General features: G+C 40.0%; 1 protein-coding gene across 1 annotated transcript; it reads left to right on the top strand.

The window, feature by feature from the left end:
• The first annotated feature begins 31,505 nt into the window (after positions 1-31,505).
• On the top strand, positions 31,506-63,809 carry LOC308608424 (U2 small nuclear ribonucleoprotein auxiliary factor 35 kDa subunit-related protein 2-like). Its single transcript, XM_081221457.1, has 11 exons — positions 31,506-31,544; positions 31,875-31,954; positions 39,309-39,387; positions 43,771-43,879; positions 44,332-44,409; positions 47,443-47,481; positions 48,087-48,205; positions 52,645-52,858; positions 59,410-59,465; positions 60,188-60,297; positions 63,263-63,809. Exons 1-11 carry the CDS (start codon positions 31,525-31,527, stop codon positions 63,721-63,723), a joined length of 1,365 nt encoding a protein of 454 aa, XP_081077583.1. The 5' UTR covers positions 31,506-31,524; the 3' UTR covers positions 63,724-63,809.
• Positions 63,810-72,089: the final 8,280 nt, after the last annotated feature.

Genomic DNA, 72,089 nt, shown 5'->3' with positions numbered 1-72,089 from the left:
TGTGTGTGTGTTTGTGCTGGTATGAACTGTACAGTGAGTCACAGTGAGCCGTGTGTGTGTGTGTGTGTGTGCTGGTAGAGGCTGAGCATTGAATCACAGGTGTGTGTGTCTGTGTCTGCTGGTATGGGCTCTGCATTGAGTCACAGAGGTGTATGTGTGTGTGTGTGTGGTGCTACAGACTGTGCATTGAGTCACAGTGAGCTGTGTGTGTGTGTGTAGGTAAGGATGGTGCATTGAATCACAGCCATGTGTGTGTGTACTGGTATAAGCTGTGTATTGATTCACAGCTGTGCATGTGTGTGTGTGTGTGATGGTATACGCTGTGCATTTAATCACACTGAGCCTTTGTGTGTGTGTGTGTGTGATATAGGTGGTACACTCACAGTGAGCCATGTGTGAGTGCGTGTTTGTGTGTGTGTGTGCTGGTATAGACTGAATTTAGTTACAGTGAGGTGCCTGTGTGAGTGTGTATGTGTTGGTATGGACGGGGCATTGAGTAACAGTGAGCTGTGCGTGTGTGTGTCTTTGTGAATGTGCTGGTATAGACTTGCAGTCACAGGAAGGTGTGTTTGTGTGTGTGTGCTGGTATAGTCTGCATTAAGTCACATTGAGCCGTGCGTGTGTGTGTGCTGGTATACACTGCATTTACAGTGAGCTGTGCGTGTGTGTGTTTGCTGGTATAGGCTTTGCATTGCGTCACAGTGAGCTATGTGTGTGCATGTGTGTGCTGGTATACACTGCATTGAGTCACAGGTGTGTGTGTGTGCTTGTTTGGGCTTCTGTTGAGTCACAGTGAAGTGTTTATGTGTCTGTGTGTGTGTGCTGCTACAGACTAAGCATTGAGTTATAGTGAGCCATGTGTTTGTGCTGGTACAGGCTGTGCCATGAGTCACAGAGAGCCGTGTGTGTGTCTGTGTGTGTGTGTGCTCGTATAGCTGGTTCACTGGGTCACAGTGAGCCATGTGTGAGTGCGTGTTTGCGTGTGTTCTGGGATAAGCTGTTCACTGAGTCACAGTGAACTGTATGTGTGTATGTGCTGGTATAGACTGTGCATTGAGTCACAGTGAGTTGTGTGGTGTGTGTGTGTCTGCACTGGTATAGGCTGACCATTGAGTCACAGTGAGCTGTGTGTGTGTGTGCTGGTAGAGGTTGAGCATTGAATCACAGGTGTGTGTGTGTATCTGTGTCTGCTGGTATGGGCTTTGCATTGAGTCACAGGTGTGTGTGTGTGTGTGTGTGTGGTGCTACAGACTGCACTATGTCACAGTGAGCCTTGTGTGTGTGTGTCTGTGTGCTGATATAGCCTGTGCACTGAGCCACAGTGAGTTATGTGTGTGTGTGTGTGTGCTGGTATAGACTGCATTGAGTCACAGTGAGCATGTGTGTGTGTGTGTGTGCTGCTATAGGTTGTGCATTGAGTCACAATGAGGTATGGGGGGGGCTGGTATATGCTCTGCACTGAGTCACAGCCATGTGTTTGTGTGTCTGTACTGGTATAATCTGAGCATTGAGTCACAGTTCTGTGTGTATGTGTGTGTGCTGGTATGGGCTTTGCATTGAGTCACTGTGGTGTGTGTGTGTGTGTGTTGCCACAGCCTGTGCATTGAGTCACCGTGAGCCTTGTGTGTGTGTGTGTGTCTGCTGATATAGGCTGTGCACTGAGTCACAGTGAGCCATGTATGTGTGGGAGTGGGGCAGGTATACACAGTGCACTGAGTCACAGTGAGACATATGTTTGTGTGTGTGTGTGTGTGTGTTGGTATTGACCTTGAACTGAGTCATGGCAATGTGTGTGTGTGTATTTCCGTGCAGTTATAGGCTGTTCATTGACTCAGAGTGAGCTGTGTGTGTGTGTTCTGGTATAGGCCGTGCATTCAGTCACAGCTGTGTGAGTGTGAGTGTGCTGGTATAATCTGAGCATTGAGTTACAGTGGTGTTTGTATGTGTAAGTGTTTGAGTGTGTGTGTCAGCATAAGATGTACATTGAGTTACAGTGAGCCGTGCAAGTCTGTTTCTGTGTGTATATGTGTGTACTGGTATAGGCTGCACATTGAGTCACAGTGAGCTGTGAGTGTGGTTGTGATGCTGGTATGGACTGTGCACTGAGTCCCAGTGAGCCATCTGTGTGTGTGTGTGTCTGTGCAGGTATGGATGGTGCATTGATTCACAGTGATCTGTGTGTGTGTTTGTGTGTGAGTGTGCTGGTATAATCAGATCATTGAGTCACAGGTGTGTTGTGTGTGTGTATGTGCTGGTATGGACAGTGCATTGAGTCACAGTGAACTGTGCATGTCTCTGTGTGTGTGTTTGTATTTCATGGTGTGGAATGTGCATGAGTTACTGTAAGGTGTGTGTGTTTTTGTGTGCTGGTACAGGCTGAGCATTGAGTCACACTTAGGTGTGTGTGTGTGCCAATATGGGCTTTGAATTGAGTCACTGAGGCCTGTATGTGTGTTTGTGTGGTGCTAGAGACTGTTCATTGAGTCAAATTGAGACGTGTGTGTTTGTGTGTGTGTGCAGGTATAGGCTGGACATTGACTCCCAGTGAGCCATGTGTTTGTGTGTGTGTGTGTGCTGGCATACGCTGTGCATTGAGTCATGGTGAGGTCTGTGTGTTTGTGTGTGTGTACCATTATAGGCCTTTCACTGAGTCACAGTGAGCTTTGTGAGTGTGTGTGTCTGTTCAGGTATAGGCTGGCATTGAGTCACAGTGAGCCATTGTGTGTGTGTCTGTGTGTGCTGGTATAGCTGTGCGTTAGGTCACTGTGAGGTGTGTGTGTGTCTATGCTGGTATAAGTTGTGCATTGAGTCACAGGTGTGTGTGTGGGTGTGGGTTTGGTGTTAGAGACTGGATTGAGTCCCATTGAGCTGTGTGTGTGTGTGTGCAAGTGTCTGCTGGTATAGGCTGCACATTCAGTCATAGCTGTGTGTGTATGTGTGCTCTTGTATAGGCGGCACATTGATTCACAGTGAGCTGTGTGTGTGTGTGTGTGTGTGTGCTGGTATAGGCCCTACATTGAGTAACAAAGAGCTGTGTGCGCGTGTGTGTGCTGGTATAGGCCATACATTGAGTGAGAGTGAGCCATGTGCGTGTTTGTGTGCTGGTATAATAGACCATTGAGTCACAGTGTGTTGTGCATGTGTGTATGTGTGTGTGTGTGCTGGTTTAACATTCACATTGAGATATATTGAACCGTGTGTGTCTGTGTCTGTGTGTGTATGTGTTTGCTGGTATAGGCTGAACATTGAGTCACAGTGAGCCATGTGTGTGTGTGCTTGTATAGGCTGTGCAGTAGGTCACAGCCATGTGTGTGTGTGTGCCTGCTGATTGGGCTGTGCATTGACTTGTAGTGAGCCATGAGTGTGTGTGAGTGTTTGTTGGTACAGGCTGTGCACTGAGTCACAGTGAGCTGTCTGTGTGTGTGTGTCTGTGCAGGTATGGAGGGTGCATTTAGTCACAGTGAGCCATGTGTGTGTGTGTGCAGGTGTGCTTGTTTAGGCTGAGTGTTGTGTCACAGCTGTGTGTGTGTGTGCTGTTATTGAATTTGAACTGAGTCACAGCCATGTGTGTGTGTGTGTGCAAATATAGGCTGTGCTTTGATGCACAGTGAGCTGTGTGTGTGTGTTCTGGTATAGGGCGTGAATTCAGTCCTATACCATACTCACACACTCATACTCACATACACATACTCACACACTCCACACTGGGACGCAATGCTCAGCCTATACCTGCACACACGCATGTGTGCACACACATGGTTCACTGTGACTCAATGCACAGTATCAACACACACACAAACGGCTCAAAGTGAATCAATGCACAGCCTATGCAAGCATGCACGCATGCACACACACACACACATGGCTCACTCTGACTCAAGCACAGTATCTTACAGTGCACATACGCACGGGTCATATGACTCAATGCACATTCAATACCAGCACCACACCCATACTCATAGCTCACTGTGACTCAATGCAAAGCGTATACCAGCACACACACACACACACAAACACCCGCTGTGAATCAATGCGCAGCCTAACAAGCACACACGCATCACACACACACATATGGCACACTGACTCAAAGCACAGTATGTTAGGACACACAGAGCTCACTGTGACTCAATGTGCAGCCTATGCAAGCACACACACACACGGCTCACTGTGACTCAATTCAAAGCATACACAAGCACACAAGCACACAGCTCATTGTGAATCAATTCACTGTCCATCCTGAACAGACACACACAGAGACGGCTCACTGGGACTCAGTGCACAGTCTATACCAGCACCACATCCACACTCACAGCTCACTGTGACTCAATGCGCAGCCTATTCCAGTACACACATACACACACAGCCACAAACATGCACGGCTCATTGTAACTCAATGTACATCTTATACCGACACACACACACACACTCGCACTTAAACACACACACACCAAACTGTAACTCAATGCTCAGACTATACCAGCACACTCACACAGAGCTCACTGTGACTGAATGCATGGCCTATACCAGAACACACACACACAGCTCATTATGAGTCAGTGCACAGTCTATACCTGCATGCAAACACACACACACTCATGGCCGTGATTCAGTTCACAGTCAATACCAGCACACATACACACATGGCTCACAGTGACACAATATGCAGCTTAAACCAGCACACGTGCACACACACACATGGCTCACTGTGACTCAATGATCAGATTATACCAACACACACACACACACATGGCTCACTGGGCCTCAATCCAGAGGCTCTAACACCACACACACACACACACACACACCTCACTGTGACTCAGTGCACAACCTATACCAACACAGACTCACACACACACACCTCACTGTTACTCAATGCACAGCCTATTCCAGAATACATGCATGCACACACACACATGGCTCACTGTGACTCAATGCAGAGTATCTAACACCACACACACACACAAATGGCTCATGGTGAATCAATGTACAGCCTACGCAAGTACACACGCATGCACACACATACGGCTCACTATGACTCAATGCACTGTATATTACCAGCACCATACACACACACAGCTCACTCTGACCCAATGCAAAGGATATACCAGCACACTCACACACACACAGAGCTCACTGTAAATCAATGCATAGCCTATACAAGCACACACAAACACACGGCTCACTATGACTAAATGCACAGACTATAAGAACACTCATTCATGCACACACACACATGGCTCATTTGGACTCAATCCAGAGTCTCTAACACCACACACACATTCAAACACACACACATACCTCACTGTGACTCTGTGCACAACCTATACTAGCACTCACACATGCACACAGACCCACACCTAACTGTGACAATGCACAGCCTATACCAGCACACACAAACACACACAAGACTGACAGTGACTCAATGAAAGCCTACACCTGAACAGACACACACACTCACATACAAAGCTCACTGTGAATCAATGCAAGTCCTATAACGGTACGAACACAAATGCACACACACAGACCTCAGTATGACTCAAGGCACAGCGTATATCTCCACAGACACACACACAGAAACACCTGGCTCACTGTGAATCAATGACCAGTTTATACCTACACACACACAAACACACACACACCCTCACTCTGATGCAATGCTCAGCCTATGCCAGCACAAACGCATGCACACATACACATGGCTCACTGTGACTCAATGCACAGTATCTAACAAAACACACACACACACAAACGGCTCAGGGTGAATCAATGCACAGCCTATACAAGCACACACGCAACACACACACATGGCACACTGTGACTCAATGCGCAGTATCTAAGTGCACACACAGACCTCACTGTGCCTCAATATGCAGCCTATACAAGCACACACACAAACATGGCTCACAGTGACTGAATTCAAAGCATATACAAGCACACACACACACACAGAGCCGGCTCACTGGGACACAATGCACTGTCTATACTGGCAACACACCCACACAGCTCACTGTGACTCAATGTGCAGCCTATTCCAGTACACACATACACAGCCACAAACATGCAGGGCTCACTGAAACTCAATGTAGGTCTTATACAGACACAAACACACACACATAAACACTAACCACACAGTAACTCAATGCTTAGACTATACCAGCACACTCACTCGAACACAGCTCACTTATAGGATTTCATTGAGTCAGAGTGAAATTTGCATGCGAGTGTGTGTGTCTGTTCAGTGGTAGGCTGGCATTAAGTCACAGCCATGTGTGTGTGTGTTTGTATGTTTGTATGTGGTGGTATAGCCTGTGCATTGTGTCACAGTGAGGTGTGTGTGTGTGTGAGTGTGGTGTTAGAGACTCTGGATTCAGTCCCAGTGAATCGTGTGTGTGTGTGTGTGTGCATGAATGTGTGCTGTTTTAGGCTCTGCATTTAGTCACAGTGAGACGTGTGTGTGAGCGTGTGTGTGTCTGCTGGTATAGCCTGCGCACTCAGTCAAGTGAGCCGTGTGTGTATGTGTGTTTTTGTATAGGCTGCGCATTGATTCTCAGTGAGCTGTGTGTGTGTGTGCTGGTATAGGCCTTACATTGAGTCACAGTGAGCTGTGTGCGTGTGTGTGTGCTGGTATGATCTGACCATTGAGTCAGTGTGGTGTGTGTGTGTATGCGTGTGTGTGTGCTGGTATAAGATGCACATTGAGATACACTAAACCGTGTGTGTCTGTGGCTGTGTGTGTATGTGTGTGCTGGTATAGGCTGTGCAGTGAGTCACAGTGAGCTGTGTGTGTGTGTGTGCATGCATGTGTGCTGTTATAAGCTGTGCAGAGAGTCACAGTGACCCATATATGTGTGTGTGTATGCGTGCTGATATGGTCTGTGCATTGAGTTTCCATGAGTCGTGAGTGTGTGTGAGCGTTTCTTGGTAGAGGCTGTGCACTGAGTCCCAGTGAGCCATCTCTGTGTGTGTGCATCCGTGCAGGTATGGGAGGTGCATTGAGTTACATTGAGCCGTGTGTGTGAGTGTGTGTGTGTGCGCATGTTCTGGTTTAGACTGCGTGTTGTGTCACAGTGAGCCGTGTGTGTGTGTGTGCTGCTATTGACTTTGAACAGAGTCACAGCCATGTGTCTGTGTGTTTCCATGCAGGTATAGGCTGGGCATTGATTCACAGTGAGCAGTGTGTGTGTGTGTTCAGGTATAGGCCGTGCATTCAGTCACAGTGAGCTGTGTGCAAGTGAGTGTGCTGGTATAGTCTGAGGATAGAGTTACAGTGTGGATTGTGTGGGTTTAAGTGTGTGTGTGTTGGTATAAGATGTACGTTGAGTTACAGTGAGCCGTGCATGTCTGTGGCTGTGTGAGTATGTGTGTACTGGTATAGGCTTTGCATTGAGTCACAGTGAGCTGTGAGTGTGGCTGTGGTGCTGGTATGACTGTGCACTGAGTCTCAGTCAGCCATCTCTGTGTGTGTGTGTCTGTGACGGTATGGACGGTGCATTGATTCACAGTGAGCTGTCTGTGTGTGTGTGTGTGTGCTTTTATATGCTTTGAATTGAGTCGCAGTGAGCCGTGTGTGTCTGTGTGCTTTTATAGACTGCGCATTGAGTCACAGTGAGGCCTGTGTGTGTGCATGTGTGCGCTTAGATACTGCACATTGAGTCACAGTTTTCCGTGTGTGTGTGTGATGCCTGTGTGCTTGCATAGGCCTTGCATTGATTCACAGCGAGCTGTTTGTGTGTGTGTGTGTGTGTGTTCTGGTATATGCTTTGCATTGAGTCACCGTGAGCTGTGAGCGTGGTTGTGGTGCTGATATAGACTGTGCATTGAGTCATAGTGAGCCATGTGTGCGTGTTGCTGTTACATATTGTGCATCGAATCAGAGTGAGCCATGTGTGTGTGTGCATGAGTGTGTGCTTGTATTGGCTATGCATTGATTCATCGTGAGCTGTTTGCATGTGTGTGTGCTGTTAGATACTGTGCATTGACTCACAGTGAGCCATGTGTGTGTGCATGCTTTTGTGCTGGTATAGGCTGAGCATTGCGTCACAGTAAGCCAAATGTTACTGTGTGTGTGTTTGTGATGGTATAGGCTGTGCATTGAGTCATAGTGTGGTGTGTGTGTGTGTGTGTGTGTGTGTTTGTACCATTATAGGCGTTTCATTGAGTCACAGTGATCTTTGTATATGATTGTGTGTGTGTGTTCAGATGTAGGCCGGCATTGAGTAACAGTGAGCTGTGTCTGTGGCTGTGTGTGTATGTGTGTACTAGAATAGGCTGGGCATTGAGTCACAGTGAGCTGTGAGTGTGGGTGTGGTGCTGGTATAGACTGTGCACTGCGTCCCAGTGAGCCGTCTCTGTGTGTGTGTGTCTGCACATGTATGGATGATGCATTGATTCATTTTTAGCTGTGTGTGTGTGTGTGTGCTTGTATATGCTTCACATTGAGTCACAGTGAGCTGTGCATGTGAGTGTGCTGGTATAGTCTGAGCATTGAGTTACAGTGTGGTGTGTGTGTGTTTAAGTGTGAGGGTGTGTGTGTCGGTATAAGGTGTACATTGAGTTACAATGAGCCGTGCATGTTTGTGGCTGTTTGTGTATGTGTGTACTGGAATAGGCAGTGCATTGAGTCACAGTGAGCTGTGAGTGTGGGTGTGGTGCTGGTATAGACTGTGCACTGAGTCCCACTGAGCCATCTCTGTGTGTGTGTGTCTGTGCAGGTATGGACAATGCATTGATTCACAGTGAGGTGTGTGTGTGCTTCTATATGATTTTCATTGAGTCACAGTGAGCCGTGTATATGTGTCTGTCCTTGTAGAGACTGTGCATTGAGTCACAGGTCTGTGTGTGTGTGAACTTAGATACTGTGCATTGAGGCACAGTGTGCCATGTGTGTGTGATTCATGTTTGCTTGCATAGGCTGTGCATTGATTCCCAGCGAGCTGTTTGTGTGTGTGTGTGTGCCGGTTACACTTTGAATAGATTCACAGTGAGCTGTGTGTGTGTGTGTGAGTGTGTGTGAGTGTGCTGGTATATCCTTTTCATTGGGTCACAGTGATCTGTGAGTGGGGGTGTGGTGGTGGTATATACTGTGCATTGAGTCATAGTGAGCCGTGTGTGTGTGCATGCGTGTGTGCTTGTATAGGCTGTGCATTGAGTTACAGTGAGCCGTGTGTGTGTGTGTGTGTGCTGGAATAGGCTGAGCATTGCATCACAGTGAGGAGTGTGTGTTTGTGAGTGCATGTATATGTTGGGATTGATTCACAGTGAGCCATGTGTTAGTTTGTGTGTGTCTGTGCTAGTATAGGCTATGCATTGAGTCATAGTGAGATCTGTGTGTGTGTGTGTGTACCGTTATAGGCCTTGCAATGAGTCACAGTGAGCTTTGTATGTGAGTGTGTGTTTCTGTTCAATTATAGGCTGGCACTGAGTCACAGCGAACCTTGTGTGAGTGTGTGTGTGTATGTTTCTGTGTGCTGGTATAGATGTGCATTGAGTCACAGTGAGGTGTGTGTGTGTGTGTGTGTGTGTGTGTGTGTGTGTGATGTTAGAGACTCTGGATTGACCAGGTGAGACATATTGTGTGTGTACATAAATATGTGCTGTTATAGGCTGTGCATTTAGTCACACTGAGCCATGTGTGTATGTGTGTGCTTGTATAGGCTGTGCTTTAATTCACAGTGAGCTGTGAGTGTGTGTGTGCTGGTATACTCTCACCATCATGTCATAGTGTCGTGTGTGTGTATGTGCTTGTGTGTTTGTGCTGGTATAAGATGCACATTGAGATACAGTGAACATGCATGTCTGTGGCTGTGTGTGTATGTGTGTGCTTGTATATGCTGTGCAGTGAGTCACAGTGAGCCGTGTGTGTGTTTGCATGCATGTGTGCTGTGATAGCTGTGCATTGAGTCAGAGTGAGCCATGTGTTTTGGTGTGTATGCATGCTGACATAGGCTGTGCTTTGAGTTACAGTGACCCGTGAGTGTGTGTGTGTTTGTGTGAATGTTTGTTGGTACAGGCTGTGCACTGAGTCCCAGTGAGCCGTCTCTGTGTGTGTGTGTCTCTGCAGTATGGAAGGTGCATTGAGTCACAGTGAGCCATGTGTGTGTGTGTATGTGTGTGTGCACCTGTGCTGGTTTAGGTTTCGTGTTGTGTCACACTGAGCCATGTGTTTGTGTACTGGTATTGACTCTGAACTGAGTCACAGCCATGTGTGTGTGTGTTTGTGTGCAGGTATAGGCTGTACATTGACTCACAAGGAGCTGTGTGTGTGTTCTAGTATAGGCCGTGCATTCAGTCACAGTGAGCTGTGTGCATGTGAGTGTGTTGATATAGTCTCAGCATTGAGTTACAGTGTGGTGTGTGTGTGTTGGTATAAAATGTACATTGAGTTACAGTGAGCTGTGCGTGTCTGTGGCTGTGTGTGTATGGGTGTACTGGAATAGGCTGGGCATTGAGTCACAGTGAGCTGTGAGTGTGGGTGTGGTGCTGGTATAGGCTGTGCACTGAATCCCAGTGAGCCGTCTCTGTGTGTGTGTGTCTGTGCAGGTATGGACGGTGCATTGATTCACTGTGAGCTGTGTGTAAGTGTGTGTGTGTGCTTGTATATGCTTTGAATTGATGCACAGTGAGCCGTGTGTGTGTGTGTGTTTGTGTTTGTATAGGCTGCGCATTGCATCTCAGTGAGGTCCGTGTGTATGTTTCTGTGCGCTTAGATACTGCGCATTGTGTTACAGTGTGCCATGTGTGTGTGTGTCTGTGTGTGTTTGTGTGTGCAGGTATAGGCTGAGCATTGTGTCACAGTGAGGAGTGTGTGTGAGTGTGCGTGTGTGTGCAGATATAGGCTGGGCAATGATTCACAGTGAGCCATGTGTTTGTGTTTGTGTGTCTCTGCTGGTATAGTCTGTGCATTGAGTCATAGTGAGGTCTGTGTGAGTGTGTGTGTGTGTGTACCGTTATAGGGCTTGAATTGAGTCACAGTGAGCTTTGTATGTGAGTGTGTGTCTGTTCAGGTGTTGGCTGGCAGTGAGTCACAGTAAGCCGCGTGTGTGTGTGCGCTTGTATAAGCTGTGCATTGAGTCACATTGAGGTGTGTGTGTGTTTGTGTGCGCTTAGATACTGCACATTGAGTCACAGTGTGCCATGTGTGTGCATTTGTGTATGCATGCTGATATGGGCTGTGTATTGAGTTACAGTGGGCCGTGAGGATGTGTGAGCATTTCTTCGTACAGGCTGTGCACTGAGGCCCAGTGAGCCATCTCTGTGTGTGTGTGTCTGCAGTATGGAAGGTGCATTGTGTCACGGTGAGCCATGTGTGTGTGTGTGTCTCTGCAATATGGAAGGTGCATTGTGTCACAGTGAGCCATGTGTGTGTGTGTGTGTGTGTGCCTGTGTGCCTGTTTTGGCTGCGTGTTTTGTCACAGGGAGACGTGTGTGTGTGTTGGGATTGACTTTGAACTGAGTCACAGCCATGTGTGTGTGTGTTTCGCGCAGGCATAGGCTGTGCATTGACTCACAGTGAGCTGTGTGTGTGTGTTCTGGTATAGGCCCTGCATTCACTCACAGTGAGCTGTATGAGTGTGAGTGTGCTGGTATAGTCTGAGCATTGAGTTACAGTGTGGTTTGTGTGTGTTTATATATGTGTGGTTTTGTCGGTATAAGACATACATTTAGCTACAGGGAACCATTGAGTTACAGTGAGGCGTGCGTGTCTGTGGCTGTGTGTGTATGTGTGTACTGGAGTAGTCTGTGCATTGAGTCACAGTGAGGTGTGTGTGTGTGTGTGTGCTGTTAGAGACTCGTATTGAGTCCCCGTGAGCCATGTGTGTATGTGTGTGCATAAATGTGTGCTGTTATAGGCTGTGCATTTAGTCACAGTGAGCTGTGTGTGTGTGTGTGTGCAGGTGTGCTGGTTTAGGCTGCATGTTGTTTCACAGTGAGCATGTGTGTGTGTGTGCTGGTATTGATTTTGAACTGAGTCATGGCCATGTGTGTGTGTGTTTCTGTGGAAGCATAGACTGTGCATTGACTCACATTGAGCAGTGTGTGTGTGTTCTGGTATAGGCCGTGCATTCAGTCGTGGTGAGCTGTGTGCATTTGAGTGTGCTTTTATAGTCTGAATACAGAGTTACAGTGTGGTTTGTGTGGGTTTAAGTGTGTTTGTGTTTGTCAGTTTAAGATGTTCATTGAGTTACGGTGAGCCGTGCATGTCTGTGGCTGTGTGTGTATGTGTGTACTGGAATAGTCTGTGCATTGAGTCACAGTGAGCTGTGAGTGTGGGTGTGGTGCTGGTATAGACTCTACACTGAGTCCCATTGAGCCATCTCTGTGTGGTGTGTGTCTGTGCAGGTATGGACGCTGCATTGATTCACAGTGAGCTCTGTGTGTGTGTGTGTGTGAGTGCTTGTATATGCCTTGAATTGAGCCACATTGAGACGTGTGTGTATATGTGTGCTTGTATAGGCTGCGCATTGAGTCACAGTGTGCCATGTGTGTGTGTGATTCATGTGTACTTGTAGAGACTGTGCATTGATTCACATCGAGCTCTTTTTGTGTTTGTGTGTGTGTGTGTGTGCTGGTATAGGCTTTGCATTGGTTCACAGTTAGCTGTGTGTGTTTGTGTGTGTGTGTGCTGATATATGCTTTACATTGAGTTAAGTGAGCTGTGAGTATGGGTGTGGTGCTGATATAGACTGTGCATTGACTCATATGAGCCATGTGTGTATGTGTTGTTAAATGCTATGCATTGAGTCGGAGTGAGCCATGTGCGTGTGTGCATGCATTTTTGCTGGTATAGGCTGAGCATTGTGTCACAGTGAGGAGTGTGTGTGTGTGTACCTGTGTGTGCAGGTATAGGCTGGGCAGGGATTCACAGTGAGCTATGTGTTTGTCTGTACTGGTATAGGCTGTGCATGCAGTCATAGTGAGGTCTGTGTGTGTTTGTGAGTACCGTTATTGGCCTTGCTTTGAGTCACAGTGAGAGTTGTATGTGAGTGTGTGTATCTGTTCAGGTGTAGGCTGGTATTGAGTCACAGTGCACCGTGTGTGTTTGTTTGTATGTGTGTATATGTGTGTTCTGGTATAGGCTGTGCACTGAGTCACAGTGAGGTGCGTGTCTGTGTGTGTGTGTGTCTATGCTGGTATAGGCCATACATTGAGTCAAAGTCAGCTGTGTGTGTGTGTGTGTGTGCTAGGTATAATCTGACCATTGAGTCATAGTGTCGTGTGTGTGTGTATGTGTGTGTGTGTGTGCTGGTATAGGCTATGCATTGAGTCACAGTGAGGTCTGTGTGTGTGTGTGTGCTGTTAGATACTGTGCTTTGAATCAGAGTGAGCCAAGTGTGTGTGTGTGCATGGGTGCGTGTTTGTATAGGCTGTGTACCGATTCACCATGATCCATTTGTGTGTGTATGTGTTCTGTTAGATACTGTGCATTGAGTCACAGTGAGCCATGTGTGTGTGTGCATGAGTGTGTGCTGGTATTGGCTGAGCATTGCGTCACAGTGAGTGGTGTGTGTGTGCGTGTGTGTTCATGTATAGGCTAGGCATTGTTTCACAGCGAGCATTGTGTTTGTGTTTCTGTGTGTGTGCTGGTAAAGGCTGTGCACTGAGTCCTAATGAGATCTGTGTGTGTGTGTGTACTGTTATAGGCCTTTCATTGAGTCACAGTGAGCTTTGTATGTGAGTGTGTGTATCTGTTCATGTGTAGGCTGACATTGAGTCACAGTGAGGTGTGTGTGTGTGTGTGTGTGGAGTTAGAGACTCTGGATTGAGTCCCCGTGAGCCATGTGTGTATGTGTGTGCATGAATGTGTGCTGTTATAGGCTGCTCATTCAGTCACAGTGAGCCGTGTGGGTATGTGTGTGCTTGTATAGGCTGTGTCTTGATTCACAGTGAGCTGTGTGTCTGTGCATGTGTGTGCTGGTCTAGGCTGTAGGTTGAGTAACAGTGAGCTCTGTGTGTGTGTGTGTGCTGGTATAATCTGACCATTGAGTCACAGTGTGGTATATGCCTGTGTCTGTGTGTGTATGTGTGTGCTGTTATATAGGCTGCGCATTGAGTCACAATGAGCTGTCTTTATGTGTGCTTGTATAGGCTGCACAGTGAGTCAGTGAGCCATGTGTGTGTGTGTGCATGCATGTGTGCCCTTATAAGCTGTGCACTGAGTCAGTGAGCCATGTGTGTGTGTGTGTGTGTGTATGCCTGCTGATACAGGCTGTACATTGAGTCATGAAGAGCCGTGTGTGTGTGTGTATGCCTGCTGATATGGGCTGTGCAATGAGTTACAGTGAGCTGTGAGTGTGTGTGACTGTTTGTTGGTACAGGCTGTTCACTGAGTCCCATTGAGCCGTCTCTGTGTGTGTGTGTCTGTGCAGGTATTGAAGGTACATTGAATCACAGTGAGCCACGTGTGTGTGTGTGTGTGCAGGTGTGCTGGTTTAGGCTGCGTGTTTCACACTGAGCTGTGTGTGTGTGTCTGGTATTGACTGTGAACTGAGTCATGGCCGTGTGTGTGTGTGTTTGCGTGCAGGTAGAGGCTGTGCAGTGACTCACAGTGAGCTATGTGTGAGTGTCCTGGTATAGTCTGAGCAGTGGGTAACAGTGTGCTGTGTGTGTTTTTAAGTGTGAGTGTGTGTGTGTTGGTATAAAATGTACATTGAGTTACAATGAGCCGTGCGTGTTTGTGGCTGTGTGTGTATGTGTGTACTGGAATAGGCTGCGCATTGAGTCACAGTGAGCTGTGAGTGTGGATGTGGTGCTGGTATAGACTGTGCACTGAGTCCCAGTCAGCCATCTGTGTGTGTGTGTGTGTGTCTGTGCAGGTATGGAAGGTGCATTGAGTCACAGTGAGCCGTGTGTTTGTGTGTGTGTACCTGTGCTGGTTTAGGCTGCATTTTGTGTCACAGTGAGCCATGTGTGTGTGTGCTGTTATTGACTTTGAACTGAGTCACAGCCTTGTGTGTGTGTGTGTTTCCATGCAGACATAGGCTGTGCAGTGACTCACAGTGAGCTGTATGTGTGTGTTCTGGTATAGGCCATGCATTCAGACACAGTGAGCTGTGTTCGAGTGAGTGTGCTGGTATAGTCTGAGCATTGAGTTACAGGGTGGTTTCTGTGTGTTCATGTGTGTGTGTTTGTGTCAGTATAAGACGTATATTGAGTTACAGTGAGCCGTGTGTGTCTGTGGCTGTGTGTATATGTGTGTGCTGGAATAAGCTGGGCATTGAGTCACAGTGAGCTGTGAGTGTGGGTTTGCTGCTGTCATAGACTGTGCACTGGGTCCCAGTGTGCGTCTCTGTGTGTGTGTGTCTGTGCAGGTATGAACGGTGAATCGATTCACTGTGAGCTGTGTCTGTGTGTGCTTGTATATGCTTTGAATTGAGTCACTGTGAGCCGTGTTTGGATGTGTGTGTGTGCTTGTATAGGGTGCCCACTGAGTCACAGTGAGGTCTGTGTGTGTGTACACTTAGATACTGTGCATTGAGTCAGAGTGAGCCATGTGTGTGTGTGCATGCGTTCGTGCTTGTATAGGCTGTGCACTGATTCACCATCATCCGTTTGTGTGTGTGTGTGAGCAGTTAGATACTGTGCAATGTTTCACAATGAGCAATGTGTGTGTGGGCATGCATGTGTTTTGGCATAGACTGAGTATTGTGTCACAGTGAGGAATGTGTGTTTGTGTGCGTGTTTGTGCATGTATAGGCTGAGCATTGATTCACAGTGAGCCATGTGTTTGTGTGTGTGTGTCTATGCTGGTATAGGCTGTGCATTGAGTCATAGTGAGTTCTTTGTGTGTGTTTGTGTGTGTGTACTGTTATAGGCCTTGCATTGAGTCACAGTGAGCTTTGTACGTGAGTGTGTGTATCTGTTCATGTGTAGGCTGGCATTGAGTCACAGTGAGCCATGTGTGTGTGTGTTTGTATGTGCTGGTATAGGCTGTGCATTGAGTCATAGTGAGGTGTGTATCTCTGTGTGTGTGTCTGTGCTGGTAAAGTTTGTGCATTGAGTCACAGTGAGGTGTGTGTGTGTATGTGTGTGCATGTTTCTGCGGTGTTAGAGACTCTGGATTGAGTCCCAGTGAGCCATGTGTGTGTATGTGTGCATGAATGTGTGTTGTTATAGGCTGTGCATTTAGTCACAGCTGTGTGTGTGTGTGCATGCTGGTATAATCTGACCATTGTGTGACAGTGTGGTGAGTGTGTGTCTGTGCTTTTATAGGCTGCATAGTGAGTCACAGTGAGCCGTGTGTGTGTGTGCATGCATGTGTGCTGTTATTAGCTGTGCATTGAGTCACAGTGAACCATGTGTGTGATAGTGTATACATGCTGATATGGGCTGTGCAATGAGTTTAAGTGAGCCATCTCTGTGTGTGTGTGCAGGTATGGACCGTGCATTGAGTCACAGTAACCATGTGTGTGTGTGTGTGTGTGTGTGCAAGTGTGCTGGTTTAGGCTCCGTGTTGTGTCACAGTGAGCCATGTGTGTTTGTGTGCTGGTTTTGACTTTGAAGTGAGTCACAGCAATGTGTGTGTGTGTTTCTGTGCAGGTATGGACTGTGCATTGACTCACAGTGAGCTGTGTGTGTGTGTTCTAGTATTGGCCATGCATTCAGTCACAGTGAGCTGTGTGTGTGTGAGTGTGCTTTTATAGTCTGAGCATAGAGTTACAGTGTAGTTTGTGTGTGTTTAAGTGTCTGTGTGTGTGTGTTGGTATAAGATGTACATTGAGTTACAGTGAGCCGTGCATGTCTGTGGCTGTGTGTGTATGTATGTACTGGAATAGGCTGTGCATTGAGTCACAGTGAGCTGTGAGTGTGGATGTGGTGCTGGTATAGACTCTACACTGAGTCCCATTGAGCCGTCTGTGTGTGGTGTGTGTCTGTGAAGGTATAGACGGTGCATTGATTCACAGTGAGCTCTGTGTGTGTGTGTGTGAGTGCGTGTATATGCCTTGAATTGAGTCACATTGAGATGTGTGTGTATGTGTGTGCTTGTATAGGCTGCGCATTGAGTCACAGTGAGGTCTGTGTGTGTGTGTGCACATAGATACTGCGCATTGAGTCACAGTGTGCCATGTGTGTATGTGATTCGTGTGTACTTGTATAAGCTGTGCATTGATTCACATCAAGCTGTTTGTGTGGTTGTGTGTGGTGGTATAGGCTTTGCATTGGTTCACAGTTAGCTGTGTGTGTTTGTGTGTGTGTGCTGGTATATGCTTTACATTGAGTTAAGTGAGCTGTGAGTATGGGTGTGGTGCTGATACAGACTGCATTGACTCATATGAGCCATGTGTGTGTGTGTTGTTAGATGCTGTGCATTGAGTCAGAGTGAGCCATATGTGTGTGTGCATGCGTGTGTGCTGGTATAGTTTGAGCATTGTTTCACCATGAGGAGTGTGTGTGCGCTTGTGTGTTCAGGAATAGACGGGACATTCATTCACACTGAACCATGTGTTTGTCTGTGCTGGTATAGGTATGCATTGAGTCATAGTGAGGTCTCTGTGTGTGTGTGTGTGTGTACAGTTATAGGACTTGCATTGAGTCACAGTGAGCTTTGTATGTGAGTGTGAGTGTCAGTTCAAGTATAGGCTGGCATTGAGTCACAGTGAGCCCTGTGTGTGTGTGTGTGTGTGTGCTGGTATAGGCTGTGCATTGAGTCACAGTGAGCTGTGTGTGTGTGTGTATGCTTGTATATGCTTTGAATTGAGTCACACAGTCAAAAATAAATAATTTTTTTAAATGGCAATGAGACTCAGCTGTAAGATATGACACCATAAACCTCCTAGAATAGAATATAGGGAAAACATTCTCTGCCATAAATCATGGCAAGAGTTTCTTAGGTCAGTCTCCCAAGGCAAAAGAAATCAAAAATAATCAAAGGGACTTAATCAAATTAGGAGTTTTTCCACAGCAAAGGAAATCATAAACGAAACATAGAGACGTCACACAGAATGGGAGAAAACATAGGCAAATGATGCAACCTACTAGTGGTTAGTTTCCAAAATATATGAACAGCTCATACAGCTCAATATCAAAACAAAAACAAACAGCCCAATCAAAAAATAGCCAGAAGTCCTAAATAGACATTTCTCCAAAGAAGAAATACAGATGGCCAACAAGCACATGAAAAGAGAGACAACATCACTAATCATTAGAGAAACGCAAATCAAAACTGCAATGAGGTAACACCTCACACCAGTCAGAATGGCCATCATCAAAAGGTCTACAAATAAATGCTGGAGAGGGTGTGGAGAGCAGGGAGCTCTCCTACATTGTTCATGGGAATGTAAATTGGTGCAGACACTATGGAGAACAGCATGAAGATTCCTCAAAAACTAAAAATAGAGTTAACAACCCCACTCCTGGAGATATATTTGGAAAATACAAAAACTCTAATTCAAAAAGATAAATGCACCCTGAATGTTCATAGCAGCACTATTTACCACAGGCAAGATAAAGAAGCAACATAAATGTCCATCAAAAATAAATGGATAAAAAAGATGTGGTATAGGGTTTCTCTCATGGCACAGTGGTTGAGAATCCTCATGCCAATGCAGGGAACACAGATTCGAGCCCTACTCTAGAAAAATCCCACATACTCTGGAGCAACTAAGCCCATGCACCACAACTACTGAACCTGTGCTCTGGAGCCCGGAAGCCACAACTACTGAGGCTGCGTGCTGCAACTACTGAAGCTCATGTGCCTAGAGCCTGGGCTCCACAACAAGAGAAGCCACCACAGTGAGAAGGCCGCACACCGCAATGAAGAGTAGCCCCCGCTTGCTGCAACTAGAGAAAGCCTGTGTGCAACAACAAAGCCAAAAATAAATTTTAAGGAAAATGGGCTTCCCTGGTTGCACAGTGGTTGAGAGTCCGCCTGCCGATGCAGGGGACACGGGTTTGTGCTCCAGTCCGGGAAGATCCCACATGCCACAGAGTGGCTGGGCCCGTGAGCCATGGCCGCTGAGCCTGCACGTCCGGAGCCTGTGCTCCGCAACAGGAGAGGCCACAATAGTGAGAGGCCCGCGTACCGCAAAAAAAAAGAAAAAAAAAAATATATATATATATTAGGAATAGTATGTGCTGCCTGTGCAAGACAAAGAACATTAAAAAAAATTAAATATGAACTCCTAGCCCTTAATGTACTTATTAGTAAACTTCCACTTCCTAATGACGAGCCACAAAATACCAAAAAAAGCACAGTATAAAAGCAAAGGGAAGCAAGACACGCAGATTCAAAATCTATGTTTGACTATGTAATGAAAACAGACTATTCCAACTATTGAAATCTGTCAAACACTGAAAAGTGTAGTTTCGAACTACACTTCGAAACGACAAACATTAAGATGACATTTACATTAACTTAAGTATGGCATAAAGATTTATTAAAGATTAAAACATCACATTAAAGCCAATCTGCTATCTCATGTAACATATCTCATGTATCTATATGTTACAGTCTTAAATAGGAAATTTCCTACCTCTGGAGGTAACTGAATCTCCTTAGGGACCTAGGCTGTCCAAAAACTTGTCAGTATATTCACAGTTAACTCAATGTTTCCTGGTTCATTCTGGTTCTACATGTACTGCAAAAAGACAAGCATAGACTGAAACATAATAATTTTTAAATTCTTAAACACATACAACCCAGAAACATATTCATTTCTAAAGAACAACTGACCTGAATGATAAGTTAGTCAGTGCAGATACCATATTACCTGTCTTTAAAAATGAAATAGGGCTTCCCAGGTGGCGCAGTGGTTGAGAGTTCGCCTGCCGATGCAGGGGACAAGGGTTCGTGACCCAATCTGGGAGGATCCCACATGCCGCGGAGTGGCTGGGACCGTGAGCCACGTGGCCGCTGAGACTGCACATCTGGAGCCTGTGCTCCGCAATGGGAGAGGCCACAACAGTGAGAGGCCTGCATACCAAAAAAAAAACCCCCAAAAAACAACAAAAAAAATACATTAGAGCATATGAACATTCCATCCAAAATCAGCAAAATACACATTTTTCTCAGGTATACGTGGAATATTATCCAGGGTGGATCATATGTTAGGTCATGAGAAAAGTCGTAAAAAATTCAAAGAGGATGCAATTATATCAATCATGTTCTCCCCCCACAATGACATAAAACTAAAAATCAATCACTAGGACAAAGAGGGGAAAAAAACCACAGAGGTTAAACAATATACTACTGAACAATCAATGAGTCATCTAAGAAGTGAAAGAAAAATCTAAAAATACCTGGAGAAAAATAAGAACAGAGCATACCCAAATCTATGCAATTCGGCAAAAGTAAGAGGGAAGTTGATGGCAATACAGGCCTAACTCAAGAAACAAGAAAAATCCCAAATAAACAATCTAATTTTGCACCTAAAGAAAAATGAAAAAGAACAAGGAGAGCCCAAAGTTAGTAGAAGGAAGGAAATAACAAAAATCAGAGCAGAAATAAATGAAATAGAGACTTAAAAAACAAAAAAGTAGAGAAGATCAATGAAACTAAGCTCTGGTTGTTTGAAAAGTAAACAAAATCAACAAATCTTTAACTAGACTCACCAAGAGAAAGAGAGGACTCAAATAAGTAAAATCAGAGATGAAAAAGGATAAATTACAACTGATACCACAGAAATACAAAGGAACATAAGAGACTACCATGAACAATTACACACCTTTAAACTGGACAACCTAAAAGAAATGAATAAATTCCTAGAAACATAAAATCTTCCAGGAATAAATCATGAAGAAATAGAAGATATGAATAGACTGATTACTAGTAAGGAGACTGAAACAGTGCAGACATACTTTGAAGATACTGTGGGTTTAGTTACAGGCAACCACAAAAACATAAATATCACAATAAAGTAAACCACACAAAATTTTTGGTTTTCCAGTGCATAAAAACATTTTATATACACTGTACAGGAATCTATTATATATACAATAGCATTGTGTCTAAAAAAGTATATACCTTAAATAAAAATAATTTATTGTTCAAAAATGCTAACCATCATCTAAGTCATCAGTAAGTCATAATATTTTCTTTATTCTTTTCTCTTTTCTCTTTTTCTTTTTTTTCCCCCTAGTGGAGGGACTTGCCTGAATGTTTATGGCTACTGACTGATCAGGGTTTTGGTTAATGAAGGCTGCAGTGCCTGTGACAATTTCTAAAAGTAAGACAACAATGAAGTTTTCTGCATCAATGGGCTCTACCTTTTACAAATGATTTCTCTGTAGCATGCAATGCTGTTTGATAGCATTTTACTCTCAGTAGGCCTTTTTTCAAAACTGGATTCAATCCTCTCGAGCTCTGCTGCTGCTTTATTAACTAAATGTATGTAATGTTCAAATATTTATTGTCATTTCAACAATCTTCACAGCATCTTCACCAAGAGTAGATTCCATCTCAAGAAATCACTTTATTTGCTCATCCATAAGAAGCTATTCAGGGAGGGAGATGCAAGAGGGAAGAGATATGGGAACATATGTATATGTATAACTGATTCACTTTGTTATAAAGCAGAAACTAACACACCATTGTAAAGCAATTATACTCCAATAAAGATGTTAAAAAAAAAAGCTGCTCCTCATTAATTAATTGCAGCAATCCTGTGAGTGGATCTTCAGGCTCCCCTTCTAATTCTGGTTCTCTTTCTGTTTCCACCACTGAAGTCTATATTTACTTCCTCCACTGAAGTCTTGAAGCCCTCAATGTCATCCAGGAGGGTTGGAATCAACTTTCAAACTCCTAATAATATTGATATTTTCACGTTTTCCCATGAATCACTAATGTTCCTTATGGCATCTATAATTGTTAAATTGTTTCCAGAAGGTTTTCAATCTACTTTGCCCCAATCCATCAGAGGAATTACTATCTATGGCAGCTATAGTCTTATGAAATATATTTCTTAAATAAGACTTGAAAGTCAAAATTACTCCTTGATCCTTGGGCTGCAGAAGGTATACTGTGTCAGCAGGCATGAAAACAACATTAAAGTTTTCTGTCCATCTCCATCAGAGTTCTTGGGTTTCCAGGTGTATTGTCAATGAGCAGTAATATTTTGAAAGGAATCTTTTTTTCTGAGCAGTAGCTCTCAGCAGTGGGCTTAAAATATTCAGTAAACCATGTTGTAAACAGATGTGTTGTCATCTAGGGTGTATTGTTCCATTTATAGAGAACAGGCAGAGTAGATACAGAATAATTCTAGGATTTTTAGAATGGTAAATGAGCACTGCCTTCAACTTAAAGTCAACAGCAGCATTAGCCCCTAACAAGAGAGTCAGCCTGTCCTTTGAGGTTTTGAAGGCAGGCATTGACTTCCCTCTAGCTATAAAATTCTAGATGGCATCTTCTTCCAATAGAAGGCTGTTTCATCTACACTGAAAATCTGCTGTGCAGCTTAGCCACCTTCATTAAATATCTTAGCTAGACCTCTGGATTACTAGCTGCAGGTTTTACATTAGACTCGCTGCCTCATCTTGCACTTTTATGTTATGGAGAGAGCTTCTTTTCTTAAACCTCATGAACCAGTTTAAAAGATTTCTCCTGCAGCTTTCCCACCTCTCACAGTCTTCATAGAATTGAAAATATTTAGGACCTTGCTCTGGATTAGACTTTAGCTTAAGGGAATTTTGTGAATGGTTTGATCTTGTATCCAAACCACTAAAACTTTCTTCATACCAGCAATAAGCCTTTCACTTTTTTTTTTAATCATTTGTGTGTTCATCGGAGTAGCACTTTTAATTTTCTTCAGGAACTTTCTTTGCATTCACAGCTTGGCTAACTGACACAAAAAGCATAGCTTTCATGTCTTCCTCACTATGCGTAATCATTTCTAGACCTTGATTTAAATTGAGAGACATGTAATTTCTTCTGTCACTTGAACAATTTTCAAGCCATTGTAGGATTATTAATTGGCTTAATGTCAATGTTCTTCTGTCTCAGGGAATAGGGAGGCCTGAGTAAAGGGAGAGAGATGGGGGAAGAGCTGGCCAGTGAAGCAGTCAAAACACATCCAATGTTCATCAATTAAAATTGCCATCTTACCTGAGTGCAGTCCATGGCACCACAAAACAATTACAATATTAACATTAAAGATCTCTGGGGAATTCCCTGGTGGTCGAGTGGTTAGGACTTGGTGCTCTCAGTGCCGAGGGCCCAAGTTCAAGCCCTGGTCAGGGGACTTTTGGTGCAGCACAGCCAAAAAAGAAAAAAAAATTCTCTGATGACCAATCACCATAATGAAAAAGTCTGAAATATTGCAAGGCTTACCAAAATGTGATACAGAGACATGAAGTGAGGAAACGCTGTTGGAAAAATGGTCGCAATATATTGCTCTATGCAAGATTGCCACAAACTTTCAATTTGTAAAAATCTCAATGTCTATGAAGAGCAATAAAGAAAAATTCAATAAAACGAGGTATGCCTGTACTGAAAAACTCTTACAACAAACAAAAGTCCAACAGCAGATGGCTCTACTAGAAAATTTTACAAAGTATTCAGAGATTTGATACCTATTCTTCCCACATTCTTCCCAAATAACTGAAGAGAGGAAAATCTTCCAAACACACTCTATGAGGTCAGCATTACCTGATACCAAAACCAGACATGTATACCACAAAAAAAGAAAATTATAGAACTATAGCCTTGACAAATTTTGATGTAAAAATCCTCAATAAAACATTAGCAGCATTCAGCAATATATCAGCAAATGGAATCCATCAATATATTGAAAGGATCATATACCATAATCAAGGAGAACCTATTCAGGAATGTAAAGATGTTTCAACATCCACAAATAAATCAATATGAAACATCACATTAGCAAAATGAAGGATAAAAATCATATGATTATCTCAACAGATGATGAAAAAGTATTTGACAGAATTCAACATTCATTCGTGATCAAAATAACTGTCAACAAAGCATGTAGAAAGGGAATGTAACTCAACATAATAAAGGTCATATATGACAAACCCACAGATAACAGCATACTTAATGATGAAGAGCTGAAAGCTTTTCTACTAAGATCAAGACCAGGACAGGAATGCCCACTATAACCACTTTTATTCAACATAGTATCAGAAGTTCTAGATATAACAGTTAGGCAAGAAAAAGGAATTAAAGGCATACAGATAGGAATAGAAGGAACAAAACTCTCCCTATTTGCAGGTGACATGACCTATATATAGAAAATCCTAAAGACTCCACCAAGGAACTGTCAGAACTAATATATTAATTCAATAAAGTTGGAAGATAGAAAATCCCAGAAATCTGTGGCATCTATACTCCAATAATGAATAACATAAAGAGAAATTAACAAAACAATCCCATTTATAATTGAACCAAAAAGAATAAAATACATAGGAATAAATTTAACAAAAAAAGTGAAACACCAGAACTCTTCAGACTGTAAGACTGCTGAAAGGCATTGAAGAAGGCACAAATAAATAGAAAGACATTACATGTTCGTGGATTCAAAGAATTAATATTGTTAAAACATCCAAACCACCCAAAGCAATCCCTATCAAAATCCCAGTGACAGAATTGGAACAAATAATTATAAAGTTTGTATAAAAACACAAAAAATTCTGACCTGCCAAAACAAACTTGAGGAAGAAAAATAAGTGTATAGTAATCAAAATACTATGGTACTGGCAAAAAAAACAAAAACAAAAACAAACAAACAAACAAAAAAACCACAGACACATACATCAATGGAGCAGATTTGAGAGCCCAGAAATAAACTGAATCATATATGGACAATTAATTTACAACATAAGAGCAAGGAATGTACAATGGAGAAACTATAGTATCTTCAGTAAACAATGTTGGGAAAACTGGACTGCCACAGCTAATGAATGAAAAAAAAGTAGTCTAGAATGGAACTAGACCACTGTTTTATGCCACAAAAAAATTAACTCAAAATGGATTAAAGAATTGATTTTAAGACCTAAACTATAAAATTTGTTTTTGATTTTAGAAGAAAACATAGGCAGTAATTTTATCAACATTGGATTCAGTGATGTTTTTGTGTATCTGACTCCAAAGGCAAGGGAAACAAAAGAAAATATTTTAAAAATTGGACTATATCTGCACAGTGAAGGAAAACAATATCAAAGTGAAAAGGCAGGGCTTCACTGGTGGCGCAGTGGTTGATGCAGGGGACACGGGTTTGTGCCCCGGTCTGGGAAGATCCCACATGCCATGGAGCAGCTAGGCCTGTGAGCCATGGCCGCTGAGCCTGCGTGTCCGGAGCCTGTGCTCCGAAATAGGAGAGGCCACAACAGTGAGAGGCCCGCGTACCACCAAAAAAAAAAAAAAAAAAAAAAAAGGGCAGAGGATCTGAATATACATTTTTCCAAAGAAGATGGCCAACAGGCACATGAAAAAATTGGTGAACATCACTAATTTTTAGAGAAATAATGAAAACCACAATGAGATACCATCTAACATGTTTTAAAATGGCTGTTATCAAAAAGACAGGAAATAAGAAATGTTGGAGGGAATGTGGGAAAAAGGAAATCTTTGCACACTGTTAGTGGATCTGTAAATTGGTGTGGTCTCTATGATAAATGATATAGAATTGCCTCAAAAAATTAAAAATAGAACTACTCTATGACTCAGAAGCTATTCCACTTCTGAGTATTTACTTGAAAAACACAAAAATACTGGTTCACAAAATATATGCATCGTTATGTTCATTGCAGTATATGGCCAACATACTGGAACAATCTAAGTGTGCACGGATGGATGAACAAATAAAGAAATGGTATATATATATATATATATATATATATATATATATATATATATTCGCTTTCTACTCAGTCATAAAAAAGAATAAAATTCTGCCATTTTCTACTACATGGATGGACTTTGATGGTCCTATGCTAAGTGCAATAAGTGAGAGGAGAAAGACAAATACCATAATTTCACTCATATGTGGAATTGAGAAAACAAAACAAACCAAATAAGGAAAATGAGATTACTGTACTTCTAAAATGTTTATGTCATTTGTCCAGAGAGTACTCAGAGGAAAATTCATATAGTTTCATATTAACAGAGAAAGACTAAAAATATGTAAATAAGTGTACTTCCCAAATCGAAATAATTACAAAATAATTATAATGAAATAGAAAAGATTAAATGTAAAAATGACTGATCAATTGATAGATGATAACATTGAAAATTATATCTAAGAGCTTGTTTTCACAGACAACAGTAAATAAAAATAGATAAAACTTTGGCAAGTCTAATGAAAATAGAGAAAAAATTAATGTATAAACTTGAAGATATATTAGGACCAAAGTAAAAAATGTAGATATTTTATGGGAAAGCCTATGAGAGTACTGGAAATTTTGAATAATATGAATGGTTTTCTTGGGAGTTATGAATAGCCAAAGTGAACTCAGAAAGAAATATGAATGAAGAAATAAATGACAGTGTAAACAATGAAAAGTTTGAAACATCTCACAAATTATGTATGGCCCAGAGTTTTCATCTGTAAGTTATGTTTTTGTTGTTGTTGTTGTTTTGCGGTACGCAGGCATCTCACTGCTGTGGCCTTTCCATTGCGGAGCACAGGCTCCAGACGTGCAGGTTCAGCGGCCATGGCTCACGGGCCCAGCCGCTCCACGGCATGTGAGATCTTGCCTGACCGGGGCAGGAACCCGTGTCCCTTGCATCGGCAGGCGAACTCTCAACCACTGCGCCACCAGGGAAGCCCAAGTTTTGTATTTTTTAATGCTAGTAAATACTTCGAAATGCAGTAAATGTTAGAAATCTGTCTATTTCATTTCAGGACGGTTATTTAATGGTCAAATAGATAACATCTCCAATAATTAGACAAATATATTTATGAGTCATTCCCTCCCCAGGGAAGAAGTGTATATCTAAACCTATGCATCTGTCTATATTCCTATAGAAAGAAAGAGATTTAGGTTTTAAAACTTGTTAATATTTCATCATGTATTTGTGCAATTAATGTCAATCTTCCTAGATTAAAATGTGTCTGAAAACTAGAATGTTCTTTTAATCAGAATTTTCTCATTTTATAATGTCATATTAGTGATAGCATTCTGTACTAAATCTTTTAAAGAAGTCAAGTATTTTTTAGTCCTTTTTGAGATAATTAGCAATTTTCTACTGACAATGTAAAATATAAAGACATTTTTGCATAGCAAAGGGCTAACCTGAAAACATATCTGAGAATAACTAGATGTTGTATTTCAGGGCAAATATACATATGTAATGTTGTTGGATAAAGATAACTTTCTTTCATTTATCAGAATACCCTAGCAGGAAACACCTTTGCATTAAAATTTTGTAAACTTTATTTTTCTCTTTTGATTTTTTAATTCAAATGATATTAGTTATACTTTGGAAATAGAATTAGCTTTTAGAGTTATTTCAGTAATGAAACTGACTTGAATAATTCTTGAACAAAGCTTGTTTTGAAAATTAATGCAGTGATTTATTCTAACTTTTTAATATATTCTACCTCTTTTTTGAAATTCTCACTTTGTTCGTTGTTCTCATTGTGCTCCTGAGTTTAGTCAGCATCTTTATGACCATTTAGGGGAACACTTTTTCAGGTAAATAACTTAAACTGAGATTTAAGATTTTTATTTGAGGGTTTTTTTTTTCCTTAGAACAGATTTGTCTGTTCTTTTCTTTTTCTTGACTCTCTGTGACTATCTATGCATTGGATAAAATATCCAATTCTCCCAGTCTTGAAGGAGTGGCCTCATGTAGGAGATAAACCTTATTGTTCAATCCTGCCCCAGCTCTTAGTTGTCTCTCAAATCTTTGTGATTGTCCAAGCATCCCTATTTGTTTTTAGTGGCTCCCAGTAGTTGAAGTGTGCCAAGACCTGTCAGTATCTGAAAGGGGAGAATTTTAGTCATCACCTAGATTCAGGCTTATTGAAAGCCTGACCCTCAGGCAGCAGCTTTCAAAGTATATGAATATACCTCTTTCAGAGGAAGACTAGGAGATGATTGTTTCTGTGTGATGAGTCCTGGGTAATAGCCAGCTAAGAACTGTTTCTTTGTTTGCTACAATCCCATTGAACCTATGAACACAAGCCCTGCCAGCCAATAGAGTCAGCAAGGCATGGTCCCCTGGGTGACAGCCACGAAAGCCAAGGTGCCAGATGTGTACAAAGCTCCTTTCTCAGAGATTCCAGAGACCTGGAGTGAGGTAGAGGAAGAGCATGAAGATGGTACCCACCAACCTCTTTATTTGGAGAGTATTTCAGTATGCCCCTCAATGTGTATTAAATTAGAAACCTGCATCTAAGGCCAAAGCTTTAAGGTAAGCAGATAGGCTTCTTTCACAGAAAGACTGGACATTTCTCAGTGGGCTGCCTCTGTGCTGGCGTTGGGGTGGGTGAGTCTACATATATGAAGCTGTTATCTTGGTGAGCAATAGCCTGTGAGTCTCATTGACACAAGCCCTGTTGGCTTTCAAATCTTTGGAGGGTTGTCTCTTAGGTGCTTATCTTAAAAGTTGGAATGCCCAGTGTGGGGTTCAAATCCTACCTACCCTTTCAGGGGGAGGCTGAGATTGTGAATTTCAGCCTGATTGTGGGTAATGGCACCAGGCATGGGGTTTATGGTAAGACTGTATCTCAGGCTCTTTTAACCGCTTTGATGTCCATTTTTTCTGTTTGCCTGATGTGTAGGAGTTACTCATCTACTTTTGGGGGTTTTATCAGTTAAGATTGTTCCATATGTAACTGTACATTCAGTGTGTTCACATCAGGAAATCTTCAGTAGTTTATTATTGAAAATAAATATTTCACTCCTATAAAAGGAGATTTCCATTCAGTTATACATCATAATGAAATAAAAATCTACATTTGTATTTTTAAATTAGGAATACATTTAGAAGATATTCTTATTATTATTCTGAAATAAAAGTGGTCTAATTTATAAAGAATATTATAGCAACCCAACACTTATGCTTTCTGAATATCAGCAATCTCAGCCTAAGTCACAGGGACCAGAAAATTGATGACTCGAACAATTAGAACATTTTATACTCTGAGGGAATTCTCCAATTTGTTGGAGGAAGCCATCAACAGATATGACCACCAGTTGACCCTGAGCTGGACCTGGGCATTTGGTCCTCTTCTCTGTCCTTGGAATGTGCATTCCATTTGACTTCACTGCTCCCAGAAGCTATTTCTATTTCAAGGAAACAGCCTTGAAATAGAATGTTGTGCTGAGCCTATCTGGTCTGAGTACATTACTGAACCCAATTATGGCCTCTATATTAACTTTTAAGATTCTGGTGGGCAGATCCAGAAATCTGCTTGTCTTGGGGCTACCAAAGATAAGATTTGTAATTAAGTTTCCTTGCTTATTAAAACTGCCACCTAGCAATCTGGAGTGATCTGCCTCTTTCTCTGGTTTCTCTCTGCCCTGTGAGTATGGGGACCAGGTTCAGATTGCACCCTGGAAACGCTCAAGAAACAACTCAGTTATGGATACAATTGCCAAGTCTCTACCTTCAAGGAGTTTATGGTTTATTGGTAGAAGCAGACAAGTAATGTCAACAGTTAAGTGCAAAATAATATGAGAGCTGTTATCTACTACAGGTGAAATACTTGTGCTCAGAATGTATGTATAACAAGTACCTAAGCCACTCTTGAAAGGGCATCAAAAAATTTTCATAATAATGATAATCCAACAGCTAATGCTTTGAAGACCCTGACTATTCCCAGGCACTGTGTCAACACATAGTATGCATAACTTTAGTCAACCTTCACAAGAAAACCCTTACAAGATGGGAAATATTATTACTATCTTGATTTTTACAAATTAGGGAACTGAAGACTGACTCAAGATCTCATATAGCCAAAGCTTGAAGCTCCTCTTCCATATAATTTGAACGTCTGTGTCTCCAAATACTGGTGCATTGAGGTAGACAAGGTCAACTGGGAGGTGAAGGAATAGGTATGTTGTTTCAAGCCTCAGTGAAACAAGATTTCATGTAGGATTGGGGATTCTGTTAAATGATTCCTCGAGGAACTAGGAGAAGCAAGCATAGTTTAGTAATTGGCTATCTCACCAGTTTTTGTTGTAGAGTAGATTAGAACAAAGGCCACCCAAAATATAATGGTTATTAGTCATTCTGAAGCTGCAATGTAAATTTTAGAGAAACATTTTCTCTTGGCTTTGTCTCTGGTCTTGTATTTGTACATCAAGGTCTGGTTATTAGCCAGGCTAATTTTTACTTTCTCACTTTCACAGCCCCAATCTAATTTCTCATCATCTCTCACCTAGTGATTGTAATATTCCAGGTTTATGTTTTTATCCTCTATATTACGAACCAGAGTAATCTACCTAAAAATATATGTAACACCAAGCTTCTGCTTAAAATCGTCCAACTATTCTTCTTTCCTAGGAAACGTAATCAATTGTCTCACCATGACTTACCAGTTCCTCTTCCAAAACCTGGCTGCAGCCTACCTCTATCATTATGTTACTTTATAATATAGAATAGCACTTTAAATCTGATGGCCAAAATTTGTGTGGTTCCAAGTACATTCTACATGTTTCAGCATGCAGTGCCTTTGCTTATGCTGATCTGCAACACATTGTCACTCTTCTCTACTTAGGTAACCGTCCTCTTCTTTTCAAACTCAACTAAGATGTTGTTTAAGAGTACTAACTTGGCAACAAGTAGTAAATAAGTCCTAGGGATCTAATTCAGGGTAATAAATGTAGACAATTTTGTATTTATAATCATGAAAGTTGCTAAGAGACTACAAGTTAATTAGAAAGAAATAATTAGAAAAGTGAAGAGGTGCTAATTATTGCTACAATGGCAATCGTACTACAATACGTGAATTAACAAAATAACATGTTGCACAGGTTTATTTTACGCGTTATACGTCAAAGGCATTTTAATTTTTTTAATGTTCATTTCTCTGAGACCAAAAAAAAAAAATCCAACTCAGGCTGAAACGATTATACTACCTAAATATCTCTGCATGTAGCTTATAATATTATCTATGCATTGTTCCTTGTCTGGCCCTAAATACATTGGAGGCTGAGTTTGCATTCCTGACCCAACAATAAGGTTCTCTCTTTAGGCCGTTGAAAGGAAAGGGGCGGAATCTGGAGCTTTATACGAGGCGCTGATAGGTGGAGCTGCGTAAGGAGTGGAGGCTGGAGAAGTCGGCTTCAGAGGTAAGAGTGAACAGGGACGAGAGGTGATTTTCACCTCTTGGCCGCAAGACTCACACTATAGCATAGGAAGAAATCACCAGTAAAGTGCGAAGTCGAGAAGAATTAATTCCAGGGTGCCGAAAGAACCGCAAAAGTAAATTTCGGGAAGGAGATATTTATTGTAATAGTTCTCTAGAAGTTGAGCTGTGGCCAGACGCCTCTCGATTTCCGGTTTTGCTTCCTTACAGTAGAGGACGTGATGCTTGCGCGTGCGCATGACCGTTTCCGCGTTAGGCCCGCCTATAGGCCTACTCTTACGGGCAGAGAGTTATGACTAAGGTGGCGTCACTGGAGATGTTTCCCAATAAACTGAGGTAAGCTGGCTGGGAGAAGTGACTGACGAGAAGAAGAGCCAGGGTGGGCCTGGGCTGGGCGTAGGTGATGTGTAGGCTGAGCCAAGCAAGCCGGAGCGCTCCCGGTATTGTCACTGGCGTCGGTGGGTTCAGAGGAGGAAGCTGCCGGAATCGAAGAGACTTACTGGCTGAGCGTAGAAAGGCGAGACAGTTTTGTAATCAAAATATGAAAAGCAAGATTTCATTCCCGAGTACCAGAGCGACTTTCTTGCTCTGGACGCAGAGGAGAGGGGAGCTAAGGCAGCGCTGCGCGAGGGATCGCTGATGCTGCTGTATATTTTGATATTCCAGCCACAAGAAATACAGAGCCGCCCTAAAGAAGGAAAAACGAAAGAAACGTCGCCGGGAACTCGCTCGACTGAGAGACTCAGGTAACGGTCTCCTCATCTTGTTTTTGTGTAAGAAGTTGTTGCCCCCAGCTGCCGCTCTAACTTGAGACCCCAGTGTCAGAAGGGAGGTGTGTACCTGATGAACTGCTTCTTTGCAAATAAAGTTACGTTAGACTCGTAAGAGAAAATGTTAACATTCTGAACAAAAAAGGAAAAGGTATGGTGAATTACTGCTGTTTATATGTAAGTATTTATTAAAGAACCTGATGTTACAGGTGCAACAATTGTGAATTTTCAGCAGTTAACACAGCTCTAGGACACGTTAACTACTCAGTGAATGTTTTCCTTTGTACTGGTCAAGGGTTTTAATTAGATATTGTTCAAGTTTCTCTCAGACTGCAGTAGTGTAATACACTTTATATTTACTCAACTAATAAATCAAACTATTGTTATTTAAATATTTACAAGCGTGAAACTAGTCATGAAGCGCTTATTTGACTATAACGTTATATATTTACAGAAAAGAAAACCAAATAAAATCACACAGCCTTTTCAAATCTATGTTAGTATAATGTTAGGGATTATGTGGAACAAATTCCTGAAAAATAATTATCGTTCTCATGGCTATAACTGCATTATGTGGCATTTGCAGTGCCTCTATTATTGTTGCCTAAAGTTATTTACCAGTTTTTTTCTGTCGGAAAAAGTGGGGAACCTTAATTTGTACACTGATCATAATGTCATTTGGCCTTAAAATGTAAGACCTTAACATTTTTGTATAAACCTGTCTGTTTAATGCAGTGAACTTAGTACTACTTGAGCCAACATGGTTATAAATGCAGATGGATGCACTGAAATCACACAATACTGGCTTATAATGGTTGTCATACACGTTTTCCAGAACTTGCTTATTAAATTGTCCAAGACAGTTCTTGAACTACAGGGACTATGGCCTCAAGTAACAAGGATTCTTGGACTTGGAAAAACAACCATAGAGGTTTCATTTACCATTGGTGTTCCCAGGTAATGATTTTAGGACCACTACATGGAATATTTGGAATGGAAAGATCAGTGTGTTCACATGCAATGACATGTAATGACATGTCTCTATTATTAGGTGGAAACTGGTCCACTATAGGTAGGACAAAACATCAGGAGAAAAGGATAAACAGGATAGGTTGGAGTTACTTACACTTTTTTTTTTTAAATTCCTAAAATTCTCAGCTATCTCCCATTGTGTATTTAATCTGTTTTCTTCTAGCATACAGTTTTCTAAAGCCTCTCTCTCTTTTTCTTTCCCTGTTTTAAATTCAGTAATAGCTTGTGTTTTCTTCCATCATTTTTTTCCTTTTGACCTTGTAAGGTACACTCACAGCAAGCCTTGGTAGTCAAGTCGATAATCTCTCTTGGTAGATTTAGTATGTTGAAGGATAGGTTGCTGCTTTGCTCATGATTTTATAGCTAATGCTGTATCCAAAACTAAGCAGTTGTCTCTCGATTATGAGCTTTGCTCCTAGTTTTGCGCATTGACTCACATTTCTTTATCTAGTAATACTTAATGAATGTGTAGAATAAAAAACATTTCTGTTCATTCATTGTAGTACAGATTGGATGGGCAAACATTACACACGCATATTCTCTAAAATACAGAGAATATTACTATAAGAATGAGTTGGCTAATGATTGTTGGAAATTTGTGGAATACTGAGCTTGCAGTTACAGGTAGCCTTTTTGGCATCTAGTTTAACCTTGGATAATCTAAAATAAACTGTCTTGTCACAAATTAAGATAAAGTGTAAAAAAGCAAGTTACAAAACTGCAGCACGATTCTATTTTTGTTTTAAAGAGTTACATGCATAATACATTTATATATTTTGTACTTAAATATATGCTGGCATATATTTGATTATATCTGTAGAGAAAATGCTACACCTCAGATTGTTTATAATCACTTCTTTGGAGTGTGTGAACTTAATTTGGAGGGTTAGGGGTTAAGTGAATGAGGAGATACTTTTGAGTATCAACAGATATTTTTGAGTATCCAGGCAGTGTCTAATCAGTGGGAATAATCTCTGTAAGTAATTCAGAGTCATATCCTCTGTACCAGATTAGGTCATTTATTTATCTGAATAATTGTATCAGTTAGAAGTTACCGTTCTTTGGTGTATATATGTGAGCCTATTTTCTTTCAATTTAAAATGCTGAAATAATAAAATTTACTTGCTTAGAAAAGCAGTTTAATCTAGGAATGGGTAAGCATTTGGTTAGACCTATAATACATATGTGACAGATATAAAATCTTTTTCTTTTAATCTTGAATCATGGAAAGCTTATGTTGCATTTCCTTAAGTTGCTTCAGTTTTCCCTGTGTACTCTCCATGTCTTCATGCCTTTTTTCTCTCAAATTTAAATTTTAAATGGAACAGGATATAATTTTTTATTATGGGAAAAATAATGTATTTTTATTTTGAAAATGTTTCAATATACAGAAAGTTGAAAAAATAGTACAATAAACATCTTGAACTCTTTATCTAGATATGCTACTGAACATGTTTTCTCTGTCCTCTCTCTTTTTCTCTGTGTATGTACATATGTATATTTCTATGTATATCCATATATGAATAAGTACATACAGATAGATGCACATTCATATATACCTAAGTTTTTTTCCCCAAATAATTTACACATCAGTTTCAGATATATGATGCTTCATTCCTAAATATTTCAGCTTGCATCTCTAAAGTATGACATTTTTCTACAGAACATACCAACTTTGCATTTATATAAATGAAAGGAATTCAGTAGTATGATATACGAATGGCTGTATATGTTATCCAGGATTGATATATGTATATAACCAGGTATATATGTGTTACATATACATCTTATATATATTATTGTTATATATCTATAGCCAGTATTGATTACTTTAAAAAGCTGAAGTCAGTTATCTAATGGAATCTTAAAAAAGGCCTAGCCTTCTGGATTTGTCTGATTGTATTCTCATGTTGCTCTCTTTATTGCAAAATACTAGAAAGAGGGCTTCCCTGGTGGCGCAGTGGTTGAGAGTCCGCCTGCCGATGCAGGGGACACGGGTTCGTGCCCCGGTCCGGGAAGATCCCACATGCCGCGGAGCGGCTGGGCCCGCGAGCCATGGCCGCGGAGCCTGTGTGTCCGGAGCCTGTGCTCCGCAACGGGAGAGGCCACAGCAGTGAGAGGCCCGCGTACAGAAAAAAAAAAAAAAAAAAAAAAAAAAAATACTAGAAAGAGGATTTTGTGTATTCTTACTACACACATTAAGGGACCTATAAATCAGGTTGTTCTTGGCCACGTAAGTGTGCTTAAAGTTGCTATGATCTGAATGTTTGTGTCCCCCAACCTCCATCCCAAAATTCATATGTTGAAATCCTAATGCCCATTATGATGTTATTAGGGGTGGGAGCTTTGGGATGTGATTAGGTCATGAGAATGGGCCCTCATGATTAAGAGTATTGCCTTTATGAAAGACGTCTAGGAGAGTTCCCATTGCCCCTTTTACCATAATAAGATACAGCCTGGATGAGGGCCTGACTATGCTGAAACCTTTGAACTTGGACATAGTATACAGAATTGTGAGAAGTATGTCTGTTTATAAGCCACCGAGACTGTGGTATTTTATTTAGCAGCCTGAACGGATTAAGACAGAAAATCCAAGACATATGGTTGCTGCTGTAACAGATACCCTTCAATTGTGAAAGCAGCTTTGGAACTGAGTAATGGGCAGAGGCTGGAAGAGTTCAGAGGTGCTTGCTAGAAAAATACCTTCGTTGCCATGAAATGACAGTTAAAAATACTTCTCCCAAAGGCTCAGAAGGAAAGGTGAATGATAAGAGTGTCAACAAGAATGAAAAAAGCAGAAAGCTGCAAAGAAGAAAGTTTATTTGGGGTCTTAAGAATTGAAATTCAGAGGCACCAATTCAAGCAGCAACTCAGATGTGTTAACAGGGAAATAGAAAATACCAGGATTTTATAAAGGCAACAAAGACATTCCAGAGAAGTTATACAGGTTATTTTTACAGAACTGTGGTTGATGCTGGCTGGCATTCAGTTACTTTTGGCAGCAGATTAGTTGCTAAACTGTGGTGTCTAGGGAGTAAGGAAAACTAGTTCTAGGTGGTCTTGGGATAGCTGGTCAAAAGTTTATATTGCATCCAGGTGTGGGTGTGTGGAAGTTCCACTTCCTAAGTGGCCTGGCTTCATTTTAGGTCCCTTACTCGTAAGTGAGTCCATTTTGTTATTCATAGTTCACAAGAGAAGGCCTTAATTTTCTCAGAGAATGCCTAAGTGATAGTGAATGGTATATTAGTGGAAATATGGACAGTATTTGTATGAGATCTCAGATGGAAATTAGGGATATGTTCTTTGACAGTAGATGAAGAGCAGTCCTTGTTACAAAATGTCAAAAAGCTAAATTGTGTTAAGGTCCTAGTATTTTGTTGTAGGTAGAACTTCTGAGCCATGAATTTGAATGTTTGGCAGAAGGTCTAATTTTTCTTGAATGGTTATACAGTAGTCAATGAAAATTCAATTAACAACCAAGCTAAGAAAGAAAAATAGAGACTTTTATTCAAACCAACTGAGGATATAACTCAGGAAACAGACTTTCAGAAAGCTCTTTGGACTGTTCCACCTGTTAGAAGTCAAAGGTACAGTCGTATACATTTTCAAGACAAAGGATTGTATGTCAAAATGACCTACTGACATTTTACATAAAGTTCACCAGGGATAATCTGGGTATGCACATACAAAGCAAGCATCAGGTCACCATGACCTCCTACAAAGCTGGTAAAGAATGCTATTCTTTAAGAACTTGCTAGTTCAGAGAAAAGGGGAAAAATGATCTTTATGGTCAAGTAGGCATTCCCACCTTTGTTTAATGTGTAACACAGATGCACACTTGCATATCAAGAAGGGAGGGAGGGAAAGATGGAGGGAAGAGGCCCAAATTGACCGAGAACTTTATGCTTAAATTTTGTTGTCCTGCTTTAAAATATAAATTTTATTTCATCATAGTAAAATGTAAAAAAAGAGAAATGATTTGATGGTGGAATTGTTATTCAAAAAGAAATCAAAACTAAAAGTTGTGAAATTCTCAGCCTATCCAAATTGAAAGAAATAAAATGTGTTTGGGAGGGAACCTGATAGTTCTGCTGATTTTGATAAGAAAACTGGTGTGAATCACCATCTCAACAATAGCTTGGAGCTATTAATGAAGGCAGTGAGGGAGATTGGTCAGTCATCTAAATAGAAAACAGGACCTACTGTCCAAGACAATGGAGAGAACACAAAGGATGAGACCTAGTCTTTTAAGGAGATTATTATGTATCATGCATCTCAACAGAATCTAAGAGCTATGCATCAAAAAATGGGAGATTAGTCTAGACTGATGCCAGGAACTGTTGTCCAAAACAGTGGAAGAATAGCCCTGAAGACATTTTGTAGATTATGGGGCTGCGTTTCCATCACAAACCCAATATGTAAGGGCCTGAAGGATTTAACTGTATCAAAGGAGGGGCTTCAGTAAAGAGATCCTGCTAAGGCAATGCCACACAGACATATGGGGGTGGGCACCCCTAAACCCCAGACAGAAAAAATGCACAACCTAAAAGTTGAGTTATGTTTTATTTGGGCACTTTAAATGCACAACCTAAAAGTTGGGTTATGTTTTATTTGGGCACTTTACTGAGGACTCTAGCCCCAGAGACAACCTCTCAGGTAGCTCTGAGGAACTGTTCCAAAGAGATAAGGGAGGAACCAGGATATATAGGAGTTTTCTCCAGAAGGAAGGAAAAAAAAACATGTAGTCAATCATCAAAATATTGTTTATAATTACTAAAGGCAGATGTCTGAAGTTAATGATTTTAGTGCTTTTCTGTGTTTGGGAATATGCTGACCTAATCCTTGTAGTGCCAGATGGCAAGTGACATTCTTCAGTTCTCAACTGTAATATTGTTGATTTTTTTCATTGTATGAACTTTGCACAAGTGACAGTTTTTAGTTGGCGGGGCTCATTGAAATTATCCCTTAGATACGGGTCTTAACTATCTAGGGCCAGTATTGTTTTCTCCATCCTGAATCCCCTCAGGATACACCACTGGGACAGCTGCAGTGGTGAGCAACATTTGTTGTTTACTGGAATGACAGGCAACATTCTTTGTCTGCAGATACCTACATGAGGCTCTGCACTTTTTTTTTTTTTTTTTAATTTTTTTTTTTTTTTGCGGTAAGCGGGCCTCTCACTGTTGTGGCCTCTCCCGTTGCGGAGCACAGGCTCCGGATGCGCAGGCTCAGCAGCCATGGCTCATGGGCCCAGCCGCTCCGCGGCATATGGGATCCTCCCGGACCGGGGCACGAACCCGTATCCCCTGCATAGGCAGGCGGACTCCCAACCACTGCGCCACCAGGGAGGCCCGAGGCTCTGCACTTTTTAGTTGCTATGTGAGCCCAGCCGCTCCGCGGCATATGGGATCCTCCCGGACCGGGGCACGAACCCGTATCCCCTGCATCGGCAGGCGGACTCCCAACCACTGCGCCACCAGGGAGGCCCGAGGCTTTGCACTTTTTAGTTGCTATGTGAGAAGGACATGAATTGGGGTATGCTGTGGGGAAGTACAGATGAAATGCTATGGTCTGAATGTTTACGTCCCTCTCTAAATTCATATACAAGACAAAGGTGTTGCCTACTAGATTGATCCAGTGTAAAACTACATTTTTCCTCTTTACAATTAAGTACTCTTCCCGGGGATGGTGTATTGAAATGGTATAAATATCCTGTGCTAATTACTTCTTCCAGTGGTTTTAGCAACTTTACCTTAATTAGTTTTTACCATGAGTGTTTCAAAAATGATTCTTGGGCTTCCCTGGTGGCGCAGTGGTTGAGAGTCCACCTGCCGATGCAGGGGACACGGGTTCGTGCCCCGGTCCGGGAAGATCCCACATGCTGCGGAGCAGCTAGGCCCGTGAGCCATGGCTGCTGAGCCGGCGCGTCCGGAGCCTGTGCTCCGCAACGGGAGAGGCCACAGCAGTGAGACGCCCACGTACCGCAAAAAAAAAAAAAAAAAAGATTCTCTATATTTTAGTTGCCTTTCTTTTGTAAATGTTCCCCCAACACCTTTTTAAGTATTATGAACTGTGGATTTTTTTTTAATGTAATGTTTTATCTACTACTTATATTAATTTTCTGTTGCTTAGGTTGTCCAGAGTTTTGCTATTTGGAGCCTTTATTATTAGCAGGTTTAAAAAGACAGGTTTATACCATTATTGTAAACATTAACAATTTCAAATGTTTAAATGTTTTCCTGAATCATTGACGAAAGTTTTATAGTACTCAGTTTAATAAAGATTTAAATTCCCTCAGGACTATCACAAAAGGAAGAGGAGGATGCTGCTATTATTGAAAAACAGTTAAAAGAAGAGAAGCTGTTGCAAATAGAGAGGTCAGCACTGATTTAAAAGCTTAAAGTGTACTCAGTTATTTTATTTGAAATTATAAGGCTTTATTGATATAGATCTTCTTTATAAAAACTTGTAGCAGTGTTGATAGGGGGACTATGCATTCATGGGGCAAAGGGTGTGTGGGAACTCTGCATTTTTCTCTTAATGTTGCTATAAACCGAAGACTGTTGCACGAAGAAAGTCCATTTTTTTTTAAGAAAAAAAAAGTCTAACGAAAGAAGTATACTCTATTTAGGACCAAGCAATAACTTGATCATACAACCTAATTTAAAGTTAGTGGGGGTCTAGTATTCATATAAGGGAAGATATGCCTCACTCTAATCTCAAAAACTCTTAAATGTAAGGTCAAGCCAAGAGACATCGTATTTATAGGTGAGGACTTGCGTTTGTTTCAGTTGTCAGTGTGACATATGGTGTGAGGTATGACCCAAAGTGCTAAGGGTGATTCTTTGCAATTATGTATGTATTTGTTTTAACCTTTTTTGATACACTTTCCTCATCTGTTAAATGAAGGAACCATTGTATAATTTGTTCCTGTAAAAGTTTTTCCTGTGTTTTTTTTCTTATTTGAATTACTAACGTAGACTGTATTTCATTTACTTATTTTCTCCCAATGTGGCTTTCTTTTTTAATTATGCCTGAATAACAACCATGCCTTTCTGTTTAAAGTGTATGGTAACTTTAAAGAATATATTTGGTATCTTTAAAACTTGTATAAAATATTTTTTAACCGAAGTATTTTTCACTGCTTTTGGTGATTGGTAAGTGGGTATGCAAAAGAACAACTAATTCAAACAATTAGAAAGATAAAAAGTGAAAGACCTTCAGTAAATGCGTCATACCCAAAGGTAGCCATTGTTACAAACAGTTGAGTGCAAATGTGTAAAAATGTATTTGTATAATGGGCTGATAGTTATACATCTTTCTATAAATTGGTTTTGTTGCTTGTTATAGAATACATATATTTCAGTATCATATGATAGAATACATATCTTTCAGTAATTAGCAGAAGTCTAATTCAACCATTTAATAGTAACATAGTATTATTGTATAGATCTAGCATAATTTATTCTTTATATTGTTCTTTGTTGATGGACATTGAGATAATAGTAGCTTTTATTGTTATATAGTAAGTTCGTTAGTATCTATGCTTATATAACTTACAAAATTGTCCTATTATTTCCTTAGGAAAATGCCTAGAAATAATATTGCTGGAATCAAATAATAGGTATACATAACTAGAGAGAAAGGGCATCTGGGTCTGCAGTTTTTCCAGCAGTGAACAAAAGTGCCCATTTTCCCCATATATTCATTCACACTAAGAAGATAAATATAAATAAATATATATTTTTCATTAACATGTATGTTTTTTATAATTACTAATTAAGGATATTAATCCTCTATCTGTTATATTCATGACATATTTTTCTCATTTATTATTGGTCTCAGTTTGGCTCACAACATTACTTAACAATTTGATTTTCATGTCAGTTTCATAATTTGAAATCCAGTATCTGGTCTCGGTGTCTAACTTTAAAAGACCTCTCCTATCCCAAGGTAGTGAAAATATTTTGCTATTTTTTTCTTCCAGTATTTTTTAGGTTTTTTTTTTTTTTTTTTAATGAGTACTGATTAAAAGCATCGAAATGACTTGAGCCAGACTTGAACTCCAGTTCTGGCCCTAATTCCTACTAGCTGTACAACTGTGCTCCACATTTCTTAGTTAATCTAAGATTAAATATCCTTATCCTTAATATTGAGGTGAAATCAGTTATACCACCTATCTCATAGAATTGTGGAGATTACATGAGATGAAATATATATGTATAGTGCTTACACAGTGTCAGCAATAGGAGGTGCTTTAATAACTCTGGTTGTTTTGTTATTATAGATTTCTGTTATAATACAGATGCTACATATTGTATAAAATAGCAAACTGATGTTTCTTTCCTCATTTATATGTAAGAAATCCTTCTTTTACATCACTATACATGTATTTTTGTTTTTCTGCTCTTTGTTTAATTTTCTACAAGTTGCATGCTAACTTTATTTGTTGGAAAACAGCAAAATAAGTTTACATGAAAATAATGTGTGACTTTATGCACTATTTTATTTATTCATTTCTTATTACAGTTGATATCTTATGCACTATTTTAACATAATATATAGTATATTGAAGTTACTAAATCTAAAGATTTTAATTTTTAAAATTATTTTTGTGGTCTTAAATTTGTATACAACTAGTAACTTCCTCAAAAGATTCTTTAAGCCAGAATTTTGCACACTGAAACATCTATATTTGCCCTATAATATGAATAGGGCAAATGAATATTGACATAGGCAATAAGCCAGGTTTCACCGTAGCTCAAGGGTGTGTTCCTGGAATCTTCAGTTGGAAATCAAATACATTTTCCTATAGAATATTTGAAATTATGGTCAGATCCCTCAGCTAGATATAAAATCCTATTAACTGCTGATATTACTGAAGTGTAACATAAAACACTTCCTCATATTTTATCTCTTTTACAAGTTCAGTGGAGAAATACAGTCTTTGTTCTAAATATCTAATTGGTAAATCCACTTTGAAATAAAACCCATCTTTAATTTAGAAACTTATGATATTGAATGTCTGAGACACTTGCTATTTTACAGTAACATCTCTTTTATAATTGATCATTGTCTAAAATAGATAGCTACTAATTGGTTTATATAACTTATCATCTTTTCATAAAACCTGTAACATTTTTTTAATAGATCTCTATTGGAGTATAATAGCTTCACAATACTGTGTTCGTTTCTTTTGTACACCAAAGCGCATCAGCCATATGCATACATATATCCCCACATCACCTCCCTCTTGAGCCTCCCTCACATCCTCCCTATCCCACCCCTCTAGGTCATTGCAAAGCACCAATCCCATCTCCCTGTGCTATGCTGCTGCTTCCCACTAGCTAGCTATTTTACTTTGGTAGTGTATATACGTCCTTTCCATTCTCTCACTTGGTCACAGCTTACCCTTCCCACTCTGAGTCCTCAAGTCCATTCTCTATGCCTACATCTTTATTCCTGCCCTGCAACATAGACGACATGATACTATACATAGAAAATCCTAAAGACGCCACCAGAAAACTACTACAGCTAATCAATGAATTTGGTAAGTTTGCAGGATGCAAAATTAATGTACAGAAATCTCTGGCATTCCTATACACTGACAACCAAAAATCAGGAAGAGAAATTAATGGAAACACTCCCATTCACCATTGCAACAAAAAGAATAAAATACCTATGAATAAACCTACATGAGGAGGCAAAAGACTTGTACTCAGAAAACTATAAGACACTGATGAAAGAAATCAAAGATGACACAAACAGATGGAGAAATATACCATGCTCTGGATGGGAGAATAAATATTGTGAAAAGGACTATACTACCCAAAGCATCTACAGATTCAAAACCTGTAGCATTCTTTATGTTTAAAAGATATTTTCCATGTTTTAGCTGTTAAGGAGCCTGGGGACAAACCACAAGAGTCCCTTAACTGTTTGGAGTAGTAGCCCGTTAAGTTTATGGCAGATGTCAGGTTTTCATAGTTCTGCAATCCTGCCGTTGCCACTTTTAAAATGCATAGAATGGGGGCTTCCCTGGTGGCGCAGTGGTTGAGAATCTGCCTGCTAATGCAGGGGACGTGGGTTCGAGCCCTGGTCTGGGAGGATCTCACATGCCGTGGAGCAACTAGGCCCGTGAGCCACAACTACTGAGCCTGCGCGTCTGGAGCCTGTGCTCCGCAACAAGAAAGGCCGCGATATGAGAGGCCCGCGCACCGCGATGAAGAGTGACCCCCGCTTGCCACAACTAGAGAAAGCCCTTGCACAAAAACGAAGACCTAACACAGTCAAAAATAAATAAATTAATTAATTAAAGTACCCTTAATTAAAAAAAAAAAATGCATAGAATGGAAGGATTATACTTTCTAAATGTGGAAACCTGGATGTTGCTTTGAAACTTATTATTTGCTCTGTTGGCACCTGCACATCTGTATGATCAGACTAGGACAAACTTTAATGTTACTACTGTTTTTTTTAATATGAGAAAAGTGACAGAACAAATGTCACACAAGAATGTGGAAGTAGTGACTTTAAGCTGTTACCTTCTAAGAAGATGCTGATTGTAGTGCTCTTCCAAGTTCAAGTGTTCTATTATGTCCTCTAATTCTCTTGCACCTCTTAAAGGCTTTATGTAAAAAAACTTTCATGACATTTTAATCATCCCAAAAATGTGTTATTTGCTATTATATATAGTGTATGTGTGTGTGTTTGTAGAATAATGCCAATTCTTTTATTTGATTACATAATTATATCAATAGGCAAAACTTACATGAGGAGTGGTTGTTGAGGGAGCAGAAAGCACAAGAGGATTTCAGAATAAAGAGGCAAAAGGAAGAGGCAGCTAGAAAACAGCAGGAAGAACAAGAGGTATGCTTTTAGTCAAATTAATCAACTACCTAACTAGTTAACTAAAATAACTTCTAATTAAAATAGAGAATGACTTTCTCACATTAAGAATTACATGCCTTGAACAACAGCAGCAAAAATACTTTGAGGGCTTCCTTGGTGGCGCAGTGGTTGAGAGTCCGCCTGCCGATGCAGGGAACACGGGTTCGTGCCCCTGTCCGGGAGGATTCCACATGCTGCGGAGCGGCTGGGCCCGTGAGCCATGGCTGCTGAGCCTGCGTGTCTGGAGCCTGTGCTCTGCAACGGGAGAGGCCGCAACGGTGAGAGGCCTGCGTACTGCAAAAAATATTTATATATTTGAAAGTGATAGTCTGTGTAACCAATATATTTAATTTTTTTAATTAATTTATCCCATATGTTGAATATTTTAAAAATTAAGTCTGGGGGAAAATACGTTTCTTTTCTCTTTGAAGAGAAAGTTGAGGGAAGAACATCAGAGAAGAGCGAGAGAAGAGGAGAAGCAGAAACTACAGGAGAAAAGAGAAAAAGAGGTGATTCTTATCATAGGAGGATAAATACACTGTATAAAGTGTGCAGATAGAGTATATGATGGATTTGAAGCTATGCGCATGTGAGGGCTTGTAGTTTTTCAGTTTGTTGTTTAAAAGTCGTATTTTTTTAGTAGAGACACACATATTCTTTGTGTCCATGCAGTAGCAATTAAGAAAATCCTAATTTAACCGTTTCTTCAGTTTTACCCAGTGTAGTGCAAAAGCAGCCATGGCAGTATGGAAACAAATAGGTGTGGCTGTGTTCTAATAAAGCTTTATATAGAAGCAGACAGCTGGCCCCTGCTTTACACTTTGTACCACTCTAGCAAATGATGTGACTCTCAGGTTCAACTGTGTGAGTTGACTTGTTTAGGAAAAAACATTTTGTATACTTGACATGTTTATTTCGTTCCTTAAAGGCTTAAGAGCTTGTGTCCTGCCACCAAAACTATTTGATTTTGAGAAAACAAGGGTCGAATATTTAAGATTTAGGAGATTTTTGCTGTCGTTCTCATTAATTCTTGACTTGCTTTCAAACCTGTAGCTAATAGTTTGCTAATTTAAAAAAGTAATCTGTAAGGTGTATGTACATATCTTTCATGTCTTTCAGGATTCTTTGTAAACATTGATTTGATGTATTTTGCTACTTTCTTTAATAGGGTGATTATTTCAAAAATTCACAACCCATCTTTAGTTGAAATGATTCATCAGCATTTTTCTTTGCTGTATTCTAAGTTTGCATAACATAAAATTGAGTAGTTAATCATCTCATAATGGGGAAAAAATGGATTTGGTTGTGTCTTGGTCATAATGGGGTAGAAGTAGTCTCCACAACTTTGTTTTTTTGTATTTCCAGTCATTAGTTAATTCCAGTGCAAATTTTAGGCACCTTAATTTGAGCACTACTTTCTAGATGTGGTGAGATGTATCAGGGGACAAGAAATTTGGAACTTTTAAATTTTTTTATAGAGAGGACTCAATTGCGATTTTAAGTATGGAATTTTTTTCATTTGAGGTTTCCAGGGTTCAGATAGAAGCTATGGCTTCTTTTAAATGCTGTAATTTTTTTAAGGAAGTCTAGAAGGCATTAAAGAGAAGCATAAAGTACAGTCATCCCTGGGTATCTCTGGTGATTGATTGGTTCTAGGGACCCTGATGGCAGCAGTCCCCAACCTCTTTGGCACAAGGGACCAGTTTTGTAGAAGACAGTTTTCTGTGGACAGGGTGGAGATGGTTCAGGTGGTAATGCGAGCTATGGGGAGCGGTAGATGAAGCTTCACTCACTTGCCTGCTGCTCACCTGCTGTGCAGTCCAGGGATTGGAGACCCCTGCCTGAGGGTACTGAAATCTGTGGGTGCTCAAGTGAAATGACATAGTATTTGCATATAACCTATGCACATCATTCTATATACTTTAAAAAATTTTTAGATTTTTAAAATGCCCAATACAGTGTAAAAGGTACAAAAATAGTTGCTAGCACATTGCAAATTCAGACTTTGCTTTTTGGAACTTTGTGGGGTGTTTTCCCAAATATTTTTGTACTATCATTGGTTGAAGTCATGGCTGTGGAACCCACACATACAGAGGACTGACTGTAGATTCTAAGTGGATTTAAGAAATATATGTGATTCTGCTATGTACTAGACAGTTGTCTAGTTAATGGGATAAGACAGTGAAAAAGATACAGTCTCTGCTCTTAGTGTTACTTTGCTAAATGGGGAAGCCATATGATAAGTTGCCCAAAAAAGGTAATTTCCAGTGGTGTTAAGTGCTACAAAGAAATAAAGCAAGGTGATGTGATAGAGTGATGGACATAGATGAGTATTTTTCCTTAGATAAATGATCATGGAATATTTTTCTGAGAAGCCGATGTTTTATGCTGTTACCTGAGTACAAAGATCTCAGGGGCTCTACGCAGAGGGAAGGGCCCAGAGCATAGAACTGAAAGGAGGTGAGGGTGTTTGAATCCCAGAGACCAAAGGAGAGAGTAGCAGGGGCAGGGAGGAGATCAGAAGGGTAGGCAGGGTCAGATCATTTAAGACCTCCTGGATTGGAAGGAGGAGTTTGGACTTAATGCTAAGTGTAATGGAAAAAGCCATTGTCTTTACCTATAACAAATCATTCATCACTTTTGTATAAAGAATAGGGAGTAGGGAACAGTGACCAAAGAGGCAAGAGTCAAGATACGCTGCTGTTTCAAATAGCATATGATATGTTGGTAATTTGTATGAGGATACTGCTTTACAAAGATTAGTACACAGATCTGGGGTATGTTAATGCAGAGTCAACAAGATTGCTCATGCTAAATTGAGGGTAGAGGTGTGAAAGGGAATGTGAGAATCCAAGTCATACTCTCAGGTGTTTACTTTGAATAAGAGGGGAAGTAAATGAAAGCACCATTTACTGAGATGTGACACTTAAGAGGGTCGACAAGGAGGAAACAAAAGTTCTGTTTTGACCATGGAGGACTTTTACATGCATCTAGATTTATCAAGTCTTTTATGTAATTCTTTAAGGGGCTAAAGAAGAGAAGTCTGACATGATTAAAATGTTTAAATGCCAGTAACATAGAAATTTACTGAAATTTTGGAGAACTTACTTTGCCTTATCAAAAACTTTGAAATAGCTCATAAATCCTAAATACTACTGTCCATGTCATATTTTTAGCTTTTTTTAAATATTAATGATGTTGTGGCTAGCATTGTGCTTTATGATACTCACTGATACCTCATCTTAAAAACTTGTATGTGGTATATATGCTTAAACATAGTAACTGTTGTTTCTGAAACTTACAGGAATATTCTTAAATATTTTATAATGTGTTTTATTACATTTTATATTTGAATAAAAATTCTCACCTATATTCTTTTGAAAGCTGTTCAGAAGATCTGTACTGTAGAAAGCAAATAAGAACATGAAACCTTGCATGTATATAGGCTTTTTAAAATTTTAACTTGAGATTCTTAACCACAAAAACTAGCTATCAGTTACCTGACTTTCAGATTTTTATTAATCCCATGTTTACATTTGTAGGAATCTATACAGAAGATGCTGGAACAGGCTGAAAATGAGGTATTTTTTTAAACTTTCATTAAAATTTTGATACCAGTGAACATTTCTTTAAAAAGAATACCTCTGGTAATGTTAATTTCGTGTTAAACTACTTAGATCCTGGCTGAATGTGGGAATCCCTCCATAGGTGTGTGATTTGTTCAGCAGCAGCAACAGAAGTAAACTGCTAAACAAAACCAAAAATCACCCTGGTGGACTGAAATTGTTTATAGTCCTTAAAGTATATGTAAACAGCGTCACACACTCTTATGCCCAGATGGATGGTTTAACTTGATTCAGAGTAACGTAGATTGCTCTCGGGGTGGTTCCCTAACAAGTCCTTCAACCCTTTTCGGAATGGATGGACAGAAGTGAAACCTTGGTGACTGCTCCAGGTAGCCATACTGATGCCTGATGATGGGCAGTGACTGGGAGCCAGGAGAGACATATAGCCCCTGTCTCACGACAGTTGTTTGTAGAGTCTAGATTGTGTGATACAACTTAAATGTGTATATTCTTACATGAATCTGTTTTTATTTTTGACCAAAATATTTTGAATATACTTTAAATCTTTAATTGTCATGGATTTTTAAAACTACCAGTAAAGTTATGGTTATTTTCAACAGTTGGAAAGTGGTGCCACATGGCAAAATCCAGAACCACCCACAGACTTAAGAATAATGGAGAAAGATAGAGCTACTTGTCCATTCTACAGTAAAACGGGAGCCTGCAGATTTGGAGATAGGTAAATAATTTTGTTTTATCACGTCAGAATTAAGAGAGTTGAACCATTGGGTTTCTTGAGTTCTTTTTTTGGGAGAGGCACAGTCTTAAGTTTAAATTATTAATCACGTATCTGCTGGCTTCTTGCCACTTTTCCAGTCCTCCAGCTGACTGTACTCTGCTTCCCCCATACCTATTTCTAGGGTAGACTTAACCTAGTTCTCTGGTGGTGCTTCCTCTACTTTCCTCCCACACCTTATAAAGATCTTTTGCTTCTTGTTTTCTACCCTGTGCTTGCATTGGTCCATGTGGACAACATGATTGGGGAAATAATACATTTGTGCTGTTTCCAGGAAGCTTAGAACCCTGGCTTTGTTTTTCCAGTGGAAAACACTTGCACAAAACGAGCTTTTTAAAATTGCTTTTTTAAAATGGATATCTGCGCAGGACAGGATCCGAGTGAATAGAGGGAGTATTCACATTAACCATTCTCAGTATACTCAGGCTCAGGAACAGCCCTCTTGGTTCAAAAACTAGGTTTAGTAGCTGTCATTTTGGGAAAGTTAATTAAGATCTCTGTACCATATTTTCCTTATCTATAAAATAGGGATTAAAAATAGTATCACCCTTATAAGGGGATTGTGAGCCTGAAATGAGTGAATACATGGGAAGCACACAGAACAGTGCCAGGCATATGGCAAGCCCTAAGAGTTTGCTTGTGTTTTCATTATGATCATTGTTGCTGTTGTTCTCTGAACCATTTTTGTTCTGTATCTCTTTGGGATCAGTGTTTCTGAAACAAGACATTTATGTGGAAAACTAAGTGTTGATCTCTTCATTCATTTAACAAATATTTGAACATCTGTGTTCCAGGCACTTGTCATTTTTATAATTTGCCTCATTTATCAATAAACAATTCAAAGTAGGTACAATAATCTGGCCCTATTCACAGGGCATATGTTCCAAGCACCCCAGTGGATGGCTGAGCCACAGTTAGTACCAAACTCACTATATGCTATGTTTTTTCCTATAAGAATAACCAATAACCAAAACCAATAACAAAGATTAATTATTAAAATAGGCACAGAAAGAGATTAATAATAATAAATGAAACAATTAGAGCAGTATGCTGTAATAAAAGTTATAGGAATGTGCTGTCTCTCTCAAAATATCTTGTACTACATTCACCCTTATGATGATGTGAGATCATGAAATGCCTACATGATGAGATGACATGAGATAAATGACTTAGGCTTCTGTTAACCTTCTGATGATAGAAGGAAGGAAGATCATCTGTTTTGGTGATACTGTATCATTAAACCATGATGATATTGATGGTTGGATGCCAGGAGCAGGTGGTGTCATTGGATGGAGATCCTTGGCAGGATATAGAGTAGGACAGCACGATATTTCATCACACTGCTCAGAACAGTGCACAATTTAAAACTTACAAGTTGTTTATTTCCAGAATTTTCCATTTAATGTTTTAAGAGGCTGGTTGACCAAGGGTAAACGAAAAGATGGGTAACAGGAGACAAACTGAGTAATTAGAGTAATCTCTGTCAGTAGTAAGTAATTCAGTAAATTTATTATGTATTCTACAGAGGAGAAGATCTAATCATAATTTTTATGTCCTATTAATCCCCAATCCATGAAACTATGTGGTTCTTCTTTTATATTTTACTCATAAAATTATCTTTGCTGTGAGTTTTTCCTTCTTCAAAATACTGACCTGGGGGCTTCCCTGGTGGCACAGTGGTTGAGAGTCTGCCTGCCGATGCAGGGGACACAGGTTCGTGCCCCGGTCTGGGAAGATCCCACATGCCGCGGAGCGGCTGGGCCCGTGAGCCATGGCTGCTGAGCCTGCGCGTCCGGAGTGGAGAGGCCACAACAGTGAGAGGCCCGTGTACTGCAAAAAGAAAAAAAAAAAAAATACTGACCTTTGCTATCCTTCTTTTTTTTTCACCCTAAACTTGTCTTCACCTTTTTACATGTCTAAAAACAGTAATTCTGACTCATATTAGGATCATATTAAAAACTTAAAAAAAATATTCTTTAGCCTCACCTCAAATTATGTTAATCAGAATCTCAGACATTTTGAAATGTCTCCCGTTGTTTTCAGTGTGCCCCAGGATTGAAAGTAGAATATTTAACTCCCTTTTTGTTTTATAGCTGGGATTATACTTGCTCAGGGTATCTGTGAAGGGATTCATAAAATGCGGTGAACAGTGAAAGCTTCCTCTTGAGGAACCGGGAGCCAACCAAGAAGAGGGATTTTATTCCGTTTACTAACCTTTAGAACCCAAATGTAGGTTTAATCTCATCAAAAATAGTAATAGTTCATTGATTTAATATACTCCCCCTCATAAATATTTTGTGTATTATGTTTGAAAGACAGCTGAGACTCAGAATGTGTTCACATTTGTGTGCATAGTTGAACTAAAGTTCAAGTTTCAAGAATTTAGCTGCCTGATCCCTTGTTTATGTTGTACTGCCAATATTTCCGTGAATTTTAAGACTTTAAGGTTGTACTTGGGAGTTCCCTGGTTATCCAGTGATTAGGACTCGACACTTTCAATGCGGAGGGCCCAGGTTCAATTCCTGGTTGGGGAACTAAGATCCCACAAGCCACACAGCAAGGCAAAAAAAAGACTGTCCTTTTATTGGGTTTATGTGAGAAGATGGGAGATATCCTTAACAGTTTTAGGAAATGAGTTGACTGTACTTAATTTGCGGAAAGGGGAAAGGAACGTCACACTCTGAAAACCACACCTAAGAGCTGTTTCAAGGAAATATCCACAGTGGTCAGATTAGTTTGTGACAGTTCTTAATACTTTCACAGGCATATGAAATTAGCATTAAAACTGTGCAAATATATATATGAGTTAGGCATTTCGTCATTCAGGTGACAAATTGTGAGATAAATCCAGGGCCATCTTCTCAGACAAATTTACTGTTCCACTTTTACAGAGAACTGTAGTGACTTGCTGCAGATCATTTCAAGCATTCTTTTTTGTTAAGGTTTGTGAGATCATTGGAGAAATACATTCATAACCTAAGCATTTCTTTGGTTGCATGTTTTTAGTAGTACTAAGTTCAAGTCTGGAATCTTTCTGGAATTGGCATTTTTTGGAGTCACGGCTTTGAGAGTTCTTTCCTCCCCCTGCCCCCCAAAAGAACATAACTACTAATGATACTCAAGATACTCATATCTGTCTTGAGTATTTATTTATATCTTACCTTCTTCCAGAAGTGACTGTAAAAGGCTACATACTAAGTTAAAGAAAATAGAGGAAATGGGAAGCAAGGCAGAGAGAAGGAAACAAGTTATTTTGAATATGCAGTACATTTGACTCTGCATTTTAATGCATTCCAGTTCTTTTCAGGTGATTCTGGGAATCACAGAGGATCAGTACCATGCCTTCAAAAATACGACTTACCTAACTTTTCAATAGGAGATGTCAGGCCATCATTTTTTAATACACTCAAGCTTGTGTGAGTATTTCCAGGTACAGTGGGGATTTTCCCTAAACAGTGACTTGGCTCTGTCCCAAAATTCACAGATGCTCATTTGACACCCTAGAACTAGATCTGGGTGAACAGAATTTTAAATTCATTAATTAAGGTGCTTGTTTGCTACTATATTTATTTACAGCTATAAAATTTCACATTACAGTTAACAGTGCCAACCAAGGTAAGTTCTCCCAATTCTGTAGGTAGCTACTTGGGAATTCGGATCACATTACAAATTGTATAATCTAGAAGGTCATTTGGAGAGTAGAAAATTTCACATTAGTTAACACTGAACATTTCAGACCTATGCATGATTTTTATTGGGCGTTCTGTATGCATTATCTCAGTAGGTACATAGATGTATAATCTTTATATACTTTTTTGTCTTACAAAACTGAACCTCTATACCCATGAAACAACTCCACATTTCTCTTTCCCCAAGTTGCTGGCATCCATGACTGACCAGTTTTTAACTACAAAATATTAACCATGTAGTGTTAATTACTTGGAACCTTGAAATAAATTTTTTTTCTCATGTTATCTTAGGACAAGAAAGTAAATAATAATAAAGGTCATATGAAGCATTTTTTAAATTATTCAAGTACAAGTGAGTTAAGTCAGCGCAGCCCTGACCAGTTGAAACTGCAAAAGAGAATCCTGTTTTTTGTAAAGGTTAACATTGCTTCTTAAATAAAAATTAAATTATATTTATATAATGCCATATAACAAACAGGCACTAGATTGTAAGGTAGTCAGATCTGGATCATATCTCACAAGCCATGTGACTTGGACAGCTGAGCTTTCTTAGGCCTCAGCTTGCTTCTTTGCAAAGTCGGGGAAATACTACCCATGATTGTTTTAGTGGGTTGCAAGGATGAGAGAAAAAACATAAAATGCCGTGAAAACTGTAAAATATTATATATAGAATAAGATTAACTGTTGTTGCAGGTGTTCACGTAAACACAATTTCCCGACATCGAGTCCCACCCTTCTTATTAAAAGCATGTTTATGACGTTTGGGATGCAGCAGTGCAGAAGGGACGACTATGACCCCGACGCAAGCCTGGAGTACAGCGAAGAGGAGACCTACCAGCAGTTCCTGGACTTCTATGATGACGTGCTCCCCGAGTTTAAGAACGTGGGGAAAGTGGTCCAGTTCAAGGTGGGCACATGCAGTGTGCATGGAGGACGGGACTAGTTCACCTCCCTCTGAAGTACTGGATGGGATGGGAAAGCAAGGGTACAGGCTCTCCGCCTGGGTGGGACGTGTGCTGTGGCGTAGGGCCTGGTGCCATGGTGGAAGGAAATGTTAATTCCTTCTGTCTCCCTCTCCATCTACCTCATTGCAATACAGTAGAGGTACTGCTTGAAATTGGAAAGAGGTACTAGCATGACATTTCCTGGGTTCTGAGGTTTTGATGAGGAAAGATCTTTCATCCACTCAGTATGTTTATGGTCCCCCTCTTTTCCAGCCTGTGAATTCTCTGCATAATAATTCTCTGAATAAGGTCCCCTGCAGACAGCTGTCCAAGCATTTTTCTATTAAGGGGCTGCATGTGATGGGGAATGCACCTCCTTACTTGTAGTTGGTCTCAGCTACAACTGCATTGTAACACAGCTTGCTGATTAATGTATTATGTTGATAGTGCCAGCTTGCACCTTCTGCCCAAAGTATGCATTGTCTTCTGGAACTACAAAGAACATAAACCTTGACTTTTTTTAGATTTTGTTTATAGATTGGATATTATCAAACAGAACATAATGTTCCAAAAATCATGGTTTGTGTTACTGAGTAAAGGAATGCAAATTACACATAATTTTTTTTTTTTTTTTTAATCTATTTTTTTAAATTTTATTTTTATTTTTCTTGTTTTGTTTTTGGTTTTGCAGTACGCGGGCCTCTCACCGTTGTGGCCTCTCCCGTTGTGGAGCACAGGCTCCGGAGGCGCAGGCTCAGCGGCCACGGCTCACGGGCCCAGCCGCTCCGCGGCATGCGGGATCTTCCGGGACCGGGGCACGAACCTGTGTCCCCTGCATGGGCAGGCGGACTCTCAACCACTGCGCCACCAGGGAAGCCCCAGAGCTATACTTTTGTTTACTGACTCTGAGCTTTTTTTTAAAATTTCTTTTAAAATTTTCTTTCCTCTTATCTTTTGCTACTGTTGTATATATCGTCCTGTCTTCGCACTAATTCTCAGTACAGTTTGCCCTCTATATCTGTACTTTCCACATTTGCAGATTCTGCAACTGCAGATACAACCAGCGGTGGATTGAAGGTATTCCCTAGCCCCCACCCCCAAATCCAAAAAGTTCCAAAAAAGCAGAACTTGAATTTGCCACAAACTGACAGCTACTTATATAGCATTTACGTTGTATTAGGTATTATAAGTAATCCAGAGATGATTTAAAGTTTATGGAAGAATGTGCATAGGTTATGTGCAAATATTGTACCCTTTTATATAAGGGACTTGAGCATCCATGGATTTTGGTATCCAAGGAGTCCTGGAACCAATCCCCTAAGGAAACCAAGGAATGACTGTACAACTAATAAAAAGTGAAGTGGAAGTGCCTGTCATACACAGCACAATATCGTTAGAAGCACAGGCCATGGAGTCAGTGTGGTTTGACTAACCCTGTGCTCCAGAACACATCACTTTACCTCTTTATGAATTTTCCTCATCTCAAAAGTGAATTACCACTTTATTCCTTCTTGAGATCTCTAAATCATACTGCTTTCAAAACTTGCAGCTCCTTAATGGAAATCTCGCTGTTCATGCATAACCACTATCTAAAATTTTCTTTTGCTTAAAATTCTGAGCTCTATGTTGTATTTTTTCTTTCAGATGTATTAAAATATAATTGACATACAGCACTTTATAAGTTTATGGTGTCCCACATAATGACTTGACCTGTACATACTGCAAAATGATTATCACAGCAAGTTTAGTTACATTCATCACCTCATGTAATTAATAAAAAAATGTTTTTTCCCTTGTGATGAGGACTCTGAGGATTTTCTCTCTTAACTTTCAGATATATTACACAACAGTGTTATTACACAACAGTGTTAACTATAATCACTGTACCTCCCACTACTTATTTATCTAACAACTGGAAGTTTGTAACTTTTGACCACCTTCATCCAGTTTCCCCAACTCTGGTAACCATAAATCTGATCTCTTTTTCAATAAGTTCATTTTTGTTTTTGTATTTGTTTTTAAGATTCCACATGTAAGTGAGATCACACTGTATTTGTCTTTTTCTGTCTGACTTATTTCACTTAGCATAATGCCCTCAGTGTCTACCCATGTTGTCACAAATAGCAGGCTTTCTTTTTTATGGCTGAATAATATTCCACTGTGTGTGTGTATTTATCTCACTTTTTTTTAACCCACTCATCCATAACTGGATAAATACCCAGATATTTATCTTCAGATAAATACCCAGAAGTGGGTTTCCTACATCATATGGTAGATTTATTTTTAATTTTTTGAAGAACCACCATACTGTTCTCCATAGTGGCTGCACCGACTTACATTCCCACCAGCAGTGTAGGAGGGTTCCCTTTTCTGCACACCCTCTCCAGCATTTACTGTTTGTAGATTTTTTGAAAATAATAATTGTCATTTTTTTCATTGTTTTCTAACTGTTTGGTAGACGCACTGTTGCTTGTTTCTTATCCTGCTCTCTTCTTTTATCTTCTTTTGCAATTTGATGTTGCGACTTCCCTGGCGATCCAGTGGTAAAGAATCCGCCTTCCAATGCAGGGGATGTGGGTTCAATCCCTGGTTGGGGAAGTAAGATCCCACATGGTTCAGGGCAACTAAGCCAATGTGCCTCAACTAGAGAGCCCAGGGGCTGCAAGCTACAGAGCCCGGGCGCCCTGGAGCCCACACACTGCACCTAGAGAGAAGCCCACGTGCCTCAACAAAGATGCTGCATGCCACAACAAAGACCTGACGCAGCCAAAAATAAAAATAAATAAAATATTTTTTTAATATATTAAAAAAGGGCCTCCCTGGTGGCGCAGTGGTTGAGAGTCCGCCTGCCGATGCAGGGGATACGGGTTCGTGCCCCGGTCTGGGAGGATCCCATATGCCGCGGAGCGGCTGGGCCCGTGAGCCATGGCCGCTGGGCCTGCGCATCCGGAGCCTGTGCTCCGCAACGGGAGAGGCCACAACAGTGAGAGGCCCGCATACCGCAAAAAAAAAAAAAAAAAAAAAAAAAAAAAAAAATATATATATATATATATATATATATATTAAAAAAAAAAAATGGCACATCCCCACATTGGGCTCATGTTCCTGACCCATCAAATGCAAAAATGCTTAGGACTTGAGTCTGAGGGAGGGAAGAAGACAAAATATTTTTTTAAAAAACTGATTTGATGTCATCTGTATCAGTGTACTTTGACTTTTTTATCATATTCCTTTGTGTAACTACTACAGGTTTTTTACTTGTTACCTTGAGCCTTACATTCCTAAATTTTACACTTTTACATTTCCTCCCCTCACACTTTAGGTTATTGATGTTATATTGCAGTTTACATGTTTTTTATATAGTGTATCCAGTGGCAAATTATTATAATTATGGTTATCTTTAATTTTTTTTATGTAGTCAAATGTATTGATGTTTTATTGATTTGGGCTCTTGTTAGACTCTTCCCTATATAGGAGGAGTGTATATCAATATATGTTTTCCTTAGTCCTTATCCTTGTGTGATTTCCTTTCTCTCTCTTTTTTTTTTTTCTGGCCATACCACGGATCTTAGTTCCCTGACCAGGAATCGAACCTGTGCTCTCTGCAGTGGAAGCACATAGTCCTAACCACCGGACCATCAGGGAATTCCCCTGGTTATCTTTAATATGATTAAACTTTTAAACTAGAGTTGTAAGTGAATCATACAGCACTGGTTCTATATTAGAGATGGTAATGACTTTGAAAATTTAGCATTGCCAGTGAAACATTTTTATGATGTAATTCGTGTCCTTTTACTTCCATTTGAAGAACTTTCTTCAGCATTTCTTGTAAGGCAGGTCTAGTGTTGATGAACTCCCTTAGATTTTCTTTGTTCAGGGAAGTGTTTATATTTGCTTCATTTTTGAAGGACAGCTTTGCTAGGTATGGTATTCTTGGTTGACTTTTTTTCTTTTCAGTATTATGAATATATCATTACATTCTCTCCTGACCTGAAAAGTTTCTGTTGAGAAATCCACCTATATTCTTATGCAGGGGGGTTAGGAGGATTTCTTCCCCTTGTATGTGACTTGTCACTTTACTCTTGCTTTCAATTATTATTATTTTTTTGTCTTTTACTTTAGACACTGTAATTTACAATGTCTTGGTTTAGCCATTTTGGGCCTTTCATGCCTCATGGATCTGTTATATCTGTTTCCAGCTTTGAGAAGTTTCTAGTCATTATTGCTTTAAATGTACTTTTTGTCTCTTTCTCTTTCTCCTTCCTTCTGGGATTCTCATAATGCAAATATTGTTTGTGTTGGTGGTATCCCATAAGTCCTGTAGGCTTTCTTCACTCTTTTTTATTTTTTCCTTTTGCTCCTCTGATTGTATAATTTCAAATGTCCTGTCTTCTAAATAATTGATTCTTAGGTGAAGTCTGCTTTTGAGGTTCTCTTCAGTTTAGTCACTATATCCTTTACCTCTAAGATTTTTATTTTTCCTGATTTTATTTTTGTTTATCTTTTCTTAGTTGAACTTTTTGTTTTCTTGATGCATTGTTTTCCTAATTTCCTTTAAGTTGTTTGCCTGTGTGTTCTTGTAGCTTACTAAACTTTCAGAGGATTGTTTTGAATTTGTTTACTAGTTTATAATTCTCCATTTCTTTCTGTTCACTTATTAGAGCTTTATTATGATGGTGCCATGTTACCCTGATTTTTCATGATCCTTGATTTCTTAACATTGATACATTTGAGGAAGCAGTCTTTTCACCAGAAGTCTCTTCTCCAAGCCTAACTTAGAGTCCTGGAAGTGTGAATTGATAGAGTCCTTTGGCAGGTGGGGCTTCTTGTCGGTCTCTTTTTGCACCAGGCTACTGCCTAAGCTCTGAGATGGTGGGGGAGGAGGCAGAGCTGGCTGATAACAGTTGGAAAGGATTGCTGGCTTGGTACCCTGTACAAGGAAGACTGGTTGCCTGGGTTCTCTGGTTCAGTTTCCTTGATCAGGCATCCCCAACCTCCAGGCTGTGGGCCGGTACCCATCTGTGGCCTGTTAGGAACCAGGCCACACAGCAGGAGGTGAGTGGCAGGTGAGCGAGCGAAGCTTCATCTGCCGCTCCCCATCACTTGCATTTCCACTTGAACCATTCCCCTCTGCCCCCTCCCACCCCACCCCCAGTCCATGGAAAGTTTGTCTTCCATGAAACAGGCCCCTGGTGCCAAAAAGGTTGGGGACTGCTGTCCTAGATGGTTAGTTCTGGGTACTACAGTCAGCAGTAGGTAGAGATAAGAGTTTTCTTTGCCCTCACAGGGCAGGAAAAGAAGTCCCAAGGTCAGCTAAGCATGTTGTTTGGGGACTCAAATCAATCAGGCAAGACTATGCACTGAATTCTTGGCCAGATAGGATCATTGGCTTTACTCTGCAGACAGGGAAAGCTATGGGCTGTGCTCTTTTCAAGTGTTACTGTAACATTGGCTGTACTGTGGGCTGTACAGTTTCCCATGTGTTCCAATTACGTTTCTTGGTAGGTGGACTGAAAGCTGTACTCATCAGTTGGTGGAGCTCTGAGTTAGTTTTCTTGCCCACACTGGATCAAAGGCCAGCAAGGTTTCTGTTTGGGGATCAAATTTAGCAGAACTATGCACCAAGTTCCCTGGGCTCTCTACATGAGCTCTTTACAGGCATACTTCGTTTTACTTCAGTTCACAGATATCTGATGTTTTTGTACAAATTGAACAAGTATAGCAACTCACGTTCAGCAAGTCTATTCACACCATTTTTTTTTTTGCGGTACGCGGACTTCTCACTGTTGTGGCCTCTCCCGCTGCGGAGCACAGGCTCTGGACGCGCAGGCTCAGCGGCCATGGCTCACGGGCCCAGCCGCTCCGCGGCATGTGGGATCTTCCCAGACCAGGGCACGAACCCGTGTCCCCTGCATTGGCAGGCGGACTCTCAACCACTGCGCCACCAGGGAAGCCCAAAATCTAAACTTTACTATGAATGTTGGCAGGTTTTTCTACGGTTATATAAATATATATGTATATGCATTTGTGTCTGTATATATTCATACATATGTATTTGTGTATATATGTTTGTGTCTGGAATTCAAAGATACACCCATTCTCAAGATGGTTCATTTATGTGAGCAAGAGGGAAGAATAGAGTGAAATGGCTTCAACATTTCAAGAAAGTAAAACTTTAACATTCTACTTATTTTTTTACAATCTTAGTCAAAAATGCAAATTAAATTAAAGTGGCCTGTATATGACTGATTTATATTTCTTGTGGTTTTATGCATATGGAAACATTTTATATTTATTGAAGAATGAATCTGATTAACAGAGATCACATAATTGGGGCCTGCAGTGCTGCTGCATGATGAAGTATGCCTTTAATAAAAGTGAGAGTAAGGTATCTCAGTTTTGAAATCTTTTGTGGTAACTACATAGGGTAATACTAGCCTAGACAAAGTGTATTTGATAACTGAATTTTTTTTCCTTACGTTTTTTTATGATAGAATACTTCATTGTTCTTTAGGTCAGCTGCAACTTGGAACCTCATCTGAGGGGCAATGTGTATGTTCAGTATCAATCGTAAGTATTCTGAACGTAAATATTAAATATGTCCATGTTTTGTAGCACATCTGTTTTATTTATATTGACTTTTGGGATTATTCCACTGATACATATCTTTTATATGCATGATACTTTTAACAATGTAAACATCAAGAGCTGATACAGAAAACGTATTCTTTGTGTATTTATATGGTTTTGAACAAGTTTCAATAGTTATATTATTATGTATAGAATTTAGTAATTAAGATACAAAACTTGAAAACAAGGAAAACCAGAATAGAGAATTTAGAAGTATAAATTGAAAGTGTCAGAAATTGAAGCCAATATAAATCATAGGTATATTTTACCAGCTAAGAAAACAGTTATTGTATCATTATTTAGTCTTGATATTTGCCTAGATCATTACATAGCTGATTGGTTAAATTAACCACTGTAGAGCAACAGCAATCCTAGCTGAAAAAGAACAATCTCTAACAGTGGAAACACTTTGCATTTTTAATAGTCAACTCTTTTGAATTAAGAAACCAGTTTGCATCCATCAGAACCTTTTGGAGGGTTAATAAAAAGATTCCTAGTGTATGTTGAGCTTTAGGAGCTTGAATGCTCTCATAAGGGCTCCCTCAGTAGTGACTTTGCGGTCCTATAGTAAATTAACAAAAGAGCTGATTAATAAATAACAGGGTTATATCTATATATTAGAACATTACTGTAAAATGCATCTGTTAATTTGTGGTATAAAGGGAAGAAGAATGTCAAGCAGCCCTTTCTCTGTTTAATGGACGATGGTATGCTGGACGACAGCTTCAGTGTGAATTCTGCCCAGTGACCCGATGGAAAATGGCAATTTGTGGTAGGTAAAATACCATGATGATTTTTTTCCCCTTGATTGTTCCACTGCTATATAAAAGGACATTCTTAGTAGGAAAAAAACAACCTGTTAAAGGGGTTTTTTTAAAAACGAATCGCAAGGAATAGCTCTCATCTTCCCACACATGAGCATTATATAAAGGACATCACATTTTAGATCTGTAATAGACCATGTGGGTCATGTTATGCCATGAGTAACTGAGTTCACTGTATTGGTAGCAGACTCAGGTTATCTAATCTTTGATTCTGCGTTCTGCGTACTACTTTAATAAGCCACATTTTACTTATCACAGTCCTAGAGGTGTTTTCTATTCTTTGGCTCCCCTCACTTGAGTGGTTTTTTTCTGTCCATCTTTTATCCTTAATGAATATTCTATCATTTTGTTATGTCATCATGTAATATTTTCTGGCTTACATGAAATACTTGCTTTTGTATGTTAGAGGTTGATTATAGCTGTGTAGAATCTGTTAAGGGTGTTGTCAGACTAATTCATGAACACAGATCACCAAATCAGAAAATGAGTGAGTCCTTTGCTGAGACTATCTAGCAGTTCTGTTGGCCTTGTTATTTTCAAATTTCTTTCTATCAGATGGGCTTAGCCAAATTGTCAGGTGCCTCAGATGAAAAAGGATGAAGCTATAAATGCCTTTGGGGAACACTTTTCTTCCCTGTTACTTTTGCTTGTTTGCTTTGTACTCACTTGCTTAAAATATCTTATTTAAAGCAAATGTAACTTATAAATTCTGAATCACAATAGTGGTTTGGCATCCTGCTCTTGGCAGATGCTGCCATTTTAAAAGCATGTTAAAGTGGCATGGGGGGTAGCTTTTAGAAGTAAAACTAAAAGAACAATTTCAACATAAGCTTTAAGACTTGTAAGAAGAAAGGGAGAAAATTGTTTTCTCTGTGAAGGTAGGTCGTTTTTGTCAGTTCCTGGGAACCCCATTTGATTTCAGTGATGTGCTTCTGTTCATGACTTAGACTTCTCCAAAAGAAGAAGCTATTTTACTTTTTTTTTTTGTAGTAACAGTAGTTTTGAGATACAATTCACTTAACAAAATTTATCCTTTTAAAGTACAGAATTCAGTGTTTTTTGTTTCATTCAGAAATGTGTGACCATCACCTCTAATTTTAGAACATTTTCTTCACCCTCTGAGAATCTGACACCCATTAGCAGCCACTCTGCATTCTCTACTTCCCCATCTGCTGATAATCAGTAATCTACTCTCCCTCTCCATAGATTTGCGTATTCTGGACATTTTCATATACATGGAATCATACAATATTGACCTTTTGTGTCTGGCTTCTTAACATGTTTACAAGATACATCCATATTATAGCATGTATCAGAACTTTACTCATTTTTATAATCTAAATTATATTGCTTTCTATGGTATACTACATTTTATTTATTAATTAGTTGGTGGACTCCTAGGTTGTTTCCACGTTTTGAATATTATGTATAATGCTACTAAGATGTTCAGATTTCTGTGTATGTTTCATTTCGTTTGGGTACATGCCCTAGTAGCATAGTTGCAAGATTATATGGTAATTCTGTTTAATGTTTTGAAAAACTGCCAAACAATTTTGTAAAGCAGCTGAATTATTTTATAATTCCACCAGCAATGTATAAGTACTAGCTTCTGTATATGCCTGCAATAAAGTTAATTTTGTTTTAATTTTATGTATCCTACCAGCTATGACATGGTTATTTCACTGTGGTTTTGATTTGCATTTTGCTAATGGCCAGTTATGTTGAATATCTTTTTATGAAGTTGCTGGTCATTTTTATAATCTTTTGGAGAAATCTCAAATGAAGTCCTCTGCCTGTTTTTTAATTGAGCTCTTTTGTTTTTACTATTGAGTTGTAAGTGTTCTTTAGATAGTGTAAGTAGAAGTCCCTTATCAGAGATGCTCTGCAGATTATGTATTAGTGTATGTTTTTTCAATTTTTTTTTTTTGTGTGTGTTACATGGGCCTCTCACCACTGTGGCCCCTCCCATTGTGGAGCACAGGCTCTGGATGCGCAGGTTCAGTGGCCATGGTTCACGGGCCTAGCTGCTGCGTGGCATGTGGGATCTTCCCAGACCGGGGCACGAACACACGTTCCCTGCATCGGCAGGCGGACTCTCAACCACTGTGCCACCAGGGAAGCCCTTTTTTCACTTTTTTGATGGTGTGCTTTAAAGCACAGTTTTTAATTTCCATGAAGTTGAATACATTTATTTTTAAAGAATTTTATAGTTTCATCTCACAGTTTAAGATCCATTTTTGAGTTAGCTTTTGTATATAGTATCAAGGAGGAAGGTATTTATTTAACTTTTAACTGTTTTACATATTTGGGGAATTTACTGCTATTTTAATATGTTTAAAAGTGTCAAAGGGATTGTTAAAAAATAGAGTCCACTTTGAGAAGCATCTTTTATATTAACAGAACTTGGTAAATTTGAAACAATATGGCAATGTTTATCATCATATTTTAAAACAAAACGAAAATACAGGTTCTTGTACCTACAGTGAGTGCTCCCTTTTCACCAGTAATTCTGTCTTGCCAGCACCATGCTGTCAAATCACACTACCATCTAGGCTCCAAGGAATCATTCTACAGTATTAATTTGGGGATCTGCACTGTCAGTCAGTGGGATGGTGAAGCCCTAGGACAAAAATAGTGTGGTTACTATTTGTTTGGTTGTATGGTGAACCATAATCTAGTGGGGAAATGGGATGTTCTTGTTAATGAAAACTTTATGTTTCAGAATGCTATTTGTTAGAGCATTTGAATATTTTTGAAATATTGGAAACTAAAGTATGAAATCAATTTATGCAGGCTGGTTTTAAGTAGTACCTGGGAGAAAATAGTCCTATCACAAGCGAACATCAGAAATGTACCTTCTGAAAAGGAAGAAGTGCCAGCAGTAAATGCCGTTTCCTCACTGTGCCACTGCAGGTTTGTTTGAAATACAGCAGTGTCCAAGAGGGAAACACTGCAACTTTCTTCACGTGTTCAGAAATCCCAACAATGAATTTTGGGAAGCGAATCGAGACATGTACCTATCTCCGGATCGGACTGGCTCCTGCTTCAGTAAGAACTCAGACAGGAGGGAGCGACCGGGCCGCCACGACGACTACTACAATAGGCCGCGGAGGAGGAGGAGCCCCGGGCCGGCCCACTCCTACAAGACGAACGGGGAGGCCGAGAGGAGGAGGAGGAGGAGGAGCCACGCGGGCAAGAAATCCCACAAGCACGTGTCCAAAAGCCGGGAGAGGCACAGTTCCCGAAGCAGAGGAAGAAAAAGGGGCCGCAGCCGTGGCCGGGGCAGCCGCAGCCGCCGGAGCCGCCGGAGCCGCAGCCGGAGCTCCTCCAGGTCCAGGAGCCATGGCAGGAGGACGTCGGGGAGCCGAGACTGAACTCTGCAGAGTCCCAAATCCAAATAAACTTACCATGTCCTTCAGTGATTGTACACCCTTTTTTATGGCGGTTGCATAGTTGGATAGAGGGCTCTCAGCTGAAGTGGGTTAGCAAATCCGTCAAAAGCCTACTTACATGAAACCTATTCATGAACACATAAAATATATAAACATTGTGAAAGTTACTTATAATCCTAACCCTTAGAGGTAACACTGGAGCATTGCTTTACTTTTTTTCTTCTTACGGGTATTACAAATATTTTTTTATACATAGTTAAGATCATATGAGACTTGTTTCTTTTTTCCCATTAAACTTTGTCATGTATGATCTGTCCCTAGATGACATTTATTCACTTCATATTGTGGATTTGTCAATTGACTTAACACATCTCTTTTATTTTAAACTTCTAATTTCACACTATTTTGAGCTGTAAACAAAGAAAAATGGTGTGATAAGAGGTCTTTAATTTCACATTTATGATAAGATCACATTAAGGAATATAACATTAAAGTTATTTCCAACTGCCCTCCACAAAACTACAAAAATTTTACTGTATCAGCTATGACAGTAAATTTTGCTGACCCTACAACCTACATTTTAATCTTTACCAGATGCTAAAGTTTATACATATATATATATATATATTCTGAATATACAGAATATATATATATTCTGTATATATATATATATTCTTAAAACAACCAAAGTATATATTCTTTTAAGAATCATGTTGGCCTTTATTAATAATCTACTGGAATCTTTTCCCCCACACATGAGTTTAATACCTTATATTTTAAAATTCATTTTCTCAGTTTTAAAGTACTTTTTGTTCTTCCTCCTACCCCAGATTCCTGGTCCCTCTTAAAAACTGGCAGTTTTCTACCAAGTGTTTATCATTTTTTTGCAATGTGTTATAGAGTTCTTTGTACAGAAGTTAGGTGCTTTCTTTTTGATCATTTTCATTAATATGAGGGTCATTGGACTCAATGTCTAGTGTTAAACTAACTATACAAAAATCAATGTAATAGTAAGAGAAGACTCTTCTATAGAGAAAGCTTAAAGCATGATATGTTCCCTAAATTTCAGGTGTGCCATGCTCCTACACTTATTTCTATATAAATTTTGGTTACTTTCCTTGACTGAATCTTGAATTTCACTGTGTGCCATTTGGCAATTTGACACTTGTGAATACGTCCTTATTAAATTTGAGATGGTTTTCTAAGTGATATACATTAACAATACAAGACTTTAATTTGCAGTCAGTAAAACAAAGTAGTTAAGAGTATATTTCACCTTACAGATCTTGGTTTGTTTCAGATCTTAAATGCCTCTATTGTAAAAAATGAAAAATTTTCTGTTGACCTGGTTCACTAATAATGAATAATTGTCACTCAATTTAGAACTGTTCAATACTTTTGCTAAATATAATCAAGAGGCATTTGATTAAATGGGTTACATGTCTTTTAATAGTTCATGGGTGGTTAAGATAATCATCGAACTCAAGGTATTGAAGAGGTATTTGTCACTTTTCCCATCAAATATGGATGTGTATGTAGATAAGTGCCATGGAGGGAGTGTACTTCTTGAAAGGAACTGTATTTAAATCACTAAGTGGGTACATTATCCTGAAAATGTCCATCTTGAACTTTAATTACCTTATTTATAATTACCATTTATGATTCAAAAATTCCATTTGCATACTGCCAATAGTGACACTAAAGCCTGTTTCCAATGAATAGTTCAGAGGCTCTTTAATCTTACTATTTGGGGGGATTTATAACTTAATACAATGGTATTTCTTCCTTAAATACCTCAGTATGCAATAATTCATATCTGTAACAGCTATACTGATAGGTCACTTACCTATCATGACCACCTAGGTTTTGGCTTTATACAATTTAGGCAGTCCTGTTTGCAAATATCATTCCATTTCACTGATTGTGCTAGCACTTAAAGTAGAAAAAATTGGAGTGGGAGGAAAAGTGGGTGAGAGTTATCAAGTTCTTTTTTACTACCTGCAAAAATCTGAGTTGTTCATTGAGAAACGGTCAAGAGTCAACTGCAGCAAAGTTTCCTAAGGGGCATGTATTGACTGAAAATATGTAGATAAAGTCTTGAGTAGCACAGAATCTGTATTTTTCTAACTAAGTGTATGAAAACTATATAAATCTCCATTAACTTGTGTGTGCTTACAACAAATGCTACATTTAAAAGGAAATGAATATTTAACATTTTACTGTAAAAAGAAAGTCTTCAGCAACTCTCCCTAGTTTGACTAACTTTTGGAAAGAGAGAAAAACACTACGGTGGTGTGAACTGGATATTTATTACAACAAATTGGTGATGTGATAAAGACAGTGTTAACATGGCCTAAATGTTGGACACAATCACAACAAAGCTTACAGCCAATGCAGCATATGCAAGTGAAAATGTAAACTCTGAAGACATACATCAGGGAAGGAAACTGCCCTAAGTGAAGGGAAGCAGTAAGGGGACAAAATTAATTTCATTTTAACAAGCACCAAGAAGGAACATTCATGCTTTAAGTAATGACTTGTGCAACGCTTTGGGATGAAAGCAATGTATTTTCTGTCAAGATACTGTTATGAAGAATTACTGATAAACATTCCACTTTTTCTTGGAGTATTAAAACCATCGGGGTGGAATCAAGACAGAATAGGAGGACGTGAAATTTGCATCTCCGCACAACTAGGGCACCTACCAGGCACCGTTGGGGGGCCACGGACACCTAAGGGGATTGGGGGAACCCCCAGCAACCGGGCAGGGAGTCGGGGAGTGATGGGGGTAGAAGAAGAGGTAGGATGGGACTGGGGCCCCTGACGGGCGGCTGGGGGAAAGAAAGATCCCTCGCCCGAAGGGGGAAATTGGGGAACCATTGGGAGGGCAGAGGATCAGAAGGGAGCGTGGCCAGGTTTCCCCTGCCCAGGAGCCTATGGAGATCCCAGGCCTGATCCTCTGTCCACTGAGGCCCCCTCCAGCTGCGTGGGTCCAGAGGGAGTGGGAGGGAGGGAAGGGGGAGCACAGGTAAAGGCCGGACCTCAGGGACCGGCACCCCCAGACGGGTGGCTGGGGGAGGGGAGGAGTTCCTACACCCAGCAGGACCCACCTGTGGTAAGGGGTCCAGCGGGGATGGGGGAGACCCTGATTGGGGGGGCGGTGCGGAGGAACAGAAGGGAACACAGGCAGCACTGTCCCTGTCCACTTAGCATCAGGGAGCCTGTTGCGCTACTGGGCCTAATCCTCTGCCCTCGGGGCCTCCCTCCTGCCACTCAGAGCCCAAGCCCCGCCCCCACACCCCCACCCAGGGCCTGACCTCTACAGTCGGAGACCCCCTCTGAGAACCCCTCCAACGTGCTGGATCTAAACCCCAACCACACCCCCCACCCAGGGCCTTACTTCCAAACTCCAGAACTCCACTCCAGAGTCCCTCCTTTCCACGTGCTGCCTCCCCCCTTCAGCCCAGATCCTAAGCAGAGGTCCCGCCCCACGCCCCACTTAGGCCTCGCCCCCAGGGCCTTTTCCAGCTGCCTGGGACCTGAGCCCCACCCTACACTCATACATCACCCTCCACCTGCCTAGGTCCTGCCCCACCCTAAACCCCAACCCTGCCTAAGTTCCACCCCTTCCTAAACTCTGCCCCAATACCCAAGCCTGTTTTTTCTCCTCTTTTAGATTGGGTTCTGTTTTACCTTGTTGATTCATTGTTGTTGATTCTTTTATATTTTTATTTTTCCTAATCTTTTATTTTTCTAATTTTATTTTATTCTTTATACTTTGTTATTGTTCTCTCTTTTTGACTTGTTCCCCTCCCCCCACCTTTTTTTCCTCTTGTTATTTTATTTTACCTTCTAGCTGTTGTTTCAATTATAGTTTTATTTTTCCTGATATATATTTTTTTCTAATTTTAGTTTGTTTTTTATTCTTTGATATTTTACTGCACCTTTCTTTCTCTCTCTTTCTCCCTTTCTTTCTCCCTTTCTTTCTTTCTTTTCTTTTGCTTTTTCTTTTTGTTTCTTTCTTTCACTGTGCCACGAAGCTTGAGAGTTCCTGGTTCCCAGGCCGGAGGTCTGGCCCAAGCTCTTGTGGTGGGAGCTCCAAGTCCAGCCCGCTGGATTAAGAGAGAACCTCAGACCCCAGGGAATACTCAGTGAAGTGAGGCCTCCTGGAGGTCCTCTCCTCATCACCAATACCAGGCTCTCTCCAACTGCCTGCAAACTCCAGTGCTGGGCGTCAGGCCGAACAACCAGTAGACAGGAATGCAGCACCACCCATTAAAAAATAAAAATGAAATGACAGAAAAATATCTTACAGATGAAGGAGCAAAGTAAAAACCTACGAGACCAAATAAATGAAGACAAAATAGGCAACCTACCTGAAAAAGAATTCAGAGTAATGATAGTGAAGATATCCAAAATCTCAGAAACAGAATGGAGAAAATACAAGAAACATTTAACAAGGATCTAGAAGAAGTAAAGAGCAAACAAACAGTAATGAATAACACAATAAATGAAATTTAAAATACTCTAGAAGGAATCAATAGGAGAATAACTGAGGCAGAAGAAACCATAAGTGAGCTGGAAGATAAAATGGTGGAAATAACTGCCACAGAGCAAAATAAAGAAAAAAGAATGAAAAAAAGTGAGGACAGTCTCAGAGACCTCTGGGACAACATTAAACACAACGATATTCGAATTATAGGGGTCCCAGAAGAAAAGAGGGAGAAAAAAGGCTCTGAAAATATATTCTCAACAAAAATTCTGCAAGCCAGAAGGGAGTGGCATGATATATTTAAAATGATGAAATGGAAGAACCTACAACCAAGATTACCCAGCAAGGATCTCATTCAGATTAGATGGAGAAATCAAAAGTTTTACAGACAAGCAAAAGCTAAGAGAATTCAGCACCACCAAACCAGCTCTACAACAAATGCTAAAGGAAATTCTCTAGGCAGGAAACGCAGGAGAAGGAAAAGACTTACAAAAACAAACCCAACAATTTTTGTATCCATAAAATGGCTGAATTGATACACAAGACCCGTATATATGCTGTCTACAAGAGACCCACTTCAGACCTAGGGACACATACAGACGGAAAGTGAGGGGATGGAAAAAGATATTCCTTGCAATTGGAAATCAAAAGAAAGCTGGAGTAGCAATTCTCATATCAGATAAAATAGACTTTAAAATAAAGACTAATCCAAAATACAAAGAAGGACACTACATAATGATCAATGGATCAGTCCAAGAAGAAGATATAACAATTGTAAATATTTATGCACCCAACATAGGACACCTCAATACATAAGGCAAATGCTAACAACCACAAAAGGGGAAACCAACAGTAACACTATAATAGTAGGGGACTTCAACACCTCACTTTCACCAATGGACAAATCACCCAAAATGAAAATAAATAAAGATACACAAGCTTTGAATGACACATTAATCAAGAGGGACTTAATTGATATTTATAGGACATTCCTTCCAAAAACAACACAATACACTTTCTTCTCAAGTGCTCATGCAACATTCACCAGTATAGACCATATATTGGGTTACAAATCAAGCCTTGGTAAATTTAAGAAAACTGAAATCATGTCAAGTATCTTTTCTGACCACAATGCTATGAGACTAGATATCAATTTTCAGGAAAAAACTGTAAACAAATACGCCATTTTCTGGAGGCTAAACAATACGCTACTAAATAACTAAGAGACACTGAAGAAATCAAAGAGGAAATCAAAAACTACCTAGAAACAAATGACAATGAAAACACGACAAAAAACCTATTGGATGCAGCAAAAGCAGTTCTAAGAGGGAAGTTTATAGCAATACAATCCTACCTCAAGAAACAAGAGAAATCTCAAATAAACAACCTAATCATACACCTAAAGCAATTATAGAAAGAAGAACTTAAAAAACCCAAAGTTAGCAGAAGGAAAGAAATCATAAAGATCAGATCAGAAATAAATGAAAAAGAAATGAAGGAAACGATAGCAAAGATCAATAAAACTAAAAGCTGGTTCTTTGAGAAGATAAACAAAATTGATAAACCATTAGCCAGACTCATCAAGAAAAAAAGAGAGAAGACTCAAGTCAACAGAATTAGAAATGAAAAAGGAGAAGTGACAACTGACACTGTAGAAATACAAAGGATCATGAGAGATTACTACAAGCAACTCTATGCCAATAAAATGGACAACCTGGAAGAAATGGACAAATTCCTGCAAAAGCACAACCTTCTGAGAGTGAACCAGGAAGAAATAGAAAATATAGACAGACCAATCACAAGCACTGAAATTGAACCTGTGATTTAAAATCTTCCAACAAACAAAAGCCCAGGACCAGATGGCTTCATGGGCGAATTCTATCAAACATTTAGAGAAGAGTTAACACCTATCCTTCTCAAACTCTTCCAAAATATAACAGAAGGAAGAACACTCCCAAACTCATTCTATGAGGCCACCATCACCCTGATACCAAAACCAGACAAAGATGTCACAAAGAAAGCAAACTACAGGCCAATATCACTCACTGATGAACATATATGCAAAAATCCTCAACAAAATACTAGCAAACAGAATCCAACGGCACATTAAAAGGACCATACACAATGATGAAGTGTGGTTTATCACAGGAATACAAGGATTCTTCAACATATGCAAATCAATCAATGTGATACACCATATTAACAAACTGAAGGATGAAAACCATAAGATCATCTCAATAGATGCATAAAAGCTTTCCACAAAATTCAACACCCATTTATGATAAACACTCTTCAGAAAGTAGGCATAGAGGAAACCTACCTCAACATAATAAAGTCCATATTATGACAAACCCACAGCCAACATCATTCTCAATGATGAAAAACTGAAACCATTTCCTCTAAGATCAGGAATAAGAGGTTGTCCACTCTCACTACTATTATTCAACATAGTTTTGGAAGTTTTAACCACAGCAATCAGAGAAGAAAAGGAAATAAAAGGAATCCAAATTGGAAAAGAAGAAGTAAAATTGTCACTGTTTGCAGATGACATGATATTATACATACAGAATCCTGAAAATGCTATAAGAAAACTACTAGAGCTAATCAATGAATTTGGTAGAGTAGCAGGATACAAAATTAATGCACAGAAATCTCTTGCATTCCTATACACTAATGATGAAAAATCTGAAAGAGAAATTAAGGAAACATTCCCATTTACCACTGCAACAAAAAGAATAATATACCTAGGAATAAACCTACCTAAGGAGGTAAAAGACCTGTATGCAGAAAACTTATAAGACACTGATGAAAGAAATTAAAGATAATACAAACAGATGGAGAGATATACCATGTTCTTGGCTTGGAGGAATCAACATTGTGAAAATGACTATACTACCCAAAGCAATCTACAGATTCAACACAATCCCTATCAAATTACCAATGGCCTTTTTCATAGAAATAGAACAAAAAATTGCACAATTTGTATGGAAACACAAAAGACCCCGAATAGCCAAAGCAATCTTGAGAAAGAAACATGGAGATGCAGGAATCAGTCTCCCAGAGTTCAGACTATACTGTAAAGCTACAGTAATTCATACAGTATGGTACTGGCACAAAAACAGAAATACAGATCAATGGAACAGGATAGAAAGCCCAGAGATAAACCCATGCACATATGGTCACCTTATCTTTGATAAAGGAGGTAAGAGTATACAACAGAGAAAAGACAGCTCTTCAATAACTGGTGTATGGAAAACTGGACAGTTACATGTAAAATAATGAAATTGGAACACTCCCTAACACCATACACAAAAATAAACTCAAAATGGATTAAAGACCTAAATGTAAGGCCTGATACTATAAAACTCTTAGAGGAAAACAAGGGGAACACTCTATGACATCAATCACAGCAAGATCCTTTTTGACCCACCTCCTAGAGAAATGGAAATAAAAACAAAGATAAACAAATGGGACCTAATGAAACTTCAAAGCTTTTGCACAGCAAAGGAAACCATAAAGAAGATGAAAAGACAACCCTCAGAATGGGAGAAAATATTTGCAAATGAAGCAAGTGACAAAGCATTAATCTCCAAAATGTACAAGCAGCTCATGCAGCTCAATATCAAAAAAAAATCAAACAAACAAACAAAAATACCCAATCCAAAAATGGGCAGAAGGCCTAAAGAGACATTTCTCCAAAGAAGATATACAGACTGCCAACAAACACATGAAAAATGCTCAACATCCCTAATAAGTAGAAAAATGCACATGAAAACTACAATGAGGCTCACCTCACACCAGTGAAATGGCCATCACCAAAAAATCTAGAAAAAATAAATGCTGGAGAGGGTGTGGA

The sequence above is a fragment of the Mesoplodon bidens genome, assembly GCF_964165515.1.
Source record: "Mesoplodon bidens genome assembly, chromosome: X".
In the NCBI taxonomy this organism is placed as follows: Eukaryota; Metazoa; Chordata; class Mammalia; order Artiodactyla; family Ziphiidae; genus Mesoplodon; species Mesoplodon bidens.
The sequence above is the reverse complement of the archived record's forward strand: the minus strand, read 5'-3'. Positions and strand labels throughout refer to the sequence as shown.

What these genes read in the sequence shown, in the direction of transcription:
- LOC308608424 (XM_081221457.1), top strand. Translation starts at nt 31,525, where the DNA reads ATGTTTCCCAATAAACTGAG. An exon ending in CGCTCGACTGAGAGACTCAG is followed by an intron (nt 31,955 to 39,308) that starts GTAACGGTCTCC and finishes AAATTCCCTCAG; the next exon opens with GACTATCACAAAAGGAAGAG. An exon ending in TGGAACAGGCTGAAAATGAG is followed by an intron (nt 47,482 to 48,086) that starts GTATTTTTTTAA and finishes TATTTTCAACAG; the next exon opens with TTGGAAAGTGGTGCCACATG.